The following is a 72,089-nucleotide window of genomic DNA, read 5'->3' on the forward strand; positions in this document are numbered from 1 at the left end:
GGCGGTTGCGGGCCTTCTCTGGCCATGGGCCCTTAACAGGGTTGTTCCCTCTTGGACATTGGGGTCATATCGCTAGGATATGCCCTCGAAGTCTGATAGGTGCGGGTCCCAGAGGTGCTGGTCCCTGAAAACAGAGCCCACAAAGTGACAGAGGGTGCACTGCGCATGCACGGCCACCCTCCATTTCTGTCAGCCCCATAGAAGCAAATAGAGTAGTGGCTGCGCTTGCACTGTGCACTTCCTATTCATTTCAATGGGACTTCCGAAAATGGCCGAGTGTGCTCATAGAAATGAATGGATGGCAGCTGTGCTTGTGCGGTGCATCCTCCGTCACTTCGCATCCAAGGATAGGTGCGGGACCCACCTCTGGGACATTGGGGGCATATCCTAGCAATATGACCCCAATGTCATGGGGATGGGACAACCCCTTTAAAACACTACACTATCTGACACATCTTTAAATTTGAAACCAGAACTTTATTGTGAGTTGGGGTGAGGCACAAAAAGTCACTGTCGTAAAAAGCACTGGCATCAAATCCCCACAGGAACGAAACGGTAACAATCAGACGGTAAGACGACGCCCCACCACCCCTTTAAACCATCCCTTAAATTTAGAAATTATTGCTTTCCGCCTCCAGAGGCAGATTCCCGGTCACATAACATGCGATTCACACATTCGTAAAGTCGTTGCAGGTTACATGAAGTTAAGGCATGGAGTCATGCAGTCCAAAAAAAGAACAAAATCCCCAAAAATTGCTTTTAAATATTTTTGGTTCTAAAAATTGCATTTGCTGCTGTGCGACTAGTCATGAAAGATGCAGCAGAATAAAAAGAAGAAAAAAAAAATTGCACCCCGGGGGTCGGTCGTGCACAATTCACAGGAGGTTTGAGCACCAATGCGAGTGGTATTCTTCATCAGTCTGGAAAATCAGGACCATTGCAGTGACAGTCCCTCTCGGAGGTAAAGCATTAAGAAAATGGCCGATTTTCAGTCCACGGCCGACCCGATATTGTCCGTGTTAAATAAAAAGAAGATAAGTAAAAACTCCCTGTTCTTCTACTGCACAATGAGCGCGAAAAAAGTGCAAAAAGCACTCACTTAAAGTGACAGGCTCCAGGTCTCCTTCCCCTGGATGGAACGGTGAGAACGGATGTGTCGTCATGTGACCACGTACAGTTCTTCGCGGTCTTCCTTGCAGATTTTATACCCGCAGTCCAGCAGCTGAGACCACTCCCAGGTCTTCTTACTTCTCTCACGAGGCGGCAGAAGAAACGCGACGCTGGTGGCCACCATCATGTGCCAGAGGCTGTGGGTGTAGTAGTAGTTGGCGTTGGTTTCTGCGAAGACGTAAACTGAAATGGCGGAAAGCGCCAAGGCTATTCCGGGCAGGAGGAAGAACACCCAGCGCCGCCAGCTCGGAGGGTAACAGTGGCGACGCCTCACTCCTCGAGTTGTCTACAATAGAAATTTTGTGTAAATGATAGTAAATCTGTCGGACCACCTAAGGCCAAGCCCCCACCACTAAGTCCCAGCCCCTTATTCAATCAAAGCTTCACTTGTGGGCACAACTGCAGGAGAGGGTGATCCCTAAACCCCACAACTCTGTTTCTTAGGAGGCATGGTCATGTATCACCTCTTGCTTCTTCTCAATAGCTACAGTGGCTCTTGTATGGCAGAAACGTATGTGGCCAGTTAGGATCCCACTTTGGGGGGCCTGTACCTCTATTTTAATAGGGCACGGTGGTCAGTTTTAATTTTTTTTTTTTTTCGGTAAGTTTTGAATGTTGAAATGCTGATACTTACCCAGGCGATCACCAGGAGTATTAAAGCAAAGAGGCAGGGGCCCAGCATGTTCCAGATCCCACTGCGATTAAGCTGCATAGACATTGCGATGACCAACGTCCCCAGCATGAAGAGGACCTGAGAAGAAAAAGCCATTAAAAATTTTTTTTTTTTTAAATTAAAAATTTTGATTGTTTTCATTTATCATATTGTAGACACTAGATATAAAGTCTCATCGCTTACATATTTAATACATTTTTTCAGCCGGGCCATACACAGTATGGTCACCCAGATGGCGACGACAGAGCCAAAGAAGTCGCAGAACTGCAGGGTGTCGTAGTCCATAATGCACATGACGGTCACCCCCGGTTGGTCACAGGCGTGATAGAACTGAAAGAGCAAAAGATGCAGGTAATTCACTGGAGGGTGTGTGGGGGTGGAGCAGAGATTTTGGGGGATAAAAAAGGTGGTTGCACCCTTTGGTATCAGAAACTGGTGACACAATGGGAGATTAGGAGAACGGACCTGGAAAAATTGGGTATGTTGGGTTAGAAGTCCTCTAGAACCTCAGGAGACCAGGACAGCAGGGTAATGATTTCTAGAAAGCCCACAACTTCTAAACCTCTTATTTTGGAAGGCCCATGATCTCCATCACCCAGAAGGTCCTAGGAGCTCCATCTTCCGAGAGAGTTCAGGAATTTACCACCTGGTGGGAGCTCTGTCATCCAGGAACCCAACAATATTTCTGTAGTCATGGGTAACTGACAAATCCAGGCAAGCCCTGGAGCACTGTTTTCCAGGGGAACCCAGGAGCTAACTCACCCATGGCGATATAGTGGAGCCTCAACATTCAGGGGTAATTTACAAAAATCAACATAAGTCAGAGGGAACTCAGGAGCCCCATCACCCAGAGGGAAGCCAGGGACACCATCACCCAGTGGGAACCTAGGAGCACAACCACCAAGAGTGAACTAAGGGGCACGATAACCAATAGGAACCCAGGAGCACCATAACCAAAGGGGAACCCATGAGAACTGTTGTTCAAGGGAAATTCAGGAACACCGTAACCCAGGTGTACTATAAGCAAAGGGGAACCAGCAGCACCGTAACCAAAGGGAAACCCACGAGCACCATCACCCAGTGGGAACGCATGGGCACTATTACTCAAGGGGAATCCAGGAACACCCTTGCCCACGTGGAACCCAGGAGTATAACGAAAAGGGAACCAGCAGTATCATAACCAAAGGCAAAAGGAGCACAGTCACTCAGGGGGAACTCAGAAGCCCCATCAAACAGATGATACCCAGGCCTCATCATACCTACCGTTGAGAAGAACATGGTGTAGGTATAGACAGCAGCCTCCACAAAATATAGATGGTAGATAGCAACTACTATAGTGGGCACAAACATCAGGTTACTGAGAGTTAGGAATAATGTTGCTGCCAATTGCTGCCCCACAGACAGCGCATTTTGGTCATCGGTGCAGCTCCAACCGCCCCAGCCTGCCAGAAAAACAAATACAATTAGAGTCTGATATCACCAACCAGGTGACCTCACGGCCCATATGGGCAACCCTTCGTAGGATACATGGAGGAGGTTCTTAATTTTACTCTGTTGGCCCCTACACCTGTTGCCATAAAATCTGAGGCTAACACTCTGCCACGGATGTCCTGTGCTGAGGATCTGCAGAGGACTAGCCTCTCGTCATCCAATGGGGCTAATCTTTGGTTTCCGTACAAAATACCGTAAGTAACGCTCTCCTCATTTCAAGCAGCAGATTTGTGAACGACATTTTCATACACGTGCGCGGGATGCAGACTGATGTGGACTTCATGGCAGAATCAACAGCATTTCTGTCCCATGGACGTAGTGCTTGATAAGCAGTGCGGCAGGATGGGCTTTATTGTCCCCTCCATGTCTCCCCCTGCTGGCCGAGATATATTACTGCAATCTATTAGCAAAAGTGATTTTTCCTGGGGCTTGTAGTTGCGCAAATGTCATTTATAAAATATTTAGAATTCAGGATTACGCTCAAATTACGTGTCAGTAGTATCTAGGACACAAAAAATAAAATAAAAAAAAGTTGAAGTTAATAAACCGAACTTTAGAGTTCACTGCTACCTATAGGCTACTAAGATATGTCATACACCTAAAGGTCACCCATGTACTGTATGGAAAAAGGAGTGTGCATTCTGAGGTAAGTACCACCATGGCTGCGGGACAGGGAGTATGCATGTGACAAAAATGTATCCCCATAATGTCCAAATTTAGAACAGAACCAGATGCTGAACGGGTGCGTCATGGGTGCAGACACTGAATTTCGCTGTATAATCAGGCGAGATGTGGGGGCTAGGTGCGTCTTTGTATATAGCATAAGGTAAGGCTCTGCCCTGCGCTATATCATTGCAGGTGCGGGCAACCATCGGGCACGAAATGTCTCCATTATGGGACAAGTTCTGCAACTCAACATATACTTTGCGTTTCAGTTCACTTCAGTTTGTCAGATAATGTTCTCCAATTTTCTAATATACTTTGTGTTGGGTTTCCTCACCAGTTTCAAGATCTCTGCTTGCTGTCACAGCTGCATGGCTTGCCAGAACAGAGTACACACTGTTACGAGTCCTGCATCTAGGTGAACAGGAAAAAAGAAAAAACAAGCCCCTTTTCTGACAGCAAGCAGAGATCGTGAATCCGGTGTGGAATTCCAACACAAAGCGTATTAGAAAGTTGGAGGACGTTCCATTATTAGACAATTTAGAAACAAAACAAAAAATAAAATAAATAAACAATGTTTTGTTTTACTGATGACGTATCTTCAGGAGGATAGGTCATCAGAATCTGATGGATGGTGGTCCGACACCCCGGACCCCCGCTGATGAGCTGTTTGAGAAGGCACAGTGCCGTACATTGTATCACGCTCAGCCCCATTCACTTGAATCAGGGCCACGTGAGCAATGAACGTGTCGTCACTGGCCTAGTAAAGGCTGTGGTGCTCACCTGAGCCCCGGTGCCTTCTCAAACAGCTGATCAGTGGGGGTCGCAGGTGTCGGACCACCACCGATTAGATACTGATGATCTATCCTGAGGATAGCTCATCAGTATAGAAATCTCGCAAAACCCCTTCTCTTGATATCTGTTAGAGATGTCATACACTGATACAATCAGCAGGGGGCACCCTGGATAAGTCCCATATCATATTATGACCACGCCACAACTGGACTGTCGAGTTTTTGCGGTCACAACAAGTTTACTGCTACTTACGGGACAAGGACATACCACCATGGCTACCTAGGGATAACAGTTCTCACCCGCTTTGCAGCTGCAGGCAGCGTACAGATATCCGTTCCTCCGGAGCAGCCTGCACTCCCCGTACGTCCCGCAGTCATCCAGGCAGGGGCTGAGGTAGGCCGTCACTATCACCCTGGAGACCTGCTGTTGGCATGTACTATGAAAAAATAAAATATAAGAATAATAAAATAAAAATTCTACTTTATATTTGTAGCCTTTGAATTTCTGGATAATAGGATAAGTGGACTTATCCTATTATGGAGTCCAATGTGAAAGCGGAGCCAGGATGGGGCCGGTAAGATATGCTCCTCCCCTCCCTGAGCTCTTCCATTCACAAAAGCAGAAAGAATCACGTGACACTTTGCAGCCGCCCTGACTCTTGAGAAAAAGGAGGAGTCCTGGAAAGAGCAAACTCACTTGTTCTTCCCCCAGACGACTAATCTTGTGGAAGGTTTAATGGAAGCGATGGAACCCACACATGTAGAGGTAGTAGGGACTCTGTACAAGGCATGAATTGAGGGGGCGCGACACATTGTTATTAAGCTCAAATATATAGCAATTAATGCTACATGGTGTAAGAAATCCCCAGATGATGAGGGAGGGGGCGGTGCACGGAGCTCAGGCAGAACCTGTACAGCTCTAAATCCCTCTACTAAAACATACAACAGTATAATAATAGAGAAGAATACACCGACACGTCCCCGTATTCACATGCCAGGTATGTCAATATTTGTTCAAAAGAAAAACCAAAGAGCAAAATGTCACCAGCCGGAGGGGGAATTTATATTATGGAACATGAGTAAGTCCTGCAGACAATACAAACACTCGATACACAGCAACAGTCCAAACCAGATAGCATCTGACTGAGAGAATACTGCTACATCATGTGATCAAAGAAATATGGCACTATAAAGCTTCCATGCCACTAGTCAATGCCCCCTATATACAAGAATATAACTACTATAATACTGCCTCCTATGTACAAGAATATAACTACTATAATACTGCCTCCTATGTACAAGAATATAACTACTATAATACTGCCTCCTATGTACAAGAATATAACTACTATAATACTGCTCCTATATACAAGAATATAACTACTATAATACTGCTCCTATATACAAGAAAAGAACTACTATAATACTGCTCCTATGTACAGGAATATAACCACTATAATACTGCTCCTATGTACAAGAATATAACTACTATAATACTGCTCCTATATACAAGAATATAACTACTATAATACTGTCTCCTATGTACAAGAATATAACTACTATAATACTGCTCCTATGTACAGGAATAGAACTACTATTATACTGCCTCCTATGTACAAGAATATAACTACTATAATACTGCCTCCTATGTACAAGAGTATAACTACTATAATACTGCCTCCTATGTACAAGAGTATAACTACTATAATACTGCTCCTATGTACAGGAATATAACTACTATAATACTGCCTCCTATGTACAAGAATATAACTACTATAATACTGCTCCTATGTACAGGAATATAACTACTATAATACTGCCTCCTATGTACAAGAATATAACTACTATAATACTGCTCCTATGTACAAGAATATAACTACTATAATACTGCTCCTATGTACAAGAATATAACTACTATAATACTGCTCCTATGTACAGGAATATAACTACTATAATACTGCTCCTATGTACAAGAATATAACTACTATAATACTGCTCCTATGTACAAGAATATAACTACTATAATAATGCTCCTATGTACAAGAATATAACTACTATAATACTGCCTCCTATGTACAAGAATATAACTACTATAATACTGTTCCTATGTACAAGAATATAACTACTATAATACTGCTCCTATGTACAGGAATATAACTACTATAATACTGCCTCCTATGTACAAGAATATAACTACTATAATACTGCCTCCTATGTACAGGAATATACCTACTATAATACTGCCTCCTATGTACAAGAATATAACTACTATAATACTGCCCCTATGTACAGGAATATAACTACTATAATACTGCTCCTATGTACAAGAATATAACTACTATAATACTGCTCCTATGTACAAGAATATAACTACTATAATACTGCTCCTATGTACAAGAATATAACTACTATAATACTGCTCCTATGTACAAGAATATAACTACTATAATACTGCTCTTATGTACAAGAATATAATTACTATAATACTGCCTCCTATGTACAAGAATATAACTACTATAATACTGCCCCTATGTACAACAATATAACTACTATAATACTGCCTCCTATGTACAAGAATATAACTACTATAATACTGCCCCTATGTACAACAATATAACCACTATAATACTGCTACTATGTACAAGAATATAACGACTATAATACTCCTCCTATGTACAAGAATATAACTACTATAATACTGCCCCTATGTACAACAATATATCTACTATAATACTGCTCCTATGTACAAGAATATAACTACTATAATACTGCTCCTATGTACAAGAATATAACTACTATAATACTGCCCCTATGTACAAGAATATAACTACTATAATACTGCCTCCTATGTACAAGAATATAACTACTATAATACTGCTCCTATGTACAAGAATATAACTACTATAATACTGCCTCCTATGTACAAGAATATAACTACTATAATACTGCTCCTATGTACAAGGATATAACTACTATAATACTGCTCCTATGTACAAGAATATAACTACTATAATACTGCTCCTATGTACAAGAATATAACTACTATAATACTGCTCCTATGTACAGGAATATAACTACTATAATACTGCTCCTATATGAACCAGTATTCACCTGTCATCCTGTGGGCACAGGACTTGCATAGAGATATACCACCTGTCCGTCACAGGGTAGGGGATGTTTTGTGTGGCACTAGTTGCTCCGTCAGACAACGTGAAGGAATATCCCTGTGAAAAAGCTGCAGGAGACAGAAACATGGACACAGTCATAACTCAGACATTGCAGCGATCCTGGCACACAGCCCTCGGTGTACCCGCTGCTGCACAGGTGACTGACTAAACATAGGCTCTAATTAACCCTTCCATTCAGCAGTAATGCAACTGATGATGATATACAGCAATTTTATAAAAATTATTAAAAAAAGAAAAATTTATAAATACCGCCAATCCCTTCCCCATGGCAACAACAGATATCTCCGCAAGCTTCATTTTTACAAATACTAAAGGAAGAACGTGAATGAGCCGATCCAGCCTGTCCGCCCAGTGCCAGTCCCGTGCCCGCAGGCGCTGCCCGAGCCGACAAGCTGAACCATGTACCACAGGACTTGGGTAAACAAAGTGGAATCGCTGTACAACACACAGTCCTGCACATTTTAAGTATGCTTCGTTTCAAGATCTGCGCTTGCTGTCAGTGAGTGGTATACACACTGAACGCTATAAACTTGTATGGAACTAATACTTACCACAGCTTACAGTTTGCTACAATCGCATCGAGTCGTGAGCTAAACACCAAGGACTCCAGGTGCAGATAAAATGTAACACACAGCAGAGAGTTGTGCTGCTGAGCATTGCTGTAATTGTAACAAACTCTCAGCTGTGAGAAGCACAATGTTTGAACAGGTTTTTAGCCTCTGAGGATAAAAGAAGAACACCCCTATTTATTGACAGCAAGCAGAGATGCTGAAGCACCAAGTACGTTGGCAAGTGTCAAAACTTCATTTACATAAATTTAGACACCCCCCTTAAAAGGGACTGTCCATATTCGGGGACCTTCCAGGCACCTGGCACGCCCCCCCTTCCCTCCCCCCATCCACCCCACAAGGCTCCGAAACTTCTTCCTGTTTGCCGTGGTTCACCTGGCTGCAGCGGCGACATGTCTCCCCATGTGTCATGTCATTGGGTGACACCTTAGCGGCCAGCGAGTGGCTGCAGCAGCCATGGGACCTACAGCAAACGGGAAGCTTACCCAGCGGAAATCGGAGCCCTGCAGAGAGGAGCGACGGATCGGGAAACCAGTGGCGGGGAGCAGGTAGGTATGCTTCCCTCTGCAGGTCCAGTCAAGTAGCAGGAGTCTGCCCAAAAGGACACCGAATATGGACAACCCCTTTAAGGCTGAGTGGATGTCGCAAAATTGAGCAATCCCCTTTTAATACGAGAGAAAATTGGGGTTCCATTACCTGTAGTGCAGCCCTGTGTGGCGTTCAGAGCGAGGATGGGCGCGGAGGGGCTCAGGCACGCCAAAATTGTGGTGTTTACGCTGCTCGCCCTTGTCTGGTGGGAGGATAAAACAGAATAAGATGATGGGGGAGGGGCGTTCCCTAATAGTACACGTGACACGACCACTCCCTACAGCTCTGGTAAGTGGTCTTGGTGGCGGTCTACCTACCCCGCTTTCTTGACTAGTTCTTTAAGGGGCATTTCATGAGCTCAGTTAGACCCACTAGTTGGGACATCATTCAATCACCCAGAACTAAAGGGGGACTCAAACTAAACTAAAGGGAGGAGAACCCCTTTAAACCCGCCCCGAAAGACATTCACCTTATTCAACTGCAAATTCACGACCAGCATCCCGCCGCTGTCCATTTCCGAGTCGAGGTCAAGCAGGACCACGCTGGGCAGCTGGGCGACCACGGGCACGGATGGAGTAGTCACAGGGTAGAACCTGACCGATGCCACGTCCAGCTCCTCTCGGATAACGGGGTACTTGCGCAGGCAGGAGGTGGGGGCCTCGTTCAGCAGGACGGCGGGGCTGGTGGTCGGCTGCTGGCCTTCTGTTAGCAAGGTGGAGTTTTTCATGGAGGAGAAGAGCTTCAGGAAAGTCAGGAACGTTCGGGATCCTACACTGCCCGGCCTACAGACTGCAAAAACAGGAAGGGGTTAAAGGGGCCCTCCAAAAAGGGGGGGGGGGGACGACAGACCCCGCCATACCTGAGAGGTTGTACACCACCTGGAAGGACACGTTGCCGCTCAGCCCCAGAGGCTTCTCCACTAGGACGGTCAGCCACCTCTCCCAGGGCGGAGACCGCAGGACCACGCCGCAGTCCACACCGTCACTGCAGTTGGTCTGGTGGCCGGAGGAGTCCGGCTCGGTCACCGACCCCACAGTGACCGTCAGTGGACATCCGGTGACATTAGACGGGCACGTCAGTCGCAGCTGAAGCTCCCGGGTGTATTCAGGGACGAAGAGCCTGAGAAACAAATGTAGACATGACACATCCGTGAGGGCTGCGTACGCCAAACGGGGCCGGCCTGTAGGTCAGCCACGGACGTCTGCACAATAGCCTAGTCTGAACGGGCACCTACTTCAAACAAGAAAGAAAAAAAATGACTGGGCTTAGATACACTGACTTATCTCAGAGTATCACACAGGATAGACTTAGTTACCGAGGCCCATCAGTCAGCATCACACATGATAGGCTTAGATACAAGGTCACATCACACATGACAGCACATCATGTATCACACATGACAGAATTAGATACAGTGGCACAGCAGACACAATGAGCTTAGATACACAGGTTAAGGAGACAGTATCACACGACAGACTTAGATACAGTGGCTCAGTAGACAGTATCACACATGACAGGTTAGCTACACAGCACAGCAGACCGTATCATATAGGATAGGCTCACTGTAAATACACTGGCTAAGCAGACCGTATCACACAATAGGATTAGATACACAAGGCAGCAGACAGAACCACACATGAAATGATTAGATACACTGGAAGTGCAGACAGTATTACAGATAGCAGGCTTAGATACACAGCTCAGCGGACAGTATGATGGCCATAGATACACAGTTAGTTTTGCACGTGACAGGGTTAAATAAAACGAATCAGCAGACTGTATCACACAAATAGCTTAGATACACAGGTTCAGCAGATATCATGCATGATAGGCTGAGATACACTGAGCTACTGTATCTAACCAGTCATATATAAATATACGCTGCTACTCCTATGACCAGTGTTTGGTCCCGTTTTTCTCTTCTCTTTGACCTGAGCGAGTGATTGCCTCCAGTCTCCAGCGATTGCCCTCATCCATCACTCACTGCCTTACAGGTAATTACTTGTATCGAGCAGAGTTCTCGATCGACCCCAGAATTTGCTGGACGGGCACATCCGCCTGCAGAACTGGCACCTCCACCTCTCGGAGGACGAAGAGTTCTGGCTGGAAAATGTACGTGCAGGATTTGGTGAGACCCTGGAACGAAAGAGAGGATGAGAGTGCTACTCATTACTGTGCCTGTGTACCCCACCTCTCCATGTAACTATATAAATCACCCCCCCCCCCCCAGCATCCCCCCTATAGGGAACAGATCAAGAACACTGTTCATCCTGATCTTCCTAGTTCATGAATAGAATGTCAGACTGGCAGTATAGACTGACACACTAACGAAGGCAACAAAAACAGTGCTGGCAGTATGACAACTATGTTATATAATCCATGCAAGTAAGCTATTTTCAACACCTCTGATTTCTGTTAGTGAATGGGAACAATCTTGTTTCCATACAGAGCCTGAATACCAGCAAACACCTAATGCTTCTCACAGCTGAGGGTTTGTTACAGTTGTGCTCAGTCCAGACAATCCTCTGTGAGCTAAAAACACATCAGGCACCATCTCTCTCCGGTCCTGATAATTTGTTACAATGTATCAGACGAGTCCACAGTATTGTCCAGACTGGATACAACTGTAACAATTCCTCAGTTGTAAGAGGTATTGGATTGACTTGTTCACCCCCATGTGTGTTCCCATTCACTGACCGCAAGCAGAGATCTAGAAATAGTGAAGAACAGAAGCACAAGGCATACGGTGGAGGCGACTCTGTCCACAGAACTCACCTGAATCTCGATTTTTTCGGTGTCTTTGGGCAGGTGCGCAGCTACAAACCAGTCCCCGGGCGCGGGGTTGCTGATATTAAGGTAGAGATGGCTCTGCATAGTATTTCGAAACGTCATCGTCTGGGTGAAGGATGATGGGACGCTCGTGTTTGGGGCGAAGCTGTAGCCCAAGGGGTTAATGACTGGTGGGGCGCCATAACGGAAGTGTCTGGAAAAACAAAAGAAACCGGATGATAGGAGTCCTGACCTACAGGACACGCCCAGATCCCGCCGGACCAGAGGGACCTACACCGTGATCGTCACGTCCTCACAGCCATGTCCATTCCCTCGAAACGCCTGAAGGAGCCACCTGAGCAGCACGGCGTCCGCCGGCACCCGGAACTGGAAGAGCCGCACGTTCCCATACCAGCTGTAGAAGGACAATCGCTGGGGGCTCTGCGAGAACATCTCCGTTACATAAGAGAGATCTGGAAGGAGAAGACAAATACAAGCATATTATAATGATCCCAAGACACAGCAGCGCCACCTAGTGGCTAAACCACCATGAACCGGGCCTCATAAATCAAGATTCAAGACGAAGCTCATTATACAGATCTGACTGAGAAGCAATAGCCGAGGTTGCTCTGTGCCTCATACCTCACCTGTTCCATACAGTAGTGCATACTTAAACAATCGTGTTGGAAAATTTGGGCTAATTAAGCCCTGCCCCCAGACATGCTTACTTGTAGGAGGAGCTTACATAAGCCTCACCCACTTTCGCATAGTTGGTAAATTCAGGAAAGTAAACCCCTCCCCCACTTATGGGCAGGGCTTACATTGTCCCCACCCATTTTCGGCCTGTGACCATCTGATACTTGCAAGAACCGTCTGTGAAAATTAGGGACAGTTCCTGCAAACTCGGACTGTTGACAGGTTTTCACTTAGAACAGATGATAAAAAATAAATAAAAAATGGTTGAATTATCATTTTTAAAGGGTCACAGAAATGAGCAAATTAATCGCATGGCGCTGAGCAGCGAGCGTCCTTCTAAAGGCTCATGCACACGACCGTTGCTGTTTTGCGGTCCGTTTTTCACAGATCCGTTGTTCCATATCCGAGTTTTTTTTTCCTCTGATTTAAGTCCTGTTCCGTTATTCCACAAAACATATCCATATGGTTTCCGTATGCGATCCGTTTTTTGCGGATCGGAAACAGTAACTTATTATTAACCAAACACATGAGCAATATGGGCATAGCATTTCTACAGTTTGGATCCGGAGCACACAGAGTACCTTCCATTATTTTTGCGGACTCATTAAAGTGAATGGTTCCGCATACGGTGCTAAAAAAAAACGGAACGGAAGCGGAAAGAAAATATATTTGTGTGCATAAGCCCTAAATCTCCTTCAAGTGTAGATTATAGAAGTAATATCTTACTTCTAGATCAAGATCAAACCACTTAAAGTTACAGGCCTGAATCCTGAGGCTGCACTACTGTGAAATTCTGATGAGGACATGCCACGTGTGGATCCACGTGTGGATCCTTGCACTTCCACACCTTGGCTTCTATCGATGAGGTTATTAGGGGTTGTCTGAGGAATGATCTGCTACGCTGAATGCACTTGGGCACGCAAATCATCAAGATCTGCTGCTGGTAGGCCATGGTAGAACGTTTAGGCCGCGCAGGCTGCTCACAATAGCATGAGCAACATGTGACCTGGCGTTATCCTGTTGATAAACAGCTTCTGGGACACTTTGGAGAAATGACCATACCACTGGTTCCCCGACCAAATCAATGTAACACCGAGCTGTTAGTACCTGAAATGAGGACTAGAGCGGTCCGGTTACCATACATTATGTCAGCCCAGACTGTAATCCCGATATGACAGTCCCTAGTGAGGTCTTCTTCATGGCGTTGCCCAGACCAATCACTGGCTACCGTTGCGTCTGAGACTAAAGCAGGACTCATCACTGAAGAGGACAGACCTCCATTCCAGCCTCCATTGCCATCTTTCTGTGCACCACAATAGGCTTTGAGAGGCGTGAGGTCAATGGAACTGTATCCGCTCTAGCTCGTAGACCAACGTCATGCAGATGCCTCCTGATGGTTTGTGTAGACCAGGGATCAGCAACCTCTGGCACTCCAGCTTTTTAGAAACTACAACTCCCAGAATGGTTAATTAATGTCTATGGGAGTTAGAAGAGCAGCCAAGCATGTTTGCATGGATTGCCGAAGGTTGCTGATCCCTGGTGTAGACACTGTTTGCCGCCCTAGGCTTTGGACGTGACATACAATTTCACTCGTAGAACAGAATGGGTCACTAGGAGCCATTCTTCTAATCAGACAATCCCTCTGGACAGAGGTTCTCCTCTCTCTTTTTCCCTTCGTTGACCAGAACTGACATCTCGGCCTAGTCATGTATCGATCTGCCGGAGTAATAAACCAAGGCCTCTCAGCTCAAGAATTTGTCCCTCATAGTTTGTGAAAGTGCTGATAACTGGCACGTCGATGGGCAGGAGGCGTCTCACAATCATCCCACACAACTTTGCTTTCAATCTGGCTTTTATCACCCCTGCCCCAACATGCCACAGATCGAGCTTAGTTGCTTAAAAATGTCATCATCTCCAGATTTTAGCGACACCCGCTGCTTCCTCAATTTGTGTAACCTTACAGCGTCTCCTTCTTGGTGTTGTAATTTCAATGTTGAGGAGTGTATAAGTCCTCATTCACACATCAGTTAGGTCAGTGATTTCCATCAGTGATTGTGTATCAGAACCAGGTGCAGGTCCAAAACAGAACAAGCGCAGATTTTTCCATTCAACCTTTATCTCTGATTAGGGTCCACTCCTGGTTTTGGCTCACGATCGCTGATGGAAATCACTGAAGGCCTCATTCACACTTCAGTGTTCGGTTAGTGATTTCCATCACTGATTTTGAGCCAAAACCAGGTGCGGCTCTAAACACAGAACAGGTTCTGATCTTTCCCTTATACCTTACATCTGTGGAGGCTCCAATCTTGGGTTTGGCTCACAATCACTGATGGAAATCACTGAACCAATACACTGACGTGTGAATGAGGTTAAAGGCAGGAAATGTTTTGTGATCACAGGAGACTTGTCTGATTAATCATTAGTGAAAAACATGAGTAACGCAGTGAACAAGGAACAGCGGCTGAGTCAGAAGAGAAGTGGCAGGATGGGTTAGTCCAGGCCTAGAGGCAAAGGTCTCACGTGTTGGTGGCAATGATCCGGCTCCAAATTCACTGCCCCCCCGTCCCCATCGACACCATCTCTATGCCCGCGTAACAAGACCGACCAGAAGAGAAACCAACATGGCTACCACTGTGATTCTGATGACAACATGTCTTCTTCTGGTATCTGTCAGGTGTGTTTTCTCATGGAGACCTTGTATGGATTACTCTCACTATCTACATCCATATCTCCACATATGTACGTGGGTTCTGCCGCCATTCAAGCCTGATAGGATGTAGATATTGATGTGAATGGGGATTTGAATCCACACAAGGAGGGAGATTTATCAAAAAGGTGTAAAGTAGAACTGGCTTAGTTGCCCGTAGCAACCAATCAGATTCCACCTTTCATTTTTTCAAAGCTCCTTTGGAAAATGAAAGGTGGAATCTGATTGGTTGCTATGGGCAACTAAGCCAGTTCTACTTTACACCAGTTTTGATAAATCTACCCCAAGGTCTACACGGTGACGCTGCACCCTACAGAAATGAGGAGGAGACATGCTGTCATCAGTAGTGCAGCCTCAGGCTTTGGGCCTGAGACTTCTAGGGATCATATGTCAGCTTAGACTCATGCTATTATAATCACAAAGTTCCGAAAAGTGTTTTACTAAAACTGACTCTGCCCTCATTTCAGGGGCAATTCTGCTTGAAGATGAAGATCCGAGTAATCTAGGACAGACTGGCTACTAGGGACACACTAACTGACTGTTAGGTAGCTTTATCCATAGCAACCAGACTGTCAAACAGGATAAAGTTGGACAGTGCCATTGCTAACACAAAGGAAGGGGTGACACAGCTGAAGATCATATCCTTATCTTAAACAGTACTAATTCGATTTTTCAACCCCTGATATTAAAGGTGTTGTCCAGCCGTTAATATTGATGACCTATTATCAGGATAGGTCATCAATATCTGATAGGTGGGATCTCATACCCGACACCCCCGCCGACCAGCTGTTTAAAGAGCAGCAAGTGCTTGCAATTACAGTACGCCGCCGCTCAACAGGAGACGAGGAGCAGCGTGAAGACCAGGAAGCGGCGCTTGAATGGAGTGAGGCCTCCTCTGCAAACAGGTGATGGGCGAAGGTCCCAGGTATCGGACCCCCACAATCAGATATTGATCACCAATCCTGGCGATAGGTCATCAACATAAATGGCTGGACAACCCCTTTAGAGACTCTGGTTGTTAGGCACCGTATCCATAGAAACTAGACTATCAGACTGCCAAAGTTGGACTGTGTCATTTTTGAAGCTAAAGAAGGGGTGACAGGGCTTGAGATCACGTCCTCATCTCAGCCAGCATTATTAATCAGATTTTTATAATCCCCCCATATAAACCCCCCCCCCCCACACACACACACAAAAAACTATGGTTGTTAGGCATTGTATCCTTAAAAACCAGACGTGGCAAAGCTGAACTATGGCATTGCTGACACGAAAAAAAAAAAAAAAGGGTGACCAAGCTTGACATCATGCCCTGCTCCTAGCCAGCATAATTAGATTTTCTAATTCCTCCGCTCTCCCTGCATAAAAAAAAATAAAAATACTGAGTATTAGGCCCCATGCACACGACCGTTGTTGTGTTCCATTCCGCAAAATGGGGTACCGTTGTTCCGTGATCTGTTTCCGTGTGTCTTCCTTTATTTTTGGAGGATCACCAGACATGAAGGAAAGTAAAAAAAAGTCTAAGTCAAGTTTGCCATGCAAATGATAGGAAAAAAACGGACGCGGACGACAATCTTGTGTGCCTCCCCGTTTTTTCACTGACCCATTGACTTGGAATGGGTCCGCGAACCGTTTTCCGTGAAAAAAATAGGACAGGTTATATTTTTGTTGACGGACTGGAACCACGGATCACGGACGCGGATGACAAACGGTGCATTAGCCGAGTTTTCAACGGACCCATTGAAAGTCAACGGGTCCGCAGAAAATCACGAAAAAAAACAGAAAGGACACGGAATGAAACAACGGTCGTGTGCATGAGGCCTTATTAATCAGATTTTCCAATTCCCCCCTATTAACATCTGGTAGTTAAGCAATGTATCCTTAGCAACCAGACTGGCAAAGTTGGACTGTGCCATTTCTGATGCCAAAGGAGGGGTGAAAGAGCTTAAGACCACGTCCTCATTTTAGTCAGCATCATTAATGAATTTTTATAATCCCCCATATGAACTCTGGTTGTTAGGCAGTGCACCCTCAGAAACCAGACTTTCAGACATGACAAAGCAAAAAAAATGGGTGACCAAGCCTCACATCATATAATACCGTAGAGAACAAAATTAAGCTTTCCCTTGCACGGGATTAGATTTTTGCTGCGTTCTGTGATTGGTGTCCCATACCATGGCACCCCGATGTGTCCCCCCCACTATGTAATGTTTTAGTGTTTTTAAAGCAAACCTTTCACCAGTACCTTATAGATTATCCTCATTGTGGTTCAATGCATTCTTGTCCCGCTTTCCTGGGATGTATATTGATGAAAAAAAACGACTTAGGGCTCTTTCACACCTGCGTTCTTGTCTTCCGGCATAGAGTTCCGTCGTCGGGGCTCTATGCCGGAAGAATCCTGATCAGTTTTATCCCAATGCATTCTGAATGGAGTGAAATCCGTTCAGGATGCATCAGGATGTCTTCAGTTCCGGACCGGAACGTTTTTTGGCCGGAGAAAATACCGCAGCATGCTGCGCTTTTTGCTCCGGCCAAAAATCCTGAACACTTGCCGCAAGGCCGGATCCGGAATTAATGCCCATTGAAAGGCATTGATCCGGATCCGGCCTTAAGCTAAACGTTGTTTCGGCGCATTGCCGGATCTGACGTTTAGCTTTTTCTGAATGGTTACCATGGCTTCAGGGACGCTAAAGTCTGGCAGCCATGGTAAAGTGTAGTGGGGAGCAGCATACTTACCATCCGTGCGGCTCCCGGGGCGCTCCAGAGTGACGTCAGGGCGCCCCACGCGCATGGATGACGTGATCACATGGCACGTCATCCATGCGCATGGGGCGCTCTGACGTCATTCTGGAGCGCCCCGGGAGCCGCGCGGACTGTAACTATGCCGCTCCCCACTACTACTATGGCAACCAGGACTTCAATAGCGTCCTGGCTGCCATAGTAACACTGAAAGCAGTTTGAAGACGGATCCGTCTTCAAATGCTTTCAGTACACTTGCGTTTTTCCGGATCCGGCGTGTAATTCCGGCAAGTGGAGTACACGCCGGATCCGGACAACGCAAGTGTGAAAGAGGCCTTATAAAGTCATCGTCTCCAGCTCCTGCAGTCACGCTTGAAGTCAAGGGGGTAGCCCTTCCCTCACTCCGGGCTGTACCTCCCATGCCCTAACCCCTCCTCTAAGTAGTGTAACTGACACCCGGCTCAGTCGCCGGGCCCGCTCTTGTACTGGCGGCGCATGCGCCGTCGGTCTCAGTAGCAGCGCGATCCCGTCTATCGCGCGGACTGAAGTGCGATCCTGTAACTGGGCAGGGGAGGTACAGCCCGGAGCGAGGGAAGGGCTACCCCTTGACTTCAAGAGCTGGAGACGATGACTTTATAAGTCGTTTTTTTTCATCAATATCCATCCCAGGAAAGCGGGACAAGAATGCATTGAACCACAATGAGGATAATCTATAAGGTACTGGTAATAGTTTATTAAGTGAAATCCTGGTGAAAGGTTCGCTTTAAATTGACCCAATACATTTTTGGAGCTTGTCCATTGTTTGGCATGTTTTCTTTCATGTTCAAGTTTGACATCATGTCCTCATCCTGACCAGCATTATTAATTAGATTTTTATTACATCCCTGTCACCATATAAAATAAAAACTCTGGTTGTTAGGTGGCGTATCCTTAGCAATCAGTCTGTCAGACTAGACAAAGTTGGACTGTGCCATCTCTTACACCAAAGAAAGGGGTGACACTGTTTGAGATCATGTCCTTACCTTAGACAGCACTATTAGGCCTCATGCACACGACCGTATGTATTTTGCAGTCCGCAAAAAATACGGATAACATCCGCGTGAATTACGTATTTTGCGGAACAGAACAGCTGGCCCCTAATAAAACAGTCCTATCCTTGTCCATAATGCGGACAATATTAGGACTTGTTCTATTTTTTGGCGGAACGGAAATATGGACATACGGAAACAAAATGCACACAGAGTACCTTCCGTTTTTTTTTGCGGACCCATTAAAAAAAAAAAAAAAACACGGAACGGACACATAATGAAAATACGTTCGTGTGCATGAGGCCTTAAATCAGATTTTCTAATTAAAAAGAGGCGTTTCCCTTTAAATTGCCTACACTCCGCATACTGGCAGAGATTCATGTTAATAATCTCTTCATCCTGGTCCGCGCCCTTGGTACAGGCCGACCGGGCAAACAGCAAATGTTCTCAGGCCTCTGTGTGGGCACTGTATCAGCCTGTATACCTGCGGATAGCCGCGTGCTTTTGTAGTCAGGCAGGGGATGAGCGACTCCACTATTCCAGGGCCGCCCGCCGCAGGGAGACAGTCAGGTGTGGTGCCTGCCTGTTAGTACACGCTGCTGCATGCCTTTATCATGTGAGGCCCCATAATCATCAGAAAAACAAGTTAGACATCCTGCAGGGCCCGGGGCATCCCGTCGTCACACAGCCAAAAACTGCATAAGAGTGAGCAGGGCGGACGAATTCCGCCATTTTTCTAAGCATACGCCAATATGATGTGAAGAAGAAAACGGCGCTGGCCAATGACAAACTGGACCTGAACAGCACAACAGCCTTTGGGTCCGTTCACAGAATGGGGCTGCTCTTTTTGAATTTGGAAAACAGTCAGAAGATAAAACCATACCAGGCAATTGCTTATAGTGCAATTCCCCACGACGTTAAAACGACTCCAAACCAGAGTAGCTGCCATCACATGACAAATAGAAACGGCACTAAACAGCGTCTGACACTTGTATGACCTTCAATAGATCAGGGAATTGCCTTACCAGCAATTTCCCCATACACCCCCCACCAGCTAAGTCACTGCTGCTGCAAGCAAATCCATAGCCAAGTCCCTATAACAGTCTGCAGCCTCCTCGCGGTTAACGGATCCTTAGACAATCGCATACTTAGCAATTCCATAGCATGTACTTATTATCTGAACTGCTCACTGTATGAGCAGGAGTGACCCCATAATGGCAGCAGGCTGAATCCCAATATATTCCGTACATAGATTCCAAATGCCAAATTCCGGGGACGCCGCAGATTTCCTTCCGATCAGAAGGGAGGTGAACGTGACAACACATGCATATTTGGGAATCGCCATTTATGCAATTTTCTTACGACACCATCAAAAGTTAATGACAATTTCTCCTGCGGAGGATGCAATTTGCCCCGGGTGACCCACAATGACCCCGCAGTGCGTCACCCGAGGAGTCAACAATGGAGGGAGGGGAGATGTTTATTACCAAATACTCATCTCGCCACCTGTTAGACAATCCCACCGGAGAGAAACAGACGGAACAGGTTCGTTTACAATGGCGAATTCCACAAAGTGCTCAGGTGGACACAGATACTATGATTTAAAGGGATAGTCCTTCATTACATAGCCTGGCATATTACAGTAATGGAGGGGGTGGGGGGTCTTATACATTAAGGATCTGAGCTTTTGGACCCTCACTGATGAGATAGCGGGACGTGCCACTGACATATTGCAATATACATTTCTAGGTGTACTTCCCCTTTAAATATTAAAGGCCTCATGTATCTTGCAACCAATCAGAGGCTGCCCTTACATATCCGGTTCAGGTTGAAAACTGTAAGCTGAACTCTCATTGGCTGCTATGGTCTCCAATACCATATACGTTAAAGGGGCCCTTCCTAGTGACCGATGCCACTCAGGACATCCTTCATCCATGTGCCCTTTTAGGACCCACGGATGACACTCTGAACCTCATGTTGACATCCAAGTTGGACAATTCCTTTAAGAAATGTGATTCCGACTGGGCTACACGATATGAGGTTCTTTAACCCCCGCCTTGTGATCGCTCAGCTTTTTCCTTGGAGCAGATATGGGGGAAAGAACATTCCAGGTGAAAAGATGAACCAGCCCTAAGTTAAAGAAGAACTCCGCAGCAACCTCAGGTGACCCCCCACCCCCCCACCCCCAATATCCTACATCTCGCATGTCATATCCACAGGGGTCCAAGAAGCTGAGATAGAAGGGGCTATCTGCAGGGTCGAACTGCTTTAGCGGTCCTTGTGACATGGGGGCGTTAAGGTAGTCACCGGTGATTTTCCCTCGTGGACTACCAAAATATCGGCTCTGGGGGGGGGGGGGGGGGGGGTCAGAGAGTCAAAATTCTATTTCTATTCAAAATTCTATTTCTATTCCTTGTTGTGGGGTCATTTTATTAGCAGATTAAGAAAATATCCAGTGACCACTTTGTCACCTCCTAGATGGCATGTGAAGATCCCGTGGTCACCCATATCAACCAATCAGTTCCAAGCTTTCATCTTCCAGGGGTCTTTTGGAGGATGAAAGCAGCGATCTGATTGGTTGTTTGGGCCACTTCTCAAGTCACTTACAGGTCAGTTCTATCTGATTCTGGAATGAGAACCAGTATGGTGGCCACAGAGAGGTGTGAGAATTGGGGGGGGCACCCAGCTTTCCCAGGCTCGGAGGGGGGGGGGTCACCCTGCTTTTCCAGGCTCCTGATTAGAGCCACAGGGGAAGTCTAAGAGTTAAAACCTAGACATTGTGTGTCGTCGCCATTGTGAAATCTCCTCCTTGTGACAGAGTCGTTGGGAAATACACTTGACCATCAGGAAGTCCGGCTTATCGCATAAGCAAGGAATTTAAAGGAACAGCGACCTGGTACATGGGGATGGGTTCCAGGGATAATGCCCTCTTTACAGATCGGTACCTTATGGGTCCTTGAGATGCACAGTAAAAGGAAAAATAAAAGGTGTAATACCCCTTTAAGGATCCTACCACTGCAGACCTTCTTCTAACCAGAGCGAACCGTGGAAATATCCGCTTACGATACTGGATTTTCCAGATTATCCAATGTCCTTTGCGGAGTTTATCATGTGACACATCTAATAATCCGGCATCACATGCCGGACGGGGGGGATACAATTTGGAGCAGTGCAAGTCTACTGACAGAGAAAGATGAGGCAAAAAGAGGCGCTGTTCCTTTAAATAACAACTGAGACTGGCACAGCTGGTGACTACAAGACATGAGAGCTGAGTGCCAGGGACTGCAATAATTACAACAATGTACAGTAATCAACCAGCGGAGTATAAGCAGCGCCCCGGGCGTCTGAATAGTTAATGGTTGTTATGGGAAGATGAAGTACACGGAGACACGGTGCCCATGGGCATCATGGTGCCAACTCTGCTTTGTGCTACTGCGATGGTAGAAGTGGGCAATGACTGGCAGACCCCTGGGGCACTAGGGACCCCCGAGGCCTGCAATCAACAGGGGGCACCAGGGACTTTGAATGCCCAGGTTGCCCCATGGACGTCTATGCCCACACCCTGTACAGAGAGCCGGTGCCACCGGTCCATACGTAAGGAAGCCTGGGACAGAATGGTGACCACTCATTAGCTGACCTAGGGCACCCAGCTTTCCCACAGCCCCGACCAACGCAATACAAAGCACCCGCTATTATGGGGGTGACCCAGAAATTGGTAGAAGTGACCCCCCCCCCCCCCCTTAAGGCCACTGTGAACCCAGAGAGAAGCTGCCAGCTGGGGAAGGGCATAGACCTGATAGGCGAGTATGGGGTGTAAGGGGTGAGGGTGGGGGCAGGGTGACCCTGTGGCTACAGACATAGCTGGCACCTGGGGGGGCAGTCTGGTACTTACCCTGAGTCACACTGGCAGCGGGGGGGCAGATGACCCCCAGAGAGATCAGCAGCACTAGGAGGATGGGGGTCTCCATCCCGGATCAGGAAGCCAGGCAGCGGAGCAGACACTTCCTTCCCTCTCCTCCCGCCACTACAACCACCATCATCACCTCCTACTGCACGCAGTCCGGCCCGAAAATACCGCACACCGATCCGGACGGAGGACGCCCCACACTGCCCCGGCCTGCAGGGGGGCGGGGCGACAGTGGGTAAAGGGGGCGGGGCGCGGCGCTGATACAATGTTGCAATGTTGTGTCAGCACGAAGTGACAAGGCTGCGCCCCGCCCACAAACAGTGTCTACACCTCCCCCTCAGGGCTCCTCCAGGAACACCCGGCCTGTGCTGCCCACTATGGGGCGTGTCCTCCTGTCATTCCTGCAGGTCTAATCCATGTTCACCACAGGGGACGTTGATGAGAAAGTACAAAGTGGGACTGAGTTTGAAAATAATCCCCTTTCACTAATACAGCACCTCTGTCCCCTGCAGAAAAGTCTGAGAGGGTGTGTATACTTTTGCACACAGTTCTTTTATTGTTCCAATGGGTAAGAAACAACTTTTGTCACCAGGGGATGTAAACATATGGTTGTGTGTTCCTGTACCGCCATCCTATTACACCCTGCCTACCAAGATGACCGGCCTGGCTGCCATGACAAATCCTCGCCACCCTGCCAGGGGGGCTATCGGGGGAACAGAAGGAGCCCCCTGCCTTTGTTTAATTACTCAGATGCCTTACTTGGGGTATATAAGGGGTTAAATAGTGGGTGGGTGTCAGATGTCTGGAGCGCCCCCCGGCTCCTGAGCACACCCGATACGTTTTCTTATCACTCCCCCCTTGAGGGGTAATTTGAAGCTCCAGTGGAAAATCTTTAGCGGGGCCCCCACCTATCCCGTGCTTTCTACGATATTGGTGTCTGTTTCAGTGGCGGAGGGGTCTTTGAGCCCCCCCAGTAGTGACTGGCCCTCTGCGCCCCCTAGAGGCACGCCCCTGCCCATACAGGTACGGTTGACATTAGGAAGAGGTTAAAGAGAGTTTTCAAAATTTAAAATTGTTCAGTTTGGGTCAAAATAGGTTCATGCGCACAAACAGGAGTGTTAAAGGGGACTTTAATTATTGATATTTTGGGTAAGCTCGCTAATTAATATTCGTAAATAGGCGTGAGTTGTCTATTGATGACTCCGCCTATTTATACCTGAAATGAAACTTCCCTAATTACTGAACTACGTGCGACTTACTACTGCGATATACTACGGCGGCGACTATCAATAACTGACTATCCGCTGCACTTCGAATAATAAAAGGAATTTATTTAAACAATTACACGTCTACAGTCTAATTATTGCTCTAACTATATATATTTAGAGCAAAGGACATATAAATATATATACTTCTAGTCGCACACAGTAATATATCAGCAACACTACAATACAAGCCTAACCACACAATACAATGCACAATGCCACGCCGCAACTCTCCCTAAAAATACACTTACACACACACGTTACTAAGCAGCCCACCCTCCTGGCTCTATACTGTCCCTATGGGGAAACACAATAGTGGCACTGCAAGGGTTAATATTCGATGCAGGCCACGGATATTGGTGGCAGCTGTAAAGGGGTTACTGCCATTCTGGGGGAAAGGGTTAATTGCAGACACAGGAGGAAAAGGACCCAGGGTATGTGTGACGAGTACCGTACCCCGACTTATGTCTGACGTCAGCTACCTCGATCTCAGTAGACGTGGTATGGTCACGGGTTACCAAGGCGTGACGTTACGCCCTCCCGGAGGAGCGGGTAAGGTCAGCTTGGTACAGTTTACACAGACTCCTCCTGTCCACACGGGCACAGAGAGGCAACAATCTGAGGGAGCCTGGTCATTGACCAGCCCGGGAAATCTGCCACCTGCCAGCTTCTCATTTGATATAAGCCCGGTCCGCTAATGGGATTATATAGGGTAAGAAACCAACCCGCGGTAGCGTAGTACTAGGCCGAAACACGGACGTGGGGATTCGTGATTGAGATACAAGACAGCACAAGATTAAATTATATATTTAATCACCTTAAGGGCTCACTAGACAATAGACTATACACGCAAGGAATACCTACAGTGGTCTGAGGTTACGAATACAGGTAGTATGGTACACACAGGACTACACAGTGTACAAGTCAGTTACCGGGTAGATGAATGTTCCTTTGGATTATGATGGTGGAATAGTCCTTGGCTGCGGTCACGTGGGGGTAGTGATGTCAGCAGTTTCCAGGTCTCTCCAAACACATTTGCACGATGTGACCCCTTTCAGAAAAAGACACGCCCGCTTGCTGGCACAAACCTTTTAAACTGTGACCGGCCTCTCCTCTTCCCGCCTATGAGAAGAGTCTCCCCATCCCTGCTGATCCTGGCAGCTCAATGACCCACAAAACCCTTTAGGGTTCATAGCTCCAGACCAGAAGGTCACAGGGCGATGGTTCTGGGACCAACAGACCCGCCTGGGTTCTGGCTACAAGTAGAGTCCAAACATGGTATCGTTATTGGGTTTCTGTGGGGAGATATGTATATCTCCCTTCCCTGGCACCCGACCTCCAACCTATGACCATGGGCATGTTCGTCTTTGCCCCGGGATCGCATAAATATATTTGACTTATGTCTGGGATGGATGGGCAATTCATAATTCCTTGAAGCCAGAACCCCTGTGGAGCTCACTACCTCCGCTATCTGACAAGCAGAGGGTGGAAGTGAGAACTTATCCTGCATGTACACTGACCAAGGTGAATTAAATTAGAATCATGGCTGCCATTAAACGATAATCCATATTCCTGACAGTATGTGGCACTGCAATGCAGGAGGGAAAGGGTTACTCAGCCATCTCCATGGGCACGTGGCCTCTCTTCCTTCATGGAGCTGCCCAGTGGCCATATTTGTTACTGCCTTTGCTAGCTTGCCAAATTGGCTGAGATATTTTTTTCTCTTGAGCGGGAGCCTTACGTGCAGCGCATCTAATACCCGCCATCACCACACCGGACCACTGTTTATCATAACTTAACACAGGTAAGTGCTTTTTAACAATTTTGCATATCTTGTCATACTCTTCACTGTATTGCGTGACAAATGTAGTAGCCTGTATTAGGCCTCCTGCACACGACAGTATTTTTTTTAACGTCCCGCAAAACGTGGTTCCGTTGTACAGTGATCCGTGTCTGTTTTTTCTTCCGTTGGTGATTTTTGGAGGATCCACGGACGTGAAAAATGAAAAAAAAGTCTAAGTCAAGTTTGCCATTGAAATGATAGGAAAAAACGGACAAGGATCACGGACACGGATCACAGACGCGGATGACAATCTTGTGTGCATCCGTGATTTTTCACGGACCCATTGACTTGAATGGGTCAGTGAACCATTGGCCGTGAAAATAATAGGACAGGTCTTATTTTTTTTCACGGCCAGGAAACACGGATCACGGATGCGGCTGCCAAACGGTGCAGTTTCCGATTTTTCCACGGACCCATTGAAAGTCAATGGGACCGCAGAAAAACACGTTAAACGGGACAACGGCCATGGGTGCACACAACGGTCGTGTGCAGGAGGCCTAAGTGGAAGTGCAGATCGTTGATGTAACCCTATCCCCCCCCCCCCCCCAGACACAAATCCCAAAAATTAACACCGACCGGATCATGATGGACAGTAAAGGAAATAGAGTCCAAACATGAATTCAGATTAGGCGCCCATACCACTGCACCCGGTCATGGAAGGGGTGGGTGTCAATGAGGAGAAAGCTCCTCTCCCACCACGCCATGAATATATTAGCTATGGAAGGAGAGAACTTGGCCATCATCGACACCTGTAGATAAAATAAATCATTAAACATAAAAAAGTTGTGTCTGAGGAGGAAATCCAAAGCCAATTCCATATATTCCCGCAACTCATATGTATAATTGCTATAAATACTCAAGAACCAGCGTAAGGAACATAGCGCCTGGTCATGAGGACTATTAGTGTACGGTGAAACCACGTCTGCTGTAATCCACGTGTATTCTTTCCTCCACTCCAAGGAAGAGAAGGCTCGCAACACAGACCTGGTGTCCTGTAAAAAAAACAGGAATAAGGCTACATTCACACATTAAGGCTACATTTTGCAGTCTTCAAATTGCGGATCCGCAAAACACGGATACCGGCCGTGTGAATGTAGCCGGCCCAATGATAGAAATGCCCAATGATAGAAATGCCTATTCTTGTCCGCGATTGCGATTGCTCTATCTTTTTTGCGGGGCCGCAGAACGGATCTACGGATGCGGAGAGCACAATGTGTGCTGCCCGCATCTATTGCGGCCCCATTGAAATGAAAATTGCGGAACGGATGCAGAGCCAAAAATACGGTCGTGTGAACGCACCCTAAATGGAATTAAAGACTGAAGAAGTGGGTCAAGCCACTCGGACAATCTTTCCGAGTAGGACCTTATGCCTGCCACAATTGGTCTTAGTGGAGGGGAATGTTTTTATGAATCTTGGGCAGGGCGTGATAGACAGACATGACAGGATGGGGTGTATACATGTATTCAACTTCTTTTTTTATTTAAAATACCCAAATCAAAGGTTTTTGCTAATATTTCGACTAGTTGTGCACATGGCGGTTTTTTAACAGTCAGTGAATAGCGGCCGTCTAAACGTAATGCTGGGATGGGGCAGATGCCTTTGCGACCGGCTAGTTCATAGCCATTACTCACGACCTGTTCCGAAAGGAACGTGGCTTGACCGTAAACCATTGGGCACGTTCCGTTGTGGGTCCTGTATGGCTTGTAGCCATATAAGAAATTCTAAGAGTAACACTTGTTCCGTCACGGGTAAAATCTACGATGTCCGGGACTTTATTTACTGCCGTAGTAAAGGGGTGGTCTACCTGGCCCAGTGTACATGCCCAAGGGACTATGTGGGCAAAACTTTTAGGGTGTTCCGGAGGCGTATCCTGAAACATATTAACGACATCAAGAAAAAGAAGGATACCCCCATAGCTAACCACATGTGGGATCCGCAACTCATCAAATTCTCTGCCCTAGAGTTGATCAGACCTTCCCCCAGGCGGGGCGACAGGGACCGCAGGATCCTCCAGAAAGAGACCGAGTGGATCTAACGGTTCCGGTCGCAATCACCGGGAGGCTTGAATGAACAACTGACGTTTTCATGCTTCCTGTAAAGCAGCGGGGTCTTCTGTTTGTGGGGGTAGCCCCTTATCCACATTAACTTCCTCCTCGTGTGATAGAATTCCTTATCGACACGTGAAGTGTCAGTATAATCATTTTAGGGCTTCTCCTTATCTGAAAATAATCACTTGATATACATCTTCTCTATCGTTTTCATGACACTAGACAGTATCGTTCACTGACACACCACAAACCCTCCCCTGCGTAGTACCTGCATGTAGGAGGCGCTATCAGGGCAATGGCATGATCCGTACCAACCCTGGGCTCCATATGATGTGGCATTCCCACCTGAGGCTTTACTACTCCCGGCGGCTACTTATATATCTGCTCTCTCTCTGCCACTATATCTATACCCAAAATATGGGGCAGTGATTGCACATACATGCCACCTATATATGGAGTAGAATCTGAATCTGTGTAGATTTGGAACGCACGGCCATCTTTATGGGCATGCGTTCCACTAAGTCAGGTTGGGTCACCCCTTGTTTTTCATATCTGGAATGGCTAGTCTCCGCAGGTTCTTGATTAATGTATCCGGACACTGCCACCCTCGAAATGTATGCCTTTTCTTAGTATTGAGGGGCAGTGTCTGGAGTAAGCCGCGGTGGAACGCATAACTACGCCCACATGGAGCCGCGGTGGAACGCACGGCCAGACGGCAGCGCCCCACGTGACCCGGCATCTGAAGCTGACTGATGACGCTTACGGCCCTGATTGGCTCTAGGGGGACAGAGTGCTCCTACCATCTGGGTGCATCTCTGGGCTGAGGAACATTTGAGGGACACCCTAGGGATATACTAGGGACCCATATGGTTTCGCCCCCTGTCCACCACCGGTAACATCTATCCCCTACATGGTGCACAGTAGCTCTTTTTCTGTGTTTGTCTATGTCTGTATTAGTCCCCGTGTGAGGGACCTATGTATTTTTTATAATATGAAATGAAAAATTATGTTTTAGGTAGTTGGCTTCAGTGATAGTGTCTTCTTCTCCACAACTACCAATTGAGTATATTTTGGGACGATAACAACCTGGAGTAGGACCTGCAAGCTTCTATTGGCTAATAAGGGACATGTGACCGTGTAAGGCTTGTATTGACTAATGCAGGTCATTTTGTCTCAGACTCAGGACATTTTTGTTATTGTTTTTGTTAAAATGCCAATTTACTGACAAAACATTGGGGTTGTGCGCTGCCTCCCTCTAGTGCTAGAAACTGGAATAGCAGTTACTGAAAGTTTCTGCTGCAAAATGAAAAATGAAGCAACTTTGTAGTGAAAATCACCAAAATACACTCACCTAAAGAATTATTAGGAACACCTGTTCTATTTCTCATGAATGCGATTATCTAGTCAACCAATCACATGGCAGTTGCTTCAGTGCATGTAGGGTTGTGGTCCTGGTCAAGACAATCTCCTGAACTCCAAACTGAATGTCAGAATGGGAAAGAAAGGTGGGCTACAACAGCAGAAGACCCCACCGGGTACCACTCATCTCCACTACAAATAGGAATAAGAGGCTACAATGTGCACGAGCTCACCAAAATTGGACTGATGGACTTTCTGTTGAGACATTCAAATGGTAGAGTCCGAATTTGGCGTAAACAGGATGAGAACATGTATCCATCATGCCTTGTTACCACTGTGCAGGCTGGTGGTGGTGGTGTAATGGTGTGGGGGATGTTTTCTGGGCACACTTTAGGCCCCTTAGTGCCAATTGGCCATCGTTTAAATGCCACGGGCTACCTGAGCATTGTTTCTGACCATGTCCATCCCTTCATGACCACCATGTACCCATCCTCTGATGGCTACGTCCAGCAGGATAATGCACCATGTCACAAAGCTCCAATCATTTCAAATTGGTTTCTTGAACATGACAATGAGTTCACTGCACTAAAATGGCCCCACAGTCACCAGATCTCAACCCAATAGAGCATCTTTGGGATGTGGTGGAACGGGAGCTTCGTGCCCTGGATGTGCATCCCTCAAATCTCCATCAACTGCAAGATGCTATCCTATCAATATGGGCCAACATTTCTAAAGAATGCCATCAGCGCCTTGTGGAATCAATGCCACGTAGAATTAAGGCAGTTCTGAAGGCAAAAGGGGGTCCAACACCGTATTAGTATGGTGTTCCTAATAATTCTTTAGGTGAGTGTAAATCTCCCGTCTATAGGATTTGTGCAGAAAAAGTAACCTTGCAATCAGTCTAACCGTGGGTTATATCAGGTTCTGATGACGCAATGTTTGGATCTTTCTTCAAACTTTCTCAATTTATACTCTCCCAAATTATACACGATTATCCCCAAATACAGGATGGCTCCAGGACCGCTGGCAGAGCAGGCAAACCTTCTGCAAAAAGCTGCTGGCAGCTGCCACTAGGGGGGGCTAGCTGCAGGTGTATTTATAATGGTCAGATTGACTTCAGACAGAATAGTATCATTGCATTCTAAGGCTCTATGCTGAAATTGTTAAAGGGGTTGTCAGGGGTGTTGCTGGAGTTTCAAAGTATTTCGGGCCAAAGTCCGAATGCACATGAGTCAGAAGATAATGTATATTATGTGTATGGCCGGCTTTACACCCCGGAGTTAATCACCAGCAGGTTAGAGGGATGCAAGATGAACCCGAAATAGACCAACTATACAAATAGTATTACTGTATATGTAAAGGTGCGGACGGTATTTTACTATATGACGGCAATATACACAGATAATCACCGTGATCTGAGCAGAGTGGTGTCAGCCATTACTGTCTCCTGGATCATGGAAAAGTGACCGAAACACAGCGCCATTTAGTGGTCAGAGATGAAAAATCGAAGCTACAGTAGAAGATTTAAGTGTCGATTGGGTCAGGAAGATTACAGGGTCACTGGACATATGTTGACCTAGGATCTGTCTGCTCATCAGTACAAAATAGTTCTGATTCAATCTTCCGCTTCCAGAATTTATTTTTTTATTAAATAAAAAATTCTTTACAATCATTGGCTTTCTGCACATATAAATAATCAGGACATAAATTACATCTCTGTACAAATGATATTATAACATGAATTCTTTCCTCTGTTAAAAATTTATTTACCTCACACAATCTTCCCAACTGCACCCGAGGTCGGAGACTTGTTCTATGGAATGTACTTTTGACCAAGATCCTTGTGTGGTCCAGGAGATCTTCTCTTCCCCAAGTGAACTACACTGGTCCAAGAGACACATCTTTCAAATACCTGCCCTGAACCAAGAGGGCCACTCAAGATTATGACATCTTCCCTGATTAAAGGGGCCTTCTGTTTGTCTAGGAGACATAGCCTGCTGTGCATAAAAAGTCTAGGAGACATTCAAATCCTCCCCTTGTCCAAGTGGCCTTCCCTAACCTAAGAAACCAACTCTGCGCCAAAAGTTTTTCCCTAGGCTAAAAGACATCCCGTGGTCGAAATAGCCTTGACTGATCCAAGAATCCCACTCTAAACTATCCTAATCTAGAAGATATTTCCTGGTTCTTGTGGTCTTCCCTGAACCAAGAAACCTAATCTGGTCAAAGAAGCTTTCACAAGGTCAGGAGACATGCATTGGTGCAAGCTGCCCTTCTAATCCCTAGAAACCTACTCTGTTCTAAGAAACCTTATCTAGTTTAGAAGCCATCCCCTAATCCAATAATCCTATCCTAGTCTTCTCTAGGCCAGGAGACATCCCATGATCCAAGTGACCCTTGTTGATACAAGACTTCCACCCTCATTCAAGTAAAAGAAACCTACTCTGGTTCAAGAAGTCTTTTTTTTTTAATCTAGGAAACATTCCCTGGTCCAAATTGTGTTCCCTAATCCAAGAAACCTGTTCTGGTCCAAGAAGCCCTCTCAATGAGACATTACTTAGTCCAATAAAGCTAATCGAAGAAGCTGTCCTTTGTCCGGGAGGCATCTCCTGGTCCAAATAACCATCCCTGATCCATGAACCTTTCTATGGCCCAGGAAGCATTCCATAGTCTTAAAGACACCCCCCTCCCCTAATCCTAGATCTGAAACCCCATTCTGTTCCAAGAAACTTGTCTTAGGAAATTTTTCCAAAATCTATATGGTAGTCCTTCTTCTCTTACATTGTTTTGTTAACAAGCAAAGGTGAACGCCAGGCTCATTATACTTGCAAATGTATAACCGGGAGGATGTACAGTCATTGTAGCCGATGCCACCGTCATGTCCCAAGCATCCACAAAGCCAACATTGATCCCTTGAAACACTTCCTTGAGGACCAGATACTGAGTGTATCCATGGAAGTCTCCTTGCCTTTCAACTGAGGCATAGATCTCTCTGGTGTTTTCAGTTTTTATGATGACCTTGGTGTCGGGACTCCTTAGGAACAGTCGTTCCAGAGCTCTGCGGATGTTGACAGCTCGTCGAATGAAAATTTTTAGAGGGAACTGTCTAAAATGTTGTCCCATTGTAATCACAAAAATGGTATCCTTCCCCCCGGCACGCTGGTCAATCTGACGACTGGTGTACAGGTCCTCCTTGAAGTAGTAGAAGCCATTGTGTTCCAATGGGAATCCATGCCTCTTGTAGGAAACATATATATCCTTCTCCATGTTCAATGCTTCCAGTGTCAAAGCCCAACCGGTCCATCCACTGCGATGGTATCGGAAGTACTTCACTACTGATGGAGACAAACATCTCAGTCAGGGGCACAGATCATATGAAAATGTATAACCAACATTGAAAGTCATCAAGACAACTATTAGGACATATGGACATCATGGAGGAAGGTCCACCTCTCTGGACCCTCTCCATGAGCTACAGAGGAGAACATCTAAGTAAGAGCATCTTTCTGTCAGTTTATTCAAGTATCACATCCAATGCCGTGGGGGGTGGCTGCAGTTGGAGTTGTGACCTAAGTACCACAGTAATGCTGATCGAGCAGTGGCTCTGCCCGATCATACAGAGTACTGTGCAACCATGCAGTTTCAGCCTCTTCATCCTCTCTGTCCATTCCCTGCTCTCATCTTTATATGCAGTGTAAGGAAAAAAACAGGGAGTTACATAGAGAGAGGTGAGTGACCACTGAACCCTAAGTATGGAGCATTCAATCTTCCACTGCCCTACACTGGGGATATTAAGATAAACCTCTCCACTGTCCTAGACCACCAGGGATACTAGAATTAACCCCTCTACTACCCTCCACCTGCACTCATTACATTAATCCTCTCACTGCCATACACCACCAGGTATACTGGAATTAACCCCCAGACCATCAGTTATATTAACATTAACTCTTGTAATGCCCCAGACCACCAATGATATTAACATTTACCTTTTCACTGCCCTAGACCAACAGGTAAATCAGTATTAATGTCCTCACTTCCCTACACACCTAGTTGTATGGACCCATTCACTGCCCTAGTGTCATGGTCTTACCTTCTCACTGTTCTCCTTCGTTTGACATGTGCTGGCGGCCATCTTGGTTTCTGGGTTTCTTGTAGCCTCCCACCCTGCGGCTCCTCCTTCCCACTGGGAGGAGCTGGATGCCTAGCTCATATATATAGAAGGTCTGTGGCTTCAGTTCCTTGCTTGGTCCTCCTGTGTGCACATGCTTCAAAGACTGCTGCTGCTTCTGGTTCCTGATCCTGGCCTCGTCTGACTACCCCGTTGGTTCCCGATCCTGGCTTCGTCTGACTACCCCGTTGGTTCCTGATCCTGGCTACGTCTGACTACCCTCCTGGTTCCTGACCTCCGTCTACGCAAGACCCTGCTTCAGTTTAGCCATCCGTTTGGACTTTAGCTACGGCTTGATTTTCAATAAAGCCTTCTTATTCCACCTATCTCTGTTGTACGTCTGGTTCATGGTTCCATGACATTAGGACCAAGCCATGAATTCTGACGGTACAGGGCCATCCTCGCTACCTACGCTGGTTGCCAGACTTGATCAGCAGGATCACCTGTTGGGTCGGTTCGCTGTGGCGTTACAAACCCTGCTTGAACGCACGGCTCATTTAGCTTCCATTGCCGATGGGTCGGTTGTCGCTCCTGGGCCCGCTCCTACTGCCGCTCCGGTTGTTGCGCCAGAGTCTACCCCGACACCTGTTGCTGCACCTGCGGTGTTTCGGGGTATGACCGGTTCTGCCCCCCTTCCACAGCGCTTTGGGGGAGAGCCAACTCAGTGCCGAGGTTTCCTTAACCAGGTGGCCATTTATTTCGAGTTGCTGCCACATGCCTTTCCTACTGAGAGATCAAAGGTGGGCTTCTTGATCTCGCTGCTCTCGGACAAGGCCTTGGCCTGGGCCAGCCCTTTATGGGAGAACAACAATCCGGTGGTTGCCGAGTTTTCCGGTTTTGTTGCTTCTCTTCGGAAGGTATTCGATGTGCCGGCTCGTGCTGCCTCTGCTGCGAAGCTCCTTATGTCCATCAGACAGGGTTCACGATCCGTAGCTGAATACGCCATTGAGTTTCGTACCCTGGCAGCAGAGGTGGGCTGGAATAATGAGGCTCTGGTCGCTGCTTTCTCTCATGGTCTCTCGGATGCCTTGAAGGATGAGATTGCAGCCAAGGACCTACCAGTGGAGCTCGAGTCCCTTATTTCTTTCCTGATTTTGATTGACACCAGACTCAGGGAGAGACCTTCCTTTAAGGAGAGCCTGCGGAGGCCTTCTAACAGATTGGCGCCTACGTTTGCTGTCCCACCCGTGCCTCCCTCTCCTCCCACGCCTCCTGGGGATGACTGGTCTGGGGGTCAACCCATGCAGCTGGGGGTTGCTCGCCTGTCCGAGGGGGAGAGGGTACTCTGGAGACGCGAGGGCCGATGCATGTACTGTGGTCTCGGTGGGCATTTTCGGTTGGCATGCCCGAACCGTCCGGGAAACGCTCGCACCTGAGATCCTGTCGGGGGCAGATCTTGGGTGGAGTCTCCTCGTCCCCGGTTTCCCGTGTTGACAAACCACTGATTACTGTTGTCCTCTCCTGGGTCGGGGGCTCGGTGACGACCCAGGCGTTGGTGGACTCTGGTGCTGGTGGCTTGTTCATTGATAGTGTGTTCGCCGCCGCCAATTCCATTCCTCTGCAGCCTCGAGGTTCCCCACTGGCTCTTGAGGCGATAGACGGCAGACCCCTTCTGCCGCCACACGTGACTCAGGAGACCCTTCCAGTGGGGATGGCCATTGGTGCCGTTCACAGAGAGTCGGTCTGTCTCCAGGTTATTTCGTCTCCACACTACTCGGTGGTCTTGGGGTACCCCTGGCTCCAGAAGCATAATCCGACTTTCGATTGGAGATCGGCCGAGATCCTCTCGTGGTCACCGCAGTGTGGGGCTAGTTGCATCCATGGGCCTGTCAAGTTGCTGTGTACTTCCTCGGACTCTCTGTTGCCTCCTGAATACGAGGAGTACCGGGATGTATTCGATAAGGTGCGTGCGGTTGCCCTACCTCCGCACCGCCCATACGATTGTGCCATAGAGTTACAATCTGGTGCCGTTCCTCCTCGTGGCAAAGTCTATCCACTGTCGGTAGCGGAGAATGAGGCCATGGAGGAGTACGTGAGGGAGGCGCTTTCACGCGGACACATTCGCAAATCCTCGTCCCCGGCAGGGGCTGGATTTTTCTTTGTGAAAAAGAAGGGCGGTGAGTTGAGGCCTTGCATCGACTACAGGGGTCTCAATCGCATCACGATCAAGAACGCTTACCCGATACCCTTGATTTCCGAGCTGTTCGATCGCCTCAAAGGGGCCACGGTCTTTACCAAACTCGACCTGAGGGCGGCATATAACCTGGTAAGGATCAAGGCGGGCGATGAGTGGAAGACCGCGTTTAACACCAGGACCGGTCATTATGAATCCTTGGTTATGCCCTTTGGGTTGTGCAATGCGCCCGCAGTCTTCCAGGAATTCATCAACGATGTTTTCCGTGACCTGTTGCAGCAGTGTGTGGTGGTCTATTTGGATGACATCTTGGTATATTCTGCATCCATGGAGGCCCACATTCTGGATGTCAGACGAGTGTTGCAACGGTTACGAGAGAACAAGCTGTTCGGTAAGCTTGAGAAATGCGAATTTCACCGATCCCAGGTAACCTTCTTAGGTTACATCATTTCCGCTGAGGGGTTCTCCATGGATCCTGAGAAGGTTTCGGCTGTCTTACAGTGGCCCCAGCCCAGTGGGCTTCGTGCCCTGCAGCGCTTTTTGGGCTTCGCCAATTATTATCGGAAGTTCATCAGGGACTTTTCCATGCTAGCCAAGCCTCTCACGGATCTGACCAGGAAGGGCAGTAATCCTCAGGTCTGGCCGCTCGAGGCCATCCGAGCTTTTGAGGCTCTAAAGTCCGCCTTTGTGTCGGCTCCGATTCTGTCGCATCCCAACCCTGGGTTGCCTTTTGTCCTCGAGGTGGACGCGTCTGAGACGGGAGTAGGCGCCCTCCTGTCTCAGCGTAGAACACCAGGGGGTCCTCTGCTTCCTTGTGGGTTTTACTCCCGGAAACTGTCTTCCGCGGAGTGCAACTATCAGATTGGTGACAGGGAGTTATTGGCCATCGTGCAGGCCCTTAAAGAATGGAGGCACTTGCTCGAGGGCTCGGTGGTTCCGGTTCTCATCCTGACGGACCACAAGAATCTGACCTACCTCTCTGAGGCCAAGAGATTGACACCACGTCAGGCCAGATGGGCTCTGTTCTTGTCACGTTTTAATTACGTGGTCTCCTACCTACCCGGCTCCAAGAACATCAGAGCGGATGCCTTATCACGGCAGTACTCCGAGCTGTCCGGGGAGGAGTCGATTCCGACTACGGTCATACCCCCGAATCAGATCCTGGCTGCTATTCGCACCAGCCTGACCTCTCCTCTGGGTGAGCAGATTTTGGCGGCTCAATCTGGTGCTCCCTCTGGGAGACCCAACGGCAGATGTTTTGTGCCTGAGGAGTTGCGCACTCGGTTGTTGCGAACCTACCATAACTCCAAGGCCGCGGGGCACCCTGGAAAGAATCAGCTGTCCTGGGCGGTTTCACGTCTGTTCTGGTGGCCTTCTCTACGTTCCGACATCGCCGCATATGTAGCGGCATGCTCCGTTTGTGCCCAGAGTAAGTCCCCTCGGCACCTTCCGTTGGGCCTTTTGCAACCCATAGCCACCGGGGAGCGTCCATGGTCACACCTGGGGATGGATTTCATTGTGGACCTTCCTGCATCCCGAGGCCATACGGTCATTCTCATGATTGTGGATCGGTTTTCCAAAATGTGCCACTGTGTTCCTCTCAAGAAGTTACCCTCTGCACAAGAGTTGGCCTCGATTTTTGCCAGGGAGGTCTTCCGGTTGCACGGTTTGCCCAAGGAGATTGTGTCGGATCGGGGGAGTCAGTTTGTGTCCAGGTTCTGGCGCGCCTTTTGCTCCCAGTTGGGGATTCATCTCTCTTTCTCCTCGGCCTACCACCCTCAGTCCAATGGGGCCGCAGAACGATCCAATCAGGCCTTGGAGCAATTCCTTCGTTGCTATGTCTCCGATCACCAAGACAATTGGGTTGACCTCCTGCCTTGGGCTGAGTTTGCCAGGAACACGGCGGTGAACTCTTCCTCTGGGACGTCTCCCTTCATGGCCAATTATGGGTTCCAACCTGCCGTGTTACCGGAGGTATTCTCTCCCCAGGATACTCCGGCTGTGGAGGATCACCTTTCCGTCCTACGTACTTCTTGGGTACAGATCCAGAGGTCCCTTGAGGTCTCTGCGCAACGCCAGAGACTCCAGGCTAATCGCAGACGAGCGCCCGCTCCTTCCTACCAGGTCGGAGACCGTGTATGGTTGTCCACCCGCAACCTCAACCTTCGAGTGCCCACTCCCAAGCTGGCGCCTCGCTTTGTTGGTCCCTTCCGAGTGCTTCACAGGGTAAACCCGGTAGCCTATGCCCTTGCGCTTCCTCCTGGCATGCGTGAGGAATATGAGGTGAGCAATATCCTGGACTCACGCCTGGTCCGCGGTCGGTTGCAGTTTTTGGTCCATTGGCGTGGTTATGGTCCAGAGGAGCGTTCCTGGGTTCCCTCCACAGATGTCCATGCTCCTGCGTTGCTCCGAGCCTTCCACGCACGCTTCCCTCTGAAACCGTTCCTTACTCCGCGGAGGAGGGGCCCTTGAGGGGGAGGTACTGTCATGGTCTTACCTTCTCACTGTTCTCCTTCGTTTGACATGTGCTGGCGGCCATCTTGGTTTCTGGGTTTCTTGTAGCCTCCCACCCTGCGGCTCCTCCTTCCCACTGGGAGGAGCTGGATGCCTAGCTCATATATATAGAAGGTCTGTGGCTTCAGTTCCTTGCTTGGTCCTCCTGTGTGCACATGCTTCAAAGACTGCTGCTGCTTCTGGTTCCTGATCCTGGCCTCGTCTGACTACCCCGTTGGTTCCCGATCCTGGCTTCGTCTGACTACCCCGTTGGTTCCTGATCCTGGCTACGTCTGACTACCCTCCTGGTTCCTGACCTCCGTCTACGCAAGACCCTGCTTCAGTTTAGCCATCCGTTTGGACTTTAGCTACGGCTTGATTTTCAATAAAGCCTTCTTATTCCACCTATCTCTGTTGTACGTCTGGTTCATGGTTCCATGACACCTAGACCACCAGGTATTCAGAAATTAACCCCTCACTTCCCTAGACAACCAGTTATTTTACCATTAACCCTTTTACTGCCCTAGACCAGCAGAAATATTGAAATTAATCCCCCTCACTACCTTTGACCACCAGTTATACTGACCTATTCATTACCCTAGACCACCAGATATACTGACATTAACTCCCTTCATGGACTTAGATTGATCACCAGGTAAACTGACATTAGGGATGCTGACACAAACACCTTCACTGCCCTAGACCACCAGGAATATTGGAATTAATCCCCTCACTATCTTTTACCACCAGTTATACTGACCCATTCACTATCCTAGACCACCAGATATACTGACATGAATCCCCTTCATGGCCTTAGATTGATCACCAGGTAAACCGACATTGGGGATGCTGACACTAACACCTTCACTGCCCTAGACCACCAGCAATATTGGAATTAATCCCCCTCCCTACCTTTGACCACCAGTTATACTGACCCATTCACTATCCTAGACCACCAGATACACTGACATTGGGGATGCTGACACTAACACCTTCACTTCCCTTGACCACCATGAATATTGGAATTAATCCCCCTCACTACCTTTGACCACCAGTTATACTGACCTATTCATTACCCTAGACCACCAGATATACTGACATTAACTCCCTTCATGGACTTAGATTGATCACCAGGTAAACTGACATTAGGGATGCTGACACTAACACCTTCACTGCCCTAGACCACCAGCAATATTGGAATTAATCCCCCTCCCTACCTTTGACCACCAGTTATACTGACCCATTCACTATCCTAGACCACCAGATACACTGACATTGGGGATGCTGACACTAACACCTTCACTTCCCTTGACCACCATGAATATTGGAATTAATCCCCCTCACTACCTTTGACCACCAGTTATACTAACCCATTCACTATCCTAGACCACCAAATATACTGACATGAATCCCCTTCATGGCCTTAGATTGATCACCAGGTAAACCGACATTGGGGATGCTGACACTAACACCTTCACTGCCCTAGACCACCAGGAATATTGGAATTAATCCCCCTCCCTACCTTTGACCACCAGTTATACTGACCCATTCACTATCCTAGACCACCAGATACACTGACATTGGGGATGCGGACACTAACACCTTCACTTCCCTTGACCACCATGAATATTGGAATTAATCCCCCTCACTACCTTTGACCACCAGTTATACTGACCCATTCACTATCACAGACCACCAGATACACTGACATTGGGGATGCGGACACTAACACCTTCACTTCCCTTGACCACCATGAATATTGGAATTAATCCCCCTCACTACCTTTGACCGCCAGTTATACTGACCCATTCACTATCACAGACCACCAGATACACTGACATTGGGGATGCTGACACTAACACCTTCACTGCCCTTGACCACCATGAATATTGGAATTAATCCCCCTCACTACCTTTGACCACCAGTTATACTGACCCATTCACTATCCTAGACCACCAGATATACTGCCATTAACCCCCTTCATGGCCTTAGATTGATCACCAGGTAAACCGACATTGGGGATGCTGACACTAACACCTTTACTGCTCTAGACCACCAGGGATGTAGTCAAAAAATGGGACCTTTTACTTGGGCCAAAGACCAGGCCAATTATTGGGAACAAACCTTCATACAAACACTCGTTCTTGATCCTTCCCCCAAGTAAAGGTGCCGCCAATTACTTGACCAACGAGTAAATCCTCTGTCAGATGAGCGGATCTTTCGTGTGGCGAATACAACCATCACCCCAAGTGAGCTGAGGATGTGCTGGCAACAATGTGCAAAGTGAAGGGGGTCAAACAATCATAATAACGATTGTTTATTCTCCATTCATTGTGCATCAGGCTTGTGAACGGCACTTTAAACGAGCGCCATTCAACATGAATATCAATTTACCTTGTGTGTCAATTCCTTATCTGCAACCTTTCTGCCTGCTGTCAGTGGATACAAGCATTCTTGTTTACATCATGAAGCTGTAAGCTTCTACTGACCTAATGCTTCTCACAGCTGAGGCTTTGTTACAATTGCCCCCAGTCCAGACTGATGCATTATTTCACTTGCACTGTCACAATGTAACAATCCATCAGGACAGGACAGGGGTTGGTCCCGCTGATGAGATTGTCCACCCTGGATACAATGGTAACAAACAAAGAAGCATTGGGTCTTTAATGGGGTCCGACCATGAGGGTAATAAGCCTTACTGTTGATCCCCTCGGTGAAGTGCATCATGAACTGACGTAACGTGGAATCTCCGATGAGAAAGAGCTTCTTTCCCTGCAGACATTTAATGAAGTCGTCCCCCGTTCTATAAACCGTCATGTTACAGTAAACCGGGTTCCAGATTTTTTTGTAGAAATATCCGCTCGGGAGAGGCGAGCTCATTCCAGTCTGACACTTTGGTAGTGCGGCTTTTCCTAAGGCTGGAAGAGATACAAGAACTTAAAGGCTATGGACACCTTCGCGGGCAAATTTTTTTTATGATTGCAATTCACTCATTATGGGCTAAAAATCATTTTTTCAATTGGTCTTTATTAAAAATATTTAGCCGTTCTGTCACAAAGGCTGAACTGTCTAGCTTTGTGAATCGTACTTTCACTTTGTGATGGTCATCTAATAAACCTTATCTCTAATGGACTAAAAGGTCATAAAAAACTTATTTAAAATCATTCTTATCAGCAAGATAAGAATTGAGCTGTAATGGGTGTTCAGGAGGTCCGAAATAAGGAGTTGTGAGCAGAGTGAAACCAGACAGCTTGCTACTAGAGAATCTCAAGGCTGTACAGAGAAAAGGGCTCCCAATTTTTAAAAGACCAATTAAAAATTATTTTAGTTTAAAATGAGTACAATGCAAAAATAAAAAATAAATGCCCCCAAAGGTGTACATAGCCTTTAATGTAAACCCATCATGCCTTAGACTCCAGTCACATCCAAAGCTGCCTTCAAAATTCTATTGTCTTCCTGTAAGATTCCAGTCTGCCAGACTTTACAGCTCACTACCGCCCCCTGCTGGTTTAGTGTGTATATGGAGCATGCTCTGCTGTGCATTGTGGAAGTTCTAAAGTATCGAAACTGGTGAAAGGAAATAGTCAACTGTGGGAACCAATCAGATCACTGCACAAAAATGAGAGGTGAAATCTAATTGGTTGCTGTGGGCTCCACACCAATATGCTATAGACCGCAAAAAAGAAATGAAAATACAATGTGTAAGATTTCAGCACATTATCCAATTAGAGGTTTGTCTGACAACACAGAGCTGACAGACTCCAAGTGACAATAAAGCAGAATTGTGAATGCAGCTCTAGAGGTGACTGGAGAACAAGGCATGATGTAAGATAAGTACAAGAGAAGTAAAGCGCAATAATAAATCTGTGTATGAGTTTAAAACTAAAATGTCTGCTTGTGGACTAGAAATAGCACCCCTCTTGGCCATAGGCTGTGCTTGGTATTGCACCTCGGCCCTGAAAGGCTGTTTCTGGATAAAAGAAAGCTGTCATTGTCATTTTTCAATCATCCCTTTAAATGGGTATTCCAGGATTTACTGTTGATAGCCTATCCTTAGGTCAGGGCTGGCCAACCTGCGGCTCTCCAGCTGTTGTAAAACTACATTTCCCACCATTCCCTGCTGTAGGCTGATAGCTGTAAGCAGTCTAGGCATGCTGGGAGTTGTAGTTTTGCAACAGCTGGAGAGCCGCAGGTTGGCCAGCCCTGCCTTAGGTCATCGATATCAGATCGGTGGGGGTTTGACATCATGCACCCCGGCCAATCAGCTGTTTGCAGGTGTCGCAGTGTGCCGAACTAACACAGCGCCATACACCGAGCAGAGGCCGTGAAAGGTACTGCAAGCTCAGTCCCCTCCAAGTGAACGGCTGACCGGCGCGCGGCTCCGAGAGGCATCAATATTGAAGTCCTGGAGTATCCATTTAAAGGTGATGTCCAGTGTATATAAAGTACAGTATTTTTGGGAAAGCTGAACTGGCGGCTTATTCGGGTTAGTGCTGCTTATTTTTATTATTTTAGAGTGCTCCCGGCCTTTCCCTTCAAAAATGATAATCCCTTTAAATCTGTGTCTGATCCTGACTGAATTCAGAATAAAATGTTAAAACTTACCGTTGCACTGATTTACTGTGATTGGCGGAACTTCACTTTGGATTTGTATAACAATATTTGACCTTTAAAACAGGAATGATACAAATGGTAATTATAATATATTTCTATATTTTTTTTAAATGATAGCATTTTATTCATTTTGGGCTAAAAAACATTTTTTCAATTGGATTTTATTTAAAACATATTCAGCTGTTCTGTCACAAAGGATTAACTGTGTCTAGCTGTGTGACCTGTACTTTCACTTTGTGCCGGTCATCTAATAAATCTTATCTCTAAATAAGGGCTCATGCCCACGAACGTGTGCCGCCCGTGACCGCAAATTGCTGTCCGCAATGCACAGGCACCGACCGTGGGGCAGCCACATGCGGAGCGCGGCCCCATTCACTTCAATGGGGTCTGCGATCCGCATCTGACGGTCCGCACCGCAAAAAAGTACTGCATGCACTACTTTTTTGCAGTGCGAAGGCATGTACAGTAAACCCACGGAAGCACTCCGTAGTGCTTCCGTGGGCTTCCGATCCGTGCCTCCGTTCTGCGTCTCCTGGATTACGGATCCATTCAAGTGAATGGGTCAGCGATCCGTGATGCGGGATGCACACAGCCGGTGCCCGTGTATTGCAGACCCTCCGTATGCGGGCGCAATACGACCACGGCTAGCACATGGTCGTGTGCATTAGCCCTAACTAAAAGGTTATAACACTTATTGAAGCCACATTCTTATCAGTCAAATAAGAGCCGAGCTTCAGATTTTTCTTCCGCTTCCGTATGTGGAACCATTCATTTAAATGTGGCTTAAAAAAACCCGTAAATGACTCAGTGTGCGTTCCGTGTCTGTATGTCCACCTGTCCGTTCTGCAAAAAAAAATAGAACATGTCCTATTCTTGTCCATTTTGCGGACAAGGATAGGTATTGTTACAATGGATCCTCAAAAATATGGATGCAACATGGACTTTACAAGCATGTTATCCATTTTTTTTGCGTCTCCGTATTTTGCTGACACGGTCGTGTGCATGAGCCTTTAATGAGTGTTCATGAGGTCAGAGATCAGGAGCCGTCAGCTGAGCTGCCTGATGAAACATAACTGTAAAACTGATCTGGCAGGTTGTTCCGGCTGGGAACAGCCTGTCGGATCCGTCCTTGCCGAGCGTAGCCGTGCACTGCTGTCAATCCGTCCAGCCCCATTGACTATAATGGTGTCCGGAGAATATCCAGCAACAACCTAACAAATATGCCGAGGAGCGGCCAGATGAAAACTGTTGCGTCCACCGGCATTTGCCTGGCTGCTACTTAAAAATCTTAAGGCTGTACAAAGAAAAGGGCTCAACATTTTTTAATAAAGACCAATAAAAAAAAGATTTTTAGCTCAAAATGAGTAAAATGCAATGATAACATATTGCCCCCAACAGTGTACATAGACTTAAGGGGTTATTCTCATCTCAGACAATGGGGGCATATTGCTAGGATATGCCCCCATTGTCTGATAGGAGCAGGTTCCACCGCTGGGACCCTGACCTGTGCCCAGAACGGAAAGTGGTGGAGGGTGCAGTGTGCATGTGCAGTTGCCTTCCATTTATTTTCTATGGGGCCACTGAAAATAGCTAAGCGCTGGCTCGGCTATTTCCTTTGGGTCCATAGAAGTGAATGGGAGCGCTCCCATTCACTTTTATGGGGAGAGTGCTTGCTGGTGGCCGGACCAGAGTACTCCAGCCACCACTTTGCAGGGCTCCATTCCTGAAATATATCACCACAAGTCTGTGATCCTGGCCGCTTTTGTTTATTTTTATATGTAAAATTGGAAAAGGGAGCGATTTCAATTTTTATTATCCTTATATTTTTAATACTATTTTTTTTTTCACTGTAATTTTTAGTCCCCTTAGGAGGCTTGTACATGTGATCTTCTGATCGCTTATACCTGCAATAGAATACAGTTGCAGTTTTAAGGATTTTACTGGCTGCCTGTCAAGCCATGCCACCTGCATAGCTTTGCAGGCAGCTCACTGTAACAGACCTGGGGGCCTTCACAAGGACCCAGGCTGTCCTAGCAACTGATATTACCACAGGGGCTCCAATTGGAGAACAGAGGGAACACCCTGCCATTGTGTCCTTGGTTTCTATGGACTGCAGCCTCTGAGGAGTTAAATGACCAGGATCAGTTATCTCTGATCCTGGTCATTGTTGTTGAGATCCTCCACGTCAAGACACATGTGACAGTTTTTTGGTAAATGCATCTAAAGTAAAAATATCAGCAGTTCTTTATTAGGTCTTGCTTAAAATATCCTACCATTTTGCATGTTATCTTACAAGATAAATGATGGACTTCCCTTTAAAAGTCTGAAACCCATTATGAAAATGATACCTCTGAAAAATTTGCTGCTCCACCGGGGTAAGATACGAGGCATGAAGGTCATAACCCCTCATTTCATTCAGACTCTCACAAGTAAAATTTGGAACTTTGTAGCAGTGGTAGACCTCCTCGTAGAGTGGGTCGTGGTACTCACAGATCTCCTTCCCATCTTTATTGGAGAGCTTGAAACCACATTTAGTCACTGCAACTTTACCAAACTTTTCAAATTTCCCCTCGAAACCAACAACTCCTTGACTGGAGTGTCTTGACCTCCAGAGAGCGGCCACCCCTTCACTCGGGTAGAACAAAAGAATGTTGACTTTGACCTTGCCGGCCCAGTACAATGGAAAGTGAACATGATAAGACCCATTTTTAAAGTCCTCCAAAATTCCTGAGACAGAAGCTCCAAGTTCTTGAGAGATGAGTCTTGGTCTTATGAAGTCTCCTCCATAAGTCTTCCTGTTGCCCAAATGATCAAACATATCAACCCGTACCACAAAGTCTTCTCCAACACAGTACGTCTTTCGGGGGTCTACAAGGGACACCTTACTGTTCCTTCCACTTGTGGTTTGGTTAAAGTGTGTGAATGTCACAACGGGGATGAGTTTTTCAATTTTGTTATATATTCTGTCTATTTCTAGTTGGAGCTCAGTTTTTGGTGGAGGACTCGCCTCTTTAGTTGAAGGTTGGTCATGATTGGTGGGTGCCAGACAGGTCTGAAGTAAATGTCTCAGAGAATCCTGAAATGTATAACATTCTCATCATACAAGGGAATGAAACTAAAGTTCCTATGCAAAGAATTATTTGTCAAACGGTAGTAGGTGGGAACATAAATGTTGGACAATGCAATTCTTTGCACCATAAATGAGTTGGAAAGTTCTCACCTGGAAAAGGCTCCGGTACCAACCAAAGCTTATGAGGAATATAGCAATCAGTAGTATTTGGATGAATGGTTTACCCATGGTGGGGAGTTCACACTGAGGCCGCCCTGCTGAAGACAAAGATGGTCACCCAAAAGGATCTTCAATAATGGTCGCTCATGAAATAGGACATTCCAGAGTCCACAACAAATGTGAATGTTTCCAATCCATAGTAGATTTCATACATAAAGCTTTAGAGCTTACTTCCCAAGAATGAGTGAATGAACGAATGGCAAAAATCTACATTTCCTGAACAAACATCTAGAATCTGATTGGTTTACATCTTTCATTTTTTGCCTCCACTCATTTTCATACATGAAGCCAAGGCTGATAAATGCAACTTCAAGAATAAACATTAATGAATAAATGAATGAATAAATGAGAATTGATTATGAAGAACTTACCTGTCTGCCCCCCTGCAATGTCTGCAGGCCACGACCACTGCTCTGTTCTGTTTCAATAGCAGCCAGGCTGAAGTGAATGGGTGAATTAGAATGAATGAGCAATTTTCTGAATGAGTGCATGAATTATATATAATGAATGAAGGAGCGATAGACAGTATAACCAGGGAGCGGTGCTCACCATAACATTAGGTTATTTTTTCCAGGTAGCCTGCACTAGTTCTCCTACATTCCTTCATTCATGTAGTGTTGAGCGTGAATATTCGAATTGCGAATTTTTTTCCCGAATATCGCAACTTCGAGATTTCGCGAATATTTAGAATATAGTTCTATATGTTCGCAAAATCGAATATTCTTTTTTTTTTTTTATTGTTATATTTTTTTCTTTCCCACTTCCCTAAAGTTGTTCTTACCTGTCCTTTGGTATCCTGGCTTCTTAGCTGCTCCAGTCAGTGCCCGTTGCCGCTTCTGCCGACTTCCGTGCTCATGGAGCGGTCCCCATCACCATGGGAACGTCTCCATATACTAGAATGTACTGTCGGATTTGAGAATTACGCTGAAATCGCAATCTGATTAATTCAAGTTATAATAATCGAATTGCGATTTCAACTTTTTACGTATATCCTTAATATTGCTCTAACTTCGTCTTTTAGAATATTCGTAATATTCTAAAAGACGAAGTTAGAGCGATATTACGAATATTCTAAAAGACGAAGTTAGAGCAATATTAAGAATATTCGTAAAATACACATAGATTGTAATTTAGCTAATATAGTGCTATAGTAATTATTTTAATAGTGTACATATTTTACAAAACTTAAGTTCAGAAGAGGCAAAAAAAAAATTGAGAAAAAAAAGGGATTATAGCACTATATTAGCTAAATTACAATCTATATGTGTATTTTACGAAATTTCGTAATATTGCTCTAACTTCGTCTTTTAGAATATTACAAATATTCTAAAAGACGAAGTTAGAGCAATATTACGAAATTTCGTAAAATACACATATTAGCCTAGCCATAGTCAATTAGTCATAGGAACGTTGCCTTATACTATCAAAAGAAAAATCGCAATACGCGATTAATTAAATCGCATATTATTCGCGATAATTGGAATAATTACGAATATTCGATTTCGATGAATATAACATCGCGAATATATATATATAGCGAATATAAATATCGCGAAATTGAATATGGCACCTCCCGCTCATCACTACATTCATGAATTAATGAATTAAATAATGTATTAAATTATGGTTAATAAACTAATCTAAGAACAAATGAATGAATGACTGCATCAGTGGACATATAGATAAATGAAAATGGATGCATGAGCAAATTTAATAAAATATAAAAGGATGAAATACTGAATATATAACTGAATAAACAAATAAATGAATGAATATTCTGACATAAATTCATAATTTGAGACGGGAGATTCCGAATCACAGAAGGAGTGAGAACTATTCAGAGTGATCTGGAGAACGGAGTGTTAAAGGGGAAGGGTGCTCTATGGACCGCACCAAATTCAGCACCAGACAGGGGGGCTTAGCGTTATATAATGGTATTGCCAGATATCGTTCTCAGGGGTGCACCACCAATGAGGCCAGGTGAGGCGATCGTCTCAGGCAGCACCAGGTAGGGGCAAGAGAGGGCAGCAGAAGGGCCATGGGCAATGAGCGCTTTCATTGTGGCAAAGGGGTTAGGTAAAGAAATTGGCATTGGGGGGGGGGGGGGGGGCGTTTTGGTTTTTGCCTCAGGCGGCAGAAAGGCTGGGTGCTCTCTATAAACACAACTAGTCCACAGAGAGACCAGCACAAGATATCATAACTGTGGCCCCTGGCCTCTCAGGAGCCGGTTTCCTGATACATCTATCTTACAGGGTGAGTCCCTGGGACCCTGTTTTGTATGAATAGTGTCACGTACCGGTCACCAGGAGCTGTTAACTCTTTCCTGCATGCGACGACTTATATAATATAAAGACCTGTAATATGTGCAGTCAATGTCCATTATCAGTCACGCCCCTCCCCCGCTCCCTATAATCACCTTCACTAATCCGGTCATTACCTGGACTCTCTGTGCCTCATCCACATAAGCCTTGACTCTAGCGGGGCAGAGAATGATTCACGGGGTGGAGGGACGGAGCTGTAAATGTGCGACTTTACTGATAAACCAGAAAATAACGCGTGGACCTTAAACCCAAGGCGTATTCTGTCCTTTAATCTCGGACTGAAATGTGTTATCCCTTTGACTGTCATCAGCTAGCTTAGTCTCCTACAGATCCTGGGTGACAACCACTAATGGTAACCCATTCCCAAATCCACAGGAGCTGCTCTGTCTGTGTATAATGAACCAGCAATCTCAGGATGAACAGTGCCTATTTTTAAACTAGAGGTCTTTAAAAGGGTGATCTCATCAGAGAACGGTTGAACTAGTGGGATTGTGCCCCTTTAAGAATACCCAATAAAGAAAGGGTGCATTCTCCATTCATTGTGCATGACCCAGGGAGCGCCAGAGGGAAGAATGCCACCGTGAACTGTGAGCACTACTACCACCATCATAGCCACCACCACTCCCATCCTTTTGGCACTGCGGCTCTCCTCCAGGTCACCAGTAGAGTGCCCCCCAAAAACAGTACTGCCAGCAGAGTGCCCACTATAAACAGGAGCAGAAGAGTGCCCCCATAAAGTGTGCCAGCAGAGTGCCCCCTAACACAGTACTACCAGCAGAGTGCTCACTATCAATAGGAACAGATGTGTGCCCCCATAAAGTGTGCCAGCAGAGTGCCCCCTAACACAGTACTACCAGCAGAGTGCTCACTATAAATAGGAACAGGAGAGTGCTCCCATGAATAGAGCCATGAACAGTGCCAGCAGAGTGCCCCCCAAAAGCAGTACTTACCAGCAGAGTGCCCACTTTAAACAGGAGTGTGCCCCCAAAAACAATGCCAGCAGAGTGCCCCCAAAAATAGTAATGCCAGCAGAGTACCCACTATAAATAGAAACTGGAGAGTGCCCCCATAAACAGTGCCAGCAGAGTCCCCCCCCAAAGCAGTACTTACCAGTAGAGTGCCCACTATAAACAGGAGTGTGTCCCCATGAGCAATGCCAGCAGAGTGCCCACTATAAATAGGAACAGGAGAGTGCCCACAGCACCACAGACTGCCTCTTTGAGTTTAGTTACTTGAAGTACATAACCTCCAGTCCTAGATATATAATAGAGATAATACATGATCTCTACACTTGCTTATACACAGAAGCCAATCTGAAAAAGCAGAGCTGCAGTGTAAAGCATGCTGTGGAAACAGAGCGGTAAGCTGAGCCTCTGGTGAGACAGTAGGTAAACTTCCGACTACCTGAGACATCGCAGCTAAAGTGCAGGTCACTGAAACTTGGAGCAGGTTAACAGTGTAAAGCATGGGGAAAAGTGAGAGCATAGACTGAGCTTACCTAATGCCATCGCTTGTCCCCAGCAGATCTTGACAGCACAATCTGTCGCCGGTAAGCCATGACTTTCAAGCATACAAGCGCTCGTTCATCGGGTAATCAGCGGCACTTTTAAGGCTGTATTATACGGCCAGTTCCTACAACCGATCGCTAGCGATGATACGCCGACCATCGGCCAGTGTAATACAGCCCTAAGACTATCTCCAACACACAATGCACCAAGGGCGATCTTCAGAATGAATGGTGACATCACGTCCATCACCCATGAATCTGATGACATCATCACACATGCAGCTACTCACAGGACTCAGTCTACAGCAGCCTCGGTGTCTATGTCTCCCCGCAGCAGCTCATCTCTCAGCAGCGTCTTGAAACGAGTGAACTGTCCTCAGGTCGGCGATCTCTCACAGGTAATCATCCTCCCATAGTCATCCGCTAAGTGCAGGCTGCCGCACTCTCTCGCTTCCTTCCCAACCGGTTTTCCTGCTCCATAATCTCCTCTCAAGCACATTAGTGGGTCCCATCCAAGCTGTGATGTCACCGTCCCTTTGGCACCTTTTTGAAAATGTCGATGCAGCCGCGCTAGAAGCAGTGTTGATCACGAATATTCGAATTGCTAATTTTTATCGCGAATATCGGCACTTCGAGAATTCGCGAATATTTGGAATATAGTGATATATATTTGGATTTTTTTTTAAATCAGTACACATGATCCCTCCCTGCTTCTAGCTTGTGGCCCAGTGAGAAGGCTGCAGTATCTTTGACTTTAGGAGTAGTGTTGATTGCGAATTTTCATAATGAGAATTTTCGTAATGAGAATCAATGAGATCGTGAAAACTCAGATCCGATGGTATATTCTAACCCCCAGGCATTACCATGGTGATGGGGACTCTTGTCGGGGAGGAATATGTCAAAGTGGAACAATTGTACAGATTTAAAAAAAAAAGACGAATATTCTAAAAAACGAATATATTCGTTTTTAGAATATTCGTAATATTCAAAAAAAAGAATATATAGCAATATAGCAAATATTTGAGAAAAAAACGAATATAGAGCAATTTAGCTAATATAGTGCTATAATCTTCTTTGTCTAATAGCTGTAATTTTTTTCTCATCTGAAGTTCAGATTGGAAAAAAATTACAACTATAAAAAAAAAAAGATTATAGCACTGACATTGCCCCTTCTTGGCCAGCTTAACTTTGGATAGACGTTTCTCCCAACGGTTTACAGACTTTATCTTGGTTCCAGCAGGCGTTAGAATTAACTCTGGCAGGCAAACAAACTCGTCTCTGCTACATCTGTTGCTCTCTGGCTCTGCTGTTCTGACAGGATCAAAGGGAATCTTTGCTTTCTGCTTTAAGCTGCAACTTCTCTCTGTAGTCTGACTCCAGACTGGTCCAGGGAACTTTACTCCTGGCTACTGAGGCTTCAGGCTTTGGTCTCTGTGTCCAGCAGAGCTGAAGGTGCTGTAGCTGGCTTAGGCAGGACACGTTCAGCTGGCTTAGGCAGGACCTGCTTCCTTCCCCTAGCAGGGGATGAGCTGAACTCACTCTAACTAAACTAGACTCCTCCTCTCCTTAGAGAGGGAGTTTAGAATGGAAAGAAGGGCTCCATCCTCTGCAAAGTAGCACTGCCATGTTTGCTGCCACCTCTGGTGAACCAGGTACATTACATCTGAACATAACAGTTACAAGAAATAGATAGGCACATTGTGACGGACCTGAAATAGATACACAGATGACATGGAATTAGCCTATAGGAGACAGTAGCGGGGTGCGCAGTGGTAATGGCACTCTGGGTCATTACATTTATTCGATCCAAATCACCATCTACATCACCGTCTACATAAAGTACCTATGACCAGGGGGCACTGCCAGAACCCAGGTCGTGTTGTTATGGGGAAACCAGTGTTCTAGGTCGGTTACTACAAGAATAATTGGGTCATTGTTAGTGATATTTTTGGGGTGTTTTCTGCTGCTGGGGGGGGGGGGGGGCAGTTATGTGTGACAGCTCTGATGGATACAGGGCCGCACTGCCAATTAGGCGAGGTGAGGCGATTGCCTCAGCCTTGGTGGCAAGTGATGGGTGGCAGTGATGGAGATGAGCGCTTCCATTGTGAAAGGAAAGCGATACAGATGGATCCTGCGGCGGGGCAGGGGAGAGGCGTCTCCCTTCCCTGTTCCTCTGATAGACTGCAGGCCTAGTGCTTGTAGCCTATCAGAGGCCGGTGCACGCGGCGCGATGATGTCATCGCTGCCGGCCTCATGAAGGTCAGTACATGTGTTTTTTATATGGCACACAATGCAGGAGAGGAGCGCTATGGGGGCATCTAGAGGCACTTCTTAGTGGCACATTATGGGGGGCACTATGGGGGCATACACTAAAGGCACAAAAAAGGGGTATTTTATATGGGGGGCACTATGCGGAAGGGGGGAGAGGAGCACTATGGGGGCACTAAGAAGGGGTATTTTATACTGGCAAACTATGGGGAACACTGAGGGCATCTACTTGGGCACTATATAGGGGCAATTTTTACTGGTACATTATGGTAGTGATGGACGTTCGCGGCGGGCCCCATTCACTTTAATGGCAGGCGAACCTGAAAAGCCTTCAGGTCATATTTGCAGCCAGCAAACACTTACTAGAAGTGCACAAATAGTCCCACAACATGGACAGTGATTTACCAGAGGGGGATCATTGGCAAAAATTCCCACAGAAAATATGTATTTTAATCAGGGTCCATTTTTATGCATCTTAAAGGGAAACTCTCGAAAATGTGCCCTGCTGGAGCCTAGAAAAGTGTTATTTCCTATTGGTTTGATGTATACAAATGTGCAGCACTCCACGTTTTTGTATCCTTCAGAGTCCATTAAAAAAATGCATACGTTAACGCAATTTCTTTTTTACCATGGAACTGTATGGTGAAAGGACGCCACTGTACGGCATCAGTCTGAGGCATCTGTTAACGCATATGTAACACCCCAGAGTTGTGTTACTACACGCCTCTACCCCGCTACTATCTTCTAAGAGCCTTTATACTGTTATCATATTGCTTATGTCCTCCAGAAATGTCCATATAAATCTATGTTAAATGCAATTGTTCATGTGATTTGCCTAGTTACCAGTAGGTGGCAGCAACCCTTTGGCAACTATGGTTTAGTGTTTAGTGAATCTAAGCTTGAATGGATGAATCCAGCTTAGCTCCCCCTCTGTGGAGAGATGGGCTGGTCCCACATCCTGCAGTATGGAGTTGGAGTCGTAGTGTAGCCCACCCCCTGCTAAGGGTAGGGTGTGTGTATGTATGGAGTTTCCCTGCATAGTAAAGACAGCAAGGACATAGTCTTGGCTGAGACTTGGCCATATACCCAGCTAGAGCACCTTCAGCTCTGCTCCAGATTTCCAGGAAGAAAGCATCCCCTGAGAATTCATCTGTGAGATAAGTTCAGTGCCTAGGAGAAGCCTATCCCTCCTCAGCTAGTCTGTCCCCACACAGCAGAAGGTACTAGATGAGTGCAGAAGCTAACCCTGCCACAGTTACAGAGCTTCCAAGCAAGCGTTTTATCCTGCCAGCTCCACATTTTAAGCAGAAGTATTCATTCCTGCCAATGATTGCCAAAACCTGCTGGGACCAAAGCTGCATACCGCTTGGATGAAAGTTATTTCAAGTGGATGAAAGTTATTTGAACTTCATCTAAAGGTCTGGACATCATTTATTCTGCCAAGTTCCTCTATTACTCCTACTGCCACTACACTCAAATTAAGTGAGCCAGGAGCCAGGAGTCCGGCCGTCCCCAGGTAGGAGACACCGTGACACAACTATCACCAAACTACAGAGACATTATAGGCCATTACACCACTCTGGCATTCCTAATCTGGGACGTGCATTATAACACCTTGGAGGGGCCCTGGGATAGTACCCTGCGCACGCTCCAATTAGCGTCACAAACAAATACAGAATATTATCCACCCGTACCTGGCCACTGCATATACATTTTTGGTATGCATTAAATGGATGGCAAAAATAGGATGTGAACCCAGACCTAGTGTCAGAATAAGCACCAGTACACAGCGGAGGAGCGCGGCGGAGAGGGGAGGCCGCCGTGTACTGACAGAGCGCTACCTGGTCCTGTGGTCAGGGATGAGGAGTGTGTTTTTTCCAGGGATCATTTTCTACTGGGAAATACAGGGCACAGTATAATGCACTAGAATCTATATACTATAAGGATATTAGCCCTACTCCCGAATGATAATACAATTAGGTGGTCATTTATTATATTGAAATACGTCTATGTTAGGCGTGTTTCTGACACAGATTGTGGCGCAAAGGTCCTTAGCACCGAAATCTGCATATTCTTCCCGCTCATGCCAGGTCTAAAAAAGGATGGCGTGGGCAGGGAAAGGGATACAGTTATGGCCATCCAGTTATTGGATACCACCGCCATACATTGACCGGATAACACCTCTGTACAGTGACCGGATAACACCGCCATACCGTGACTGGATAACAACTCTGTACAGTGACCAGATATTACCGCCATACCGTGACCGGATAACAACTCTGTACAGTGACCGGATAACACCGCCATACCGTGACCGGATAACAACTCTGTACAGTGACCGGATAACACCGCCATACCGTGACCGGATAAAAGGGTATAAGAGGGCACAGTACAGGGAATGACTATGGGAACTGCACAGGGTGTGGTAAGAGGGCACAATGCAGGGTAAAAGGGGGCACAGTACGGGGTGAGGGGCACAGTACAAATAAATGTAAAATACATATGTTTAAAATAACAAAAAATATAAAATTGAATTAAAAGCATGGCTAACGGGGTGTGGCCAGCAGTCAAGATGGCTGAACGTGCTTGAGCAGAGCTTCGAGGGCGGCACAGCACTACAGAATAAATCCTGATCATCACCCGCCATTACCTGCACAGCAATCCCCCTGGAGCTGCCCTAATACTGCACAGAAGCTTCCGCACATCAGACTTACCTGGCAGAGGTCCAGAGGAAGCGGCGCTAGCACCAAGAGCACGCGCGCATGCAGAGTGTGCTGAGGAACGGACATATTCAGCACAGCTGCACTGGTGACGAGGTGAGAGGCACGGGGAAAGGACCCGGAGCGGGCAGACAGAAGGGGAGAGAAAAAAGACTGGGTGCAGTTGAAATGCGTGCCCCTGCCAGTTTTCCGGCCAGTCAGCCATCTTGCTGGAAGGGGGCCCTGAGCAACGCAGACTGCAAGCGCAGAGGAGACTCCAGATCCCCATAAAGAATAAGGGCCGACTAAGGCCTCTACCCCAATTGCAGGGTCTCTAACCCTACTGTAAGAGTGCAAGACAAATCCAAAGATAAGCCCTGCACACTCCTCCGGCAGGCACTATTCAGATAGATAAGCGATGATAACAGCCACGCCTAAGATAAACTAACCCCTAAATCAAGATAGTAATGGAGCCGCAAAAAAGCACAAAGTGCTGCAGATAAATTGAAAGAATTTTCAAGACAACCAGATGAAACGTCGCGTTATCCGTTACCGCAGAGAAATATGCATACTAGGGCTAGCACTGCATCAGATACTGCAGCCTCTGAGGAAGTTCATGATGAACCCTAACAGCACAAGTCCTAGAAGCTAGCCTGCAAGACTTCTCAAGATTGATCTAGGCCTCCTGCGCCTAGGCATGCACAACTTGCGGGACAGAGTCCAACACACTGGTTTTCTTCACCTCTCCCAGAGAGGTCTCTGAATGGCTGGCAGTGACTACGGCGCAGATCTCCTAGACGAGGAAATCCCTGAAAGCCTCTGAGGACTGGTCACCAGATGGCGCCATTGGACTGGCTAGGCTAAGTTGACATGTTTCCAATAGCTTCTTGTTTACACCTAACTACCATGGGCCACCGGAGCTATACTTATATACTGAAATAGAGGCATCACAGCAGTTGCTGCAGCCGGCATGCCTCTGTCAAAACATCACCAATGCCGGAGGCATCCCGGTTTTACTGGCCTAGAGTCTGGTATGAAAGAAGTTTCACCAGACATAACATCTATCCCGCGAATATTATATTGTTAGGGATGACAGCTTGTATACCTAGTTCTTCTAATGTTGATTTGTTTAAGGTTAACCAAACAAATTGGTTCTGCATCACTACAGCCAATGCGGTATGTCCAACTCCTGACACTAAACGTAGGTCCTGGATTCCATGGCTGGAGTTGAAAATTCTTTCAGGGAATGTCAAGGGATTAGGCACTCCACAAAAAAGAACAATGGTGCTCGCTTTTATTAGAAATTCCAGCCCACAAATACTGTGTCTCCAAGAGACGCATCTTAGGCCTCATGCACACAACCGTGCCGTTTTTTTGCGGTCTGCAAACCGCAGATCTGCAAAAAACGGAAGCCGCCGTGTGCCTTCCGCAATTTTCGGAACGGATCGGGCGGCCCATTGTAGACATGCCTATTCTTGTCGGCAAAACGGGCAAGAATAGGACATGCTATTTTTTTTTTTTGCGGGGCCACGGAACGGAGTGACGGATGAGGACAGCACACGGAGCGCTGTCCGCATCTTTTGCAGCCCCATTGAAACTGCGGCTCGGATGTGGACCATAACTACGGTCGTGTGCATGAGGCCTTACACCTAATACATCTATAGCCTTAAAGAAGCTTTGGGTACAGTGGACCGCGCTCTCCTACTATTGCTCTTCCTCAAGGGGGGTGTCCCTGCTAGTACACAAACAATTAAGATGGGGGACGAAAGACCTGGTCATTGACACGGAAGGCAGATATCTCTTTGTTCATGCTCTTATTGACAATGTACAATATGTTTTACTAGGCGTCTACAACCCTCCCCCTGGTTCCATACAGATTTTACACCTAGCGGCCACCTTTGCGGCCGCTTACTCACATGCCAAAGTAATTTCCATCGCTGGATCGACTTTTGGAAGTGGCAGGTCCATCGCAGCTCAGCAGATTCTTAACAGAATTCAGATGGCACGATCTCTGGAGATCTAAATATCCCAGGTGTAGAGCATATTCCTGCCACAGTAGCAGTCATAATTCCTTAACTAGGATAGATAATATGCTAGGCAATGATCTAGTATTGTTAATCCTTTGGTCCGTTACATACCTGCCCCGGGGAATATCAGATTATTCGCCAATACTAGGCACGCTTATACGTGTTCCCTCAATAATGTACAGAATTAACATACATCCGTTCTGGCTGAACCTTATGGGCTCAACAGATGGAGTCTCATATCAACTACAGGAGTTCCTAAAAACGCATGAGAATAAACCCAATGCCGCTCTTGTCTGGGACACATTAAAGGCGTTTCTACGTGGGGCACTACACTCTAGCATATCCTACATTAACAAAAGACACTAAACACTCAGAAATGGAGCTGGAGTCTCAGTGCGCCACACTGGAACAGCAGTATATTCGTCACCCGACTGAGGCCAACAGAAGTGCGTGGCTGCAGGCGGGAAGACGATACCTAGCGATACTCAAAGACAAAGCTGATAGGAAATTATTCTTTATTAAACAGACGGCTTTCGAACTGGGAAACCAATCGGCTAAGATACTGGCCCAGCTGATTCGACATGATTCGCCCTCTACAGTTAAGAATCACATGGGACAAGAATTTAATACTCAAGAAACAATAATCAGCACCTTTTACATACTTCTATCAAAATCTATATAGATCCAATATAGCAGCATCCAAAACAGAGATAGCCACATACCTAGAAGGCATTTCTCTCCCTAAACTCACTACATCACAAAGTGCCCAGTTGGACCAACCAATTTGTTTAGAGGAGATACTGCAAGCAATAGAAGACCTCAATAATGGGAAATCCCCGGGGCCAGATGGGCTCCCCAAGGAAGTATCTGCCAGATATGCAGAGGTGTTAGCCCCCCAACTGCTGGCCACCTTTCATTCAGCCCTGGAGACAGGACACCTACCGGAATCATTTAGGGAAGCCACCATAATACTCTTACCTAAACCTGACAAGGATCCCCTTGACTGCGGATCTTACAGACCCATAGCACTATTGAATGTGGACTACAAAATTCTAACTAGAATATTAGCAACTCGCCTTAACCGGGTAATTCTATCATTGATCCATCACGACCAAACAGGGAAGTCCACAATAGAAAACATAAGAAGGGTGCAGGTGGTTATGCAGCTGGGATACTCCATGAATGCAGACTGGGCGCTAGCATCACTTGACGCAGCCAAAGTATTTGATTCCAGAGAATGGCTTTACTTGTTCGAAGCTTTGGGTTTGGTCCTCAATTCTTCAGATGGGTCAGCATCCTGTATAGCAACCCGGTAAGTAGGCTACTGGTCAACGGAGAATTATCGGAAAGTTTTCCCCTTCACAGAGGAACGAGACAGGGCTGCCCCTTGTCTCCACTCCTATTCGCCTTGGCAATTGGGGTGAGAAAAAGTAATAACATAAGCGGAGTGACCATGGGAGAGAGGGAGGTTCGTGTAGGATTATATGCTGATGACATGATTCTATATCTGTCTTCACCTGACTCGTCCCTCAGCAGTGCGGTGGCTTTGATAGATGAATTTGGGGATTATTCAGGTCTGAGAATTAACTGGGGGAAATCGGTGTACATGCCGCTGGGCATGGCCGAATGGAATGGCCCCTTCTCATGTTGACCAGCTAAAAGTAGTGGACACATTTAAATATCTAGGAATTAAAATCACTAAGCGACACTCTCAGGCTAAAATCACTTAATATTTGCCCATTAATCGAGCACATTTCGGGACAAATTTAAAAACTGGAAATCGTTATCCATCTCGGAGGCAGGACGCATTAACTTAGTCAAAATGATCATACTCCCAAAGGTTCTTTATGCTGTTCAACACTCAGAAACACCCATACCCAAAGCAATGTTCAAAGAGATAGACTCCATGAATAGGGTCTTTATTTGGGGCAGATCAAGAGCCAAACTTAGCCTAGATACACTGAAGGGAGGTATGGCCCTACCGGATTATTTTATATATTACATAGCTGGCCAGATACGACTCATTAACACCTGGTTCACAACAGAAAACATGCCTACTTCAGAGTACTTCTTAAAAACCTACCTAAACTGCAATACTCTATGGTCGGTATTGGAGAGGGGTCACCTAAGTTCCAAATGTCAATGCTACCACTGCACAAATTGGCACAAACGTTTTGGAAAGAGGCTAAATCACTGGCCAAATTTACAGAGGTGGTCTCAGACATTCAGTCCATGCCAAGTTTGCAGGGGTTGATGGGAGCAGACAGATGGAAATCGGCGGGCGCTAAAACCCTTGGCGATATCTATGATCAAGGAATTATAATGACATTTGAGACTTCGGCACAGAAGTTCGGCATGCCACGTACCCATTTCTTCTCATACTTGCAACTTAGGGCTGCAATACAGAGTAAATTTCCACATAACAGCACCAGAGTTTCCAAATACCCACTTATAGGAGCAGTGGCGTAGCTAGAAATGACTGGGCCCCGCAGCAAATTTTTGAATGGGGCCCCCTCCCCAAGTAATTTTTTTGCAACCCCTTCCTTTCATGCCGCCCCCTTTCCTGTGGCTAGTAAAGATCGCTCTCTCAGACCAGGCCCGGCAGCTGTTCCTTCCGTTTCCTACACTGTCTATACTGTCACTGTATATCATTGTGTATCATTGTGTAATACTATTTTAGTCCTCCTCCTCCTGGATGGGCCCCTTTTGGGTCAGGGCCCCAAATCAGCCGCTTCCCCTGCTTCCCCTATAGCTACGCCCCTGTATAGGAGTTGTCAAGACCCAGGGTCCCAGAGGCTTAGTATCGGCAATTTACTCGCACTTGATACAGGCAAAGATCAGTGCAAATCCCCTCCCAGTACAAATGGAAAAGAAGGATACCCACACTCACAGAGGAATCCATAACGACTTTATTGGAATCACATTTACAAGTATCACCTGCAATCAATAACAAAATAATCCAATTATATATCATTCATCAGACGTATTTAACACCAACTAGGATGTATAGAATGGGCAGAGTTTCATTCACAGCATGCCCGTGATGTGGGGTATTGGAGGCGGACTTCTGGATCATGATGTGGAGCTGCACCCCGATAGCTATGTTTTGGAGGTAGGTGACTGACCTTTCCTCTTTATTGCTGGTTCGGGTACCCTGCACTCCGGAGGTCTGCCTTCACGATATGTCAATTGAAGAAACAGGGAGTGTGCAACATTTCAATGGCTGGTTAGAGAAACTGTTTAACTCCTTCAGGACCCTGCCATTTTTCACCTTCAGAACCAGGCCACGTGTCACTTTATGTGGTGATAACTTTAAAACGCTTTTACTTATTCAAGCCATGTTGAGATTGTTTTCTCGTCACATATTGTACTTCATGACAGTGGTAAAATTGAGTCAAAAAAATGTATTTTTTTTTATAAAAAAATTGCCAAATTTACAAAGAATTTGGAAAAATTTGGAAAATTTACAAATTCCAATTTCTCTACTTTTATAATACATAGTAATACCTCCAAAAATAGTTATTACTTTACATTCCCCATATGTCTACTTCATGTTTGGATCATTTTGGGAATGCTATTTTATTTTTTGGGGACGTTAGACGGCTTAGAAGTTTAGAAGCAAATCTTGAAATTTCCAAAACCCACTTTTTAAGGACCAGTTCAGGTCTGAAGTCACTTTGTGAGGCTTACATAATAGAAACCACCCAAAAATGACCCTATTTTAGAAACTACACCCCTCAAGGTATTCAAAATTGATTTTACAAACTTTGTTAACCCTTTAGGTGTTCCACAAGAATTATTATTTTTTAATTATTTTTATCTTTTGAAATACAAAAAGAATATGCATGTAATAACTACTTATACAATTAATGCATCTATCTTTGCAGAATTGTATATCACCAAATCTACATCACAATTTATAGTTTTCCTCCCCCAACCCCCTCCCACCCCCCCCAAAAAAAAGGGAACTCTCTCATCTATCCCTATCCCCCCCCCTCCCACCCCAATCCAATTTCCATCTTAATCAGTTTTTTAACCATTCTGCCCACATATTCTCAAACCTCCACCTTTTAGCATTTGTAGCTATATGTAGTCTCTCGCAAGCCAACGAGCATTTGACCAGGCTGGACCACATATTTATTGTTGGTACGGTTTTCTCTATCCATTTTCTTACTATACATCTCCTAGCCTGAAATAGAAGTTTAATTATTATAATATGGCTTAAACAGAAGGAAATCCGCCTTCTGGAGTGGCCCAGTCAGAGTCCTGACCTCCACCCGATTGAGATGCTGTGGCAGGACCTCAAGAAAGCGGTTCACACCAGACATCCCAGGAATATTGCTGAACTGAAACAGTTCTGTAAAGAGGAATGGTCAAGAATTACTCCTGACCGTTGTGCGCGTCTGATCTGCAACTACAGGAAACGTTTGGTTGAAGTTATTGCTGCCAAAGGAGGTTCAACCAGTTATTAAATCCAAGGGTTCACATACTTTTTCCACCTGCACTGTGAATGTTTACATGGTGTGTTCAATAAAAACATGGGAACATTTAATTATTTGTGTGTTATTAGGTTAAGCCGACTGTGATTGTCTATTGTTGTGACTTAGATGAAGATCAGATCACATTTTATGACCAATTTGTGCAGAAATCCATAACATTCCAAAGGGTTCACATACTTTTTCTTGCAACTGTATGTGCTGGGTTCTGGGAGGTCTTGTTTATTACTTGAAATATTTTACTCCACCCTTCAGCATTTATCTGTTCCACTCTCCCATTCCATTTTCCCATATTAATCTTCACACCCTGTTTTTCCCTCATTTTTTGGACCAGATATTATACATATTTGATATTCTTCTCCTACCATTAATCATTTTTGAAATTACCTTGACTGTTGAAGGGAGTGAGGTAGCTATTCTTTTCCCCAACAAAGCCGCTCTAAGTTGATAATAATAGAACCAATCTTTATCTACAAGATTATTTTTGCATTTAAGGTCTTCAACCCCCATTATTTCTCCATTTCCCCATATCTGGCCAAGAGTGCTGATTCTGTGTGTCTGCCAGAACCTCGTATCAATACCTAATAGTTCTTTTAAGTAATAGTTTCCCCAAAGCAGCGTGTCATTGTAGTAATCTATCTTTTCCCATAATTGTCTAATAGTTTGCCATGTTTTATACATGAGTTTCATGGTAGGGGATTTATTAAACTGGGGATGCAGGTGTATACCAGCTTCTAGTATCTGGCATATTCCAGTAGAGGTAACATTTTTATATAGGCAGCTTAAAACTGAATTATAAAGTTGGGATTTGCTCCAGTCCAAACAATTTTTAAATTGTCCTGCCAAAGCATATGCAGGCAAATCAGGAATTGCCAGACCCCCTTCTCCCGTCGGCAACTGTAACAATTGTAATCACATTCTTGGCCTTCTACCCCTCCAAATTAGATCACTCAAGAGACTTTGTATTATCTTAGAGTATTTTTGGGGAATTCAATTGGGGAATTCCATACAATATGGTTTATCATTAGAAGTAGACACATCCGAATCAACGATATTCTACCAGACATAGACAGGGGCAATTTTTCCCAAAAATTTATCTTATTTCAAATTTTCGCTATTGTAGGGACTAAGTTTAGTTTTATATAGTCTTGAGGATTAGATGATATCTGTATTCCCAAATATTGCAGATTCTCTCCCTCTTTTATAATCTTCAGACAACCAGGGATAAAATCCCCAATTGGGTCTAACGGAATATAGGCTGATTTGTTCCAGTTAACGGACAGGCCGGCCACCTTCCCGTAATTCTCGAATGTTGCAATTACTCGAAGCAAGGAGTCGTAAGACCCTACAAACAAGTCGTCCGCATACAAAGACATTTTTTCCTCGTGCTGACCAAATTTAAAACCCACTATATTCTTATCCTGTCTTATCAGGGCGGCGAGAGGTTCCACTACAATAGCGAAAAAAAGAAGCGGGGATAATGGACACCCTTGTCTTACCCCCCTCTTGATGTCAATTGGGTCCGATATTCCCCCGTTTACTGTAATTCTTGCTTTTGTCTGTATACAAAAGCTCAATCCAAGCTATAAAGTTATTCCCAAAGCCCATTTTCTTTAAAGTGGCTACCATAAAAGGCCATTCTTCTGTGTCAAAAGCCTTACTCGCATCCAGTGAGACTACTAATCGTTGACCGGTATTGGCACCTTTTATTTGCATATTTATATAACATCTTCTGATATTCTCTGATATAGATTTATCTGGCATAAAGCCTGTTTGATCGCCATGAATTACCGTGGATATCACCTCTTTCAATCTAGTAGCTAGGACCTTCGCCAAAAGTTTATTATCGGTATTTATTCGGGATATTGGACGATACGAGTCAAGTTTCTTTGGGCTTTTCCCTATTTTCAGGATCAAAGTTATCAGAGCCTCTCGTAGAGAATCAGGTAATGTCCCACACTCCCTTGAAACCTCCCACATTTCCAAGAGCCTGTGGGACAACACTCCACTGAAAGTTTTATAGACCTCAAAAGGGATTCCATCTAAACCTGGAGACTTGTTCTTCGGTATGGAACTAAGGGCCTTATTGATTTCTTCCAAAGAGATCCCTACTTCCAATAGTTCTCTCTGCGGCTCCGACAACTGTTTCAATGATATATTCCCCATAAACCTATTTATTTCCACTATATTTCCATTTCCTTTGTACGAATAAATGTCCGCAAAATATTTTCTAAAGAGTCAAATTATATCCTTGTTCCGAGACTACCTGTCCATTGTCATTCTCCAGTTGGAAAATATAGTTGTTACTTCTCTGTGTTTTTAACAATAATGCCAACAGTTTCCCTGGTATATGTCCCCGAGTATGGTATTTTTTAACATAGTTTAATTTTTGATGTTCTGCTAACAGATATAAATTATTATTATAGTTAGTAAAATTTTCCTCCCACCTTTGTAAATTTATTTTGAAGGGATACTCCACATATTCTTTTTCACTATCTCCGACCACCCGTCCTAAATCAGCTATCCTCTTTTCTGGCGTAAGGTGCGATGTCACTGATGGCACCCTGTCTGCGTGTCACAGGTTAAGGGGAAGGGAAAACACCAAATACACACCACAAGGAATAGACAACAATCTAGGCCTCAAAAGCTAAGGAAGAGGGATGGTGACCTCCTAGTAATCCCTAGGCCTTTCCCTAACTCTTGCCAGTATGAGCAGATCCTGATGGTGGAAATACTCATACGCCGGATACCTAAAGCCCTGCTAAAACTGACGAGCCCTAAGATAGGTAGCAGGGATGAGACAGCTGGTTCCTTCCAGAATGAAGAAACCTGCATCTCTCTGAGGCCTAGAAACAACACACACCATATAATAAGAAACAGCAAAGGCAAAAAGTACTTAGCTTAGAGATGTATGGAGAAGCAGGAGATCCAAGACAAACCAGCACTAGCAACTTCAAGCAGAAACTATCAACCGCATGGTCAGCAGTGTGAGGCGGATATAAATAGAGCCTCATAACTGATAACGAGCGGCACCTGAGGAAAGGTGAGATCCTGCCAAACAACAACATACATAGAGGAAAACAGGGAGACCTGTCAGATAGCCTCACGTGCAGCAAGTCTATCCGATCTTCTCACCTCTCTCACAGGAGGGACCATGACAGTACCCCTTTGGACACCCAGGACTGACTTTATCAGGATGCACCCTGTGAAAGGCCCTCACAAGGCGACTGGCATTCCCGTCGGTCGCAGGAACCCACATTCTTTCCTCTGGAACGTAACCCTTCCAGTGCACAAGGTACTGAAGAGATCCACAAAGAATATGTGAGTTCACTATCCTGGCAGTCTGAAACTCAAGATTACCATCCACCATGACAGTAGGTGGTGGCAGGGAGGACTGTTCAGCAGGTTCAACATATCTTTTCAGCATTGACTTGTGAAACACATTATGAATCTTTAAAGCCTGCGGAAGCTCAAGACGAAAAGCAACTGGATTAATAATGGCAGAGATCTTGTATGGCCCAATAAACCTTCGCCCCAACTTCCAAGAGGGTACCTTCAACTTAATGTTTCTTGTGGACAGTCACACAGAATCACCCACTCTCAGGTCCATACCACTCATACATCTCTTGTCAGGCATACTTTTTGTAAATTTTATTTAAATTGTTTTGAATTTTACGCCAAATAGATGACAACAAAGAGGAGAATATTTCCTCTTCAGCTATACCAGACATCTCAGTACCATAAAATGTGCCAAACTGCGAATTGGAACCCATATTCACCAAAAAAACGCGACTTATGGGCGACGGTTATTTATGGCAAACTCGGCCAACGACAAAAATGAAGACCACTCCTCTTGATTCTCAGAGACAAAACATGTCAAATAAGTCTCCAGATTCTGATTAGTGCGCTCAGTCTGTCCGTTTGTGTCACGGATGTGTTAGCAGAAAGCTGGAACTTATAAATAAACGAGCGACTGGCTTGATCCCAAACTAAGGAGCATATTAGTGAGCCCTATAAAACCCTAAGAGCTCTCCCTGACTGCTATGCCCATGCATAGGTCTTTATGGTAGACGATTGCATGCCCACGTACCTAAGTCTGTGTGACACCTGAAAGCCCTATAATAGTGAGGGGACACGACCACCGGCTCCCTGCACTTTATACGGACGGTCACCTAGATTCAAGGAAACACAATAAAGTAAAGGACTTATCTGAACAAACAGCAGACACAGCCTCCAGCAATGACCACTTCATCCAGGAAGTAATATAAACCGCAAAGTGAGGCAGTATGGGAGGGAATATAAAGGAAAAGGATTAGTCTGAATAAGTGGCACCTGGCAGAAGGAATGGACATGAGAAAGTGAAACCAAAACAAAGAACATCATACAAGAGGTAGAGAAGAACGTCTGCCAGACCTTCTCACAGGACTGGCGGTGACAGTTTGACTGAGGATGAAAGGCCGAAGAGAAGGACAATTGGACCCCTAGACGAGTACAGAACGCCTTCCAGAATCTGGAAACAAATTGAGTCCCTCTATCAGACACCACATCAGAGGGAATGCTGTGTAGTTTCACGATGTTACTGACAAACACTTGAGCGAGAGTTTTGGCATTAGGTAAACATGATAATGCTATAAAGTGCGCCATCTTGCTGAAGTGGTCAACAACCACCAGAATCACAGTTTTCCCAGAAGAATTAGGCAAATCTCTGATAAAGTTCATGGACAAATGAGTCCAGGGTCAGGATGGGATAGACAAGGGAAGAAGAGATCCTGAAGGCCGAGTATGAGCCACCTTAGCACGCGCACAAGTCTCACAAGTTGCCACATAGCCCTCAACACATTTATGTAACCCTGGCCATCAGAATCTTTGAGAAATGAGATCCACAGTGGATCTGCTCCCAGGGTGTCCCATAAGAACAGTATTGTGATGTTCCTTAAACACCTTGAATTGGGGGTCTCTCCCTGGGCCTTCAACACCTCTACCTCAAGTGCAGGATAAAGGGTTGATAGAACCACCCCATCAGCCAATATCGAAGCAGGATTCCCCCCCCCCCCCCGGGAAAGCTACGCGACAAGGCATCCGCCTTGACGTTTTTATACCCAGGACGATAAGTGACAATGAAATTAAATCTAGTAAAAAACAATGACCATATGGCCTGCTTTGGGTTCAGACATTTAGCCAACTCCAGGTAAGCCAGATTTTTGTGATCAGTAATTACCGTAATGGGATGAATTGCTCCTTCCAACCAATGACGCCACTCTTTAAAAGCCAATTTAATGGCCAACAACTCTCTATTACCTACATCATAATTTATTTTGGCAGAAGAGAGTTTTTTAGAGAAAAAAGCACAAGTGCGCCATTTGCTAGGACGTTAGAGGAACCCTGCAACAAGACTGCTCCAACCCCTACCTCTGATGCGTCAACTTATAAATGACACATCCGGTTGCACCAGAATAGGAGCAGAAGCAAAACATTCCTTTATTGCTGAAAAAGCATGCAATGCCATTCCTTTACTCTTATCAGATTTTATGCCCCCCTCAAATCCAACTTAGAGAACACCTTGGCGCCGACAATCTGATTGAATAAATCTGGGATCAAAGAAAGGAGATAGGGATCACGGATAGTGATGCGATTTAGCTCACGGAAGTCCAAACACAGCCTAAGGCCTCATGCACACGACAGTTTTTTTTCACGGTCCGAAAAAACGGGGTCCGTGGGTCTCCGTGATCCGTGACCGTTTTTTCGTCCGTGGGTCTTCCTTGATTTTTGGAGGATCCACGGACATGAAAAAAAAGTCGTTTTGGCGTCCGCCTGGCCGTGCGGAGCCAAACGGATCCGTCCTGAATTACAATGCAAGTCAATAGGGACGGATCCGTTTGAAGTTGACACAATATGGTGCCATTTCAAACGGATCCGTCCCCATTGACTTTCAATGTAAAGTCTGGAGTTCTTTTATACCATCGGATTGGAGTTTTCTCCAATCCGATGGTATATTTTAACTTGAAGCGTCCCCATCACCATGGGAACGCCTCTATGTTAGAATATACTGTCGGATATGAGCTACATCGTGAAAATCAGATCCGACAGTATATTCTAACACAGAGGCGTTCCCATGGTGATGGGGACGCTTCAGGTTAGAATATACTGAAAAACTGTGTACATGACTGCCCCCTGCTGCCTGGCAGGTGCTGCCAGGCAGCAGGGGGCAGACCCCCCCCCCCCTGTTTTTAACTCATTGGTGGCCAGTGCGGCTGCCCCCCCTCCCTCCCCTGTAGTTAACTCATTGGTGGCCAGTGCGGAAGCCCCCCCCCCCTCCCTCCTCTGTGCGGCCGCCCCCCCCCCTCCCTCCCCTGTAGTTAACTCGTTGGTGTCCAGTGGGCCCCCCCTCCCTCCCCTGTAGTTAACTCGTTGGTGGCCAGTGGGCCCCCCCTCCGTCCGCTATAGATAACTCATTGGTGTCCAGTGGGCCCCCCCTCCGTCCGCTATAGATAACTCATTGGTGTCCAGTGGGCCCCCCCTCCCTCCGCTGTAGATAACTCGTTGGTGGCCAGTGGGCCCTCTCCCCTCCCTCCCCCTCCTAATTAAAATCGCCCCCCTATCATTGGTGGCAGTGGTGAGTACCGATCGGAGTCCCAGTGTAATCGCTGGGGCTCCGATCGGTAACCATGGCAACCGGGACGCTACTGCAGTCCCGGTTGCCATGGTAGCTTAGCAATTTGTAGAAGCTTCATACTTACCTGAAGAGCTGCGATGTCTGTGACCGGCCGGGAGCTCCTCCTACTGGTAAGTGAAAGGTCTGTGCGGCGCATTGCTTATAGCACAGACCTGTCACTTACCAGTAGGAGGAGCTCCCGGCCGGTCACAGACATCGCTGCTCTTCAGGTAAGTATAAAGCTTCTACAAATTGCTAAGCTACCATGGCAACCGGGACTGCAGTAGCGTCCCGGTTGCCATGGTTACCGATCGGAGCCCCAGCGATTACACTGGGACTCCGATCGGTACTCACCACTGCCACCAATAATAGGGGGGCGATTTTAATTAGGAGGGGGTGGGAGGGGAGAGGGCCCACTGGCCACCAATGAGTTATCTATAGCGGACGGAGGGGGGGCCCACTGGACACCAATTAGTTAACTACAGGGGAGGGAGGGGGGGCTGGCTACCAAGAAGTTAACTACAGGGGAGGGAGGGGGGGGGGGCGGCCGCACTGGCCACAAATGAGTTAAAAACAGGGGGGGGGGGTCTGTTTTTCAGTATATTCTAACCTGAAGCGTCCCCATCACCATGGGAACGCCTCTGTGTTAGAATATACTGTCGGATCTGAGTTTTCGCGAAGTGAAAACTCACCTCTGAAAAAGCTTTTATGCAGACGGATCTTCGGATCCGTCTGTATGAAAGCAACCTACGGCCACGGATCACGGACACGGATGACAATCTTGTGTGCATCCGTGTTCTTTCACGGACCCATTGACTTGAATGGGTCCGTGAACCGTTGTCCGTCAAAAAAATAGGACAGGTCATATTTTTTTGACGGACAGGATACACGGATCACGGCCTCGGCTGCAAAATGGTGCATTTTCCGATTTTTCCACGGACCCATTGAAAGTCAATGGGTCCGCGAAAAAAAACGGAAAACGGCACAACGGCCACGGATGCACACAACGGTCGTGTGCATGAGGCCTAAGAGTTCCATCCTTTTTTTTTAACAAAGAAGAACCCCGCCACCATTGGTGATTTGGATGGTCTATTATGACCTTTAGCCAAACTCGGTGATATACTCTCACATGGCTACTCTTTCGGGTTCAGAAAGATTATACAACCGAGACTTTGGCAATCCTGCTCCAGGAATAAGGTTGACAGGGCAATCATACTCCCGATGAGGAGGCAACTCCTGGTCTCCACCTTTAGAAAATACATCAGAAAAATCTGAAAGGAAAGGAGTTAACATTTCAGTAGTTACAACACAAAGCGACGTGCCAAGACAGTTGTCAAGGCAGAAATCACTCCAATCGAGAATCTGCCTCGCTTGCCAATCGATAGTAGGGTTATGTTTAGTTAACCATGGTAACCCTAGCACCAGCGGAGCAGGCAGACCCTCCAGCACAAAACATGAAATGGATTCAATATGACATTCACCTTTAGGCGAATGTCCTGCACCATTTGAGACAGACACTTTTGAGAGAGAGGGGCGCAAACACAGAAATATTTTTGTCTAATGCGCTTGTTGTCAAACCATGCATACGGACAAACTGGCCATCCACTAAGTTAACCCCTGCCCCACTGTCAATAAATACTTCCATTTACACAGTTTGGGAATCTAGCGCCACCTTGGCAGGCAGGAGAAATCGGGTACTACCGGTAAAAGGCAAAAGTACTTTCTGAACTTCCCCACCCACACTACCAAGAGTAAGAAGAGGACTAAACACATTAGTTTTTATTTTCACCTTGATGTTTAACATAAGGACATAGGTTAACAAAATGTCCTCCTTAACCACAGAAAAAGCTAAGTCTTTTCTTAACCCTAAAGCTTTTACCACCTGGTCCAGGTGTGACCTGACCCAATTGCATTGCCTCATCACCAGACACGAGCTCGAGTGTCTCTTTACCCAGAGTGTCAGAAGAGACCGCTTCCCTGTATGATAATACGTCCCGAGCGAGAGGAACTTTAGATCTCTCTCTCAGGCATCTCATCAATACGCACCGCCAGAGACATAGCCGCCTCCAATGACTCTGGATTTGCATGAAATGCCAAGGCGTCCTACAGGTTCTCACACAGTCCTTGACAAAATTGACTATGGACAGCTGGGTCCTTCCACTCCGTATCAGTTGCCCACCTCCTAAATTCAGAGCAGTAGGACTCAGTTGAACACCCTCCCTGCCGCAAGCAACGCAACTTAGATTCGGCCAGGGAAACCCGATCAGGGTCATTGTGGATAAATCCCAGAGCTCTGAAAAATTAATCTACCGACCAGAGGGATTGTGAACCAGTCGGCAAAGAGAAAGCCCAAGACTAAGCGTTACCTTTTAGCAACAAAATAATAATCCCCACTCTCTGACTCTCGTCCCCAGAAGAGCTAGGGCGCAGTCTGAAATATAATTTGCACGATTCCCTGAATCGAACAAAGTTGTCACTTCCCCCGGAAAACCTATCCGGGAGATTAACCTTCGGTTCAGGGCAGGCCTGGTTCTCGCTGCCGGAACCCACCCCCTGTGGTCTCTGAAACTGTGCAACGGCCGTGCGGGGGTCAGCCACCTCCAAAGACAGCCCCTGCATACGATCGACCAGTGCAGAAACAGTATCCATAGCTGCACTGATAAAACAAAGGATAATGGTTTAGAAACAGGTATATAGCACACCTCAATCAGTATTTTGTGGAAGTAGGTGTATCGCAGCCCTCAATCAGTATTTAGTGGAAGAAGGTATATAGCACCCCTCAATCAGTATTTAGTGGAAGAAGGTATATAGCACCCCTCAATCAGTATTTGGCGGAAACAGAAATATAGCACCCCTCAATCAGTATTTAGTGGAAGAAGGTATATGGCACTCCTCAATCAGTATTTGGCGGAAATAGGTATATAGCACCCCTCAATCAGTATTTAGTGGAAGAAGGTATATGGCACCCCTCAATCAGTACTTAGTGGAAGAATGTATATAGCACCCCTCAATCAGTATTTGGCGGAAACAGAAATATAGCACCCCTCAATCAGGATTTTGTGGAAGAAGGTGTATCGCAGCCCTCAAGCAGTTTTTTTGGGGGCAACAGGTATATCACAACCGTTGCAATTAGTTGTTCCAATAGCGTTTGTCCCTCTGTATAGCTGCAGTATCGCAGCAGAACCGCACACAACTGCTGCACAATTGCACTATAATATAATTTCTATGTTAGAAAGTATATTATAAGTACAGTATATCACACCCCTCTATATCACACCTATCGATAGCACACCTATACCAGTCCTTAAAAGGACTTTTGTGGCCCTATTAGCTAGCGTTTGGCGTCTCTAACTGTCCCTGCTTCAAAATGCAACCTCTCCCTACACTGGCAAAACACATAATGTAAAATGGCTGCCAGATCGGGTTCTGTTATAGGGTAGGGGATATGTCCATGTGCTGAAACATCTCAATTGGTTGTCCTGTACCACCTGATGGATGTGTCATGGGTCAAAGTTCGGTGCTATGCAAAAAAATATGACGCGTGCGAATATCGCCATATGTTCGCATTTGCGACGAATCGCAAACGAGCAAAGTTCACTGCGAAACGACCGCCGGGCGAACCGCAAGACCATCTCTACACTATGTGGACATTAAGGGGAAGGGGGGAGAGGAGCACTATGGGGGCGTTGACCTGGGGGCATTATATAGGGGTATTTTATACTGCCACATTATGGGGGCACTATGGGGACATTAGCTCAACTGGGGGCACTAAAAGGGGGTATTTTTGTACTGGCACATTATAAAGGGGCATTTTTCTACTTCACATTATAAGGAGAAATATTACATTATGGTGGGCTTTATTACTACTGGGGGACTATGGGGAACATGATTACTAGTATGGGCACCATGGGAGCATTATTACCACT

General features: G+C 46.2%; 2 protein-coding genes across 2 annotated transcripts; both read right to left on the reverse strand.

The window, feature by feature from the left end:
• Positions 1–456: 456 nt before the first annotated feature.
• Positions 457–23,204, reverse strand: PGAP6 (post-glycosylphosphatidylinositol attachment to proteins 6). Its single transcript, XM_044303900.1, has 13 exons — positions 22,965–23,204; positions 12,201–12,378; positions 11,912–12,119; positions 11,139–11,272; positions 9,996–10,255; positions 9,606–9,925; positions 9,245–9,338; positions 7,903–8,026; positions 5,092–5,228; positions 3,107–3,285; positions 2,027–2,173; positions 1,805–1,921; positions 457–1,456 (listed from the first exon to the last, which is right to left on the reverse strand). Exons 1-13 carry the CDS (start codon positions 23,038–23,040, stop codon positions 1,160–1,162), a joined length of 2,271 nt encoding a protein of 756 aa, XP_044159835.1. The 5' UTR covers positions 23,041–23,204; the 3' UTR covers positions 457–1,159.
• Positions 23,205–32,282: 9,078 nt separating this feature from the next.
• LOC122945508 (NXPE family member 4-like) lies at positions 32,283–46,202 on the reverse strand. The gene is made up of 5 exons (XM_044304573.1): positions 46,125–46,202; positions 45,253–45,980; positions 42,896–42,957; positions 40,990–41,208; positions 32,283–32,827 (listed from the first exon to the last, which is right to left on the reverse strand). The coding sequence occupies exons 1-5, from the start codon at positions 46,200–46,202 to the stop codon at positions 32,283–32,285; spliced, it is 1,632 nt and encodes a 543-aa protein (XP_044160508.1).
• Between the last annotated feature and the right edge of the window lie 25,887 nt (positions 46,203–72,089).

The sequence above is a fragment of the Bufo gargarizans genome, chromosome 8, assembly GCF_014858855.1.
Source record: "Bufo gargarizans isolate SCDJY-AF-19 chromosome 8, ASM1485885v1, whole genome shotgun sequence".
Taxonomy (NCBI): domain Eukaryota; kingdom Metazoa; phylum Chordata; class Amphibia; order Anura; family Bufonidae; genus Bufo; species Bufo gargarizans.

Excerpts from the sequence above, each read along its gene's own strand:
- PGAP6 (XM_044303900.1), bottom strand. The coding sequence starts at position 23,040 with ATGGAGACCCCCATCCTCCTAGTGCTGCTGATCTCTCTGGGGGTCATC. Across the intron at positions 12,120-12,200 it reads GAGGACGTGACGATCACGGT|ACACTTCCGTTATGGCGCCC; the intron begins GTAGGTCCCTCT and ends TTGTTTTTCCAG. Across the intron at positions 9,339-9,605 it reads TGAATTTGCAGTTGAATAAG|ACAAGGGCGAGCAGCGTAAA; the intron begins GTGAATGTCTTT and ends TCCTCCCACCAG.
- LOC122945508 (XM_044304573.1), bottom strand. The coding sequence starts at position 46,202 with ATGGGTAAACCATTCATCCAAATACTACTGATTGCTATATTCCTCATA. Across the intron at positions 45,981-46,124 it reads GGTACCGGAGCCTTTTCCAG|GATTCTCTGAGACATTTACT; the intron begins GTGAGAACTTTC and ends TATACATTTCAG. Across the intron at positions 32,828-40,989 it reads CTTCACCGAGGGGATCAACA|TAGTGAAGTACTTCCGATAC; the intron begins GTAAGGCTTATT and ends TGTCTCCATCAG.